This window comes from Cibotium barometz, chromosome 15 (assembly GCF_041138505.1).
Source record: "Cibotium barometz isolate CiBa-2024 chromosome 15, ASM4113850v1, whole genome shotgun sequence".
Lineage (NCBI taxonomy): Eukaryota > Viridiplantae > Streptophyta > Polypodiopsida > Cyatheales > Cibotiaceae > Cibotium > Cibotium barometz.
Genome location: NC_141060.1, coordinates 49,182,544 through 49,254,632, shown reverse-complemented (window position 1 = coordinate 49,254,632; position 72,089 = coordinate 49,182,544). Strand labels below are relative to the sequence as shown.

Here is a 72,089-nt window from a genome sequence, read left to right as displayed (position 1 = left end):
TACAAAGAGTGGGAAAAAATGGACCTTAGGAATTTCTTTTTAAACTTTTGTTTTGGGGAAATTTATTTTAATAAGAAAGGATATTTTTCCATCCAAAGATATTTAAAAACTAAATTACCTCTCTCTATAACATTTTCTCTCTCTAGGCCAAAACATGTAGAAATAAAATCTTTTATTATTCTAAAAAGGGATTTACAGGGGAAGAAATTGGACATCTTGAGGGGCTAGGGAGGAATCTTACAAAATTAAACCATAACATCATAGCATAAATCAAAAGCATGAAAGATCAAGAACACAAGATAGGGTATAATCTCCCTCCCCAACGTGAGTGGCTTCTTCTCACGTGGGTATTTATGATATATTCCAAAAGTAGGCCTTGAGGCAAAATAGAGTACACATCCATATTTGGACTTTGACATTTAATTAGCCTTTGTCCTCAAGCCTTCTAAGGTTTGCACAATTTTCTAATACCATAATCTAACTTGTGCACATATGCACATTAGCAAATAAATCAACTAGTGCTCGCACATGCACACTGTATAATAAATTGACGCATGCACACACACACATCACAATGATGTCAAAATAATATCAAACACCATCATACGGCTACAAAATATTATGAATATAATAATGAGATCTGTCCACATGCCACGGCTCAATCCACCATCTCTGCGACACCTAAATCGGTACCCTCACACTATGCAACACCTAAGTCGGTACCCTTGCACACCATAAACCATGTCAGTAACAATCAATTGAAATCGCATCAATCAATCCTAACGCGTTCATAAGAAATAGGCATCATCATAAAAAAATATAAATCAAATACCAAAATGTCACCAAATACACGTGGGAGTCCACCCACACATGAGAATCCATCCATTACTGACTAGTAGAAATTTTCGGGCATCCCTCAAATAATAAATTAACATGACTGTCATTCATCAAATAACATGGATCATAATAGTCCCCCCTGTTGGGAAGTAACTGTCCTCCTCAACAATGAGTGGATGGCTTCATGGCACAAGTGGAGGACAAGATCATCACATCAAACAATGTCTGAAAATAAAACCAAACAAGTGAACGCATGTGAAATGAATCTAACTATCCTATTCCATAGAGGTACCTTCCACATACAAACACCGGCTGGTAAAAGATAGAAGACATAGATGCGTCCGGTGTAGCCATGTGAAACCAATCTAATATCCCATACCATAGATTAATTCCACATGACGCTACCTTAAGAACATAAGTTTGAGATGGAGTAGCTAATTCCCTGTGAAACTTTCAATTCAAAATAACTTTTCTCTATCCTCAAATTTAGACCACAAGTCTTATTTTCCAAAAATAGATTTGCTCGAAATGAAAATTCTTATCAACTTAAGATTGAAAAATAATCACTTACATTACTTTGAATAACTTGATAAATTGAAGGGATTCTTGATCTTAATCTTATAATTGTCTAACTAAATTAAAAAATTATAATCTTTGAATAGGTTTATAATTTTTGAATTTGTGAATATTACTTGTAAACATTGAAATCTAAAGGGGATCTTGATCTTAAGCTTGATCTTAAACTTGAAGTCAGAACTTGAAGAAAGATGGACATCTTGTGCCCTAGTTGATAGCAAGAACTTGATATACTAGTAATGAATCTTAGCTTGGATTAAATATACTTGAATGGATGAAAATTGAGAGATTAGTCTTAGTTAAATTCTTGGCTTGGATTAAATATACTTGAATGGATGAAAATTGAGAGATTAGTCTTTAGATAAATCATAATTACAATTCTTGAATAAATCTTGTTCTTAAGGGGTTTAAATCTTATGGTTGACTTAGAGCAATTCTTGGTCTGGAAAGAATCTTGTACTTGGATAGATCTTGAAATAGAACACTTGAAAATTTAGACAAAACTTTACTTGAATTGGTATAAACTTCCTAATTGTGATTAGCATACAACGTAAGCTTGGTTTCTAGTCACTGGTTGAGAGCTATTTCTTTACTTTTCTCATCTCACTAGTCGATGGTTAAGCAATTGATAACTTGAATCAAGGATTGGAGAAACTTGCTTGGATCTTGAATCTTTAAATTGGTCTTAATCTTCTATGAAATGTCTAGCAATCATTTTACTTGAATTTGGGCAGCTAGATCTTGAAGATAACTTTTGCTAATCTTGTCTCGATCTTTGGAGTTAGGTTAGGGTGTCTGAAATTCTTTTCAGGAGCTAAAGTTTTCTAAAATTTTCTAACTAGGTCTAGAAGGAAAGAATATTCAGAAGAATACTCAGAAGATAGATACAAAAGCAAACAAGAAATTGTATACAATAGATAATTTTTAACACATACCTCCACCTTTGGTTAGTGTGTCGACTGTGTTAACCTCTTTGGTGTCAAGCATGTCCTTCGTTGCAATTTGGTTCTTCTTTTTAGTCGAGCAAGATTTAGCATGATGTCCCATCATCTTGCACCTCAAAAACTTAACAATAGATAGCTTGGATACGATGTCATTGGTCGGGCTATGCATGTGAGATACTTCCACAGTTTTAACTTTCTTCTTAATATTTTTGTTCATTCTAGATAGACATCGTTCAATCTTTCTTTGAAAGTTGTCCCAATGCTATCGTTCTTTATTCAAAAGAATATGGAGAGAATCAAGCTGTTCCTAAATAGCAGGACAGTGCAGATATTCACCCATTTCCTGACAATTAAAAGGGAATAGGAAAAATGAAAACAAGAGAAAGGATAGGGTTTCTTATCTCATATGGAGTGTCAAGCTAGATATGAGTCCAAAAGCTTTTAAAGCCTTTAATTGAATTTTACTAGTAAAGGCTTATAAGGCTTCTTTTTACTAAACCCAGTGTAGCTTTTTATCATAAGCTTAATATAATATTACGGATTAATCGCCGCACGATGCAGTCCATGAGAGAGAGCTTATATATATTTCTAAAGCTGCGTAATATAAAGCTTATAAAGCTCTTTAAATCAAGCCAAGCTTTTATTATTAGAAGCTTGTAATGCCTTTATCTTGGCGCAGCTCTCGACGAGTAAAGTAATCTTCGCCAGGTGGAGAAGAAGTCATCGAGTGCATCACACACTATATATATATATATATATATATAAATCTAAAGCTTTATTACAAAGCTTTCACCTAGCCAATGCCATGCACTGGAGCGTAAAAAGGAAATAGCCCGTGTGGTGAATTCGTGTGAAGAGGGAAAGAAAAATGAAGATTCCCCCACCATCGCCCATCGGCCGTCCATTGAATTGGAGAGAGAAGGAAAAAAGAAAATATCAATTGGAATTAGATATATATATATATATTTAGATATTTAGATATGGATTTTTGATTTGAGTCTGCAGGCTTCACGCTTTTATTAATTGAAAGCAAATAGGAAAAATTAATAACCTCCTCCCTTGATTATGGAATTTAGACAATCTTACTGGTTTAGCAATCATGCTATGACCCTCCATGCTCCTCTCTTTTCTCTTTCAATCCGTTTACGGACACATTAGGAGGAGGATTAGTGAAGAGAAAGGTGGTGGGAAACCCACTCATGGTTTTCCTCAAAATGGTGGCTTTCTTCCTAGCCCTTGATCGAAATTTTAATCTAATGGCTCACAAAATTCACATAAACATAGCTTCTTTTGCCTAAAGGTTTTCCATACCTTCTCTTCTTTAATTCATGGATTTTTGGATGAATTGTGTCCTTCTCCAAAGCCTTGTACTCTTGGTGTAGATTCTACTCTTCCCGTGCAAGTATATTTGAATTTGTTGAAAAGCCTTCAAATTGCTTCAAGCCAATAGCCTTTGAGAAAAAAATCAATTTCTTGATTTTTCTTCAACTCTCCATGACCCAAATTCAATTTTTGAATTTGCCGTGCTCTGATACCACTGTTATAGGACCATGGTACATGGAGATTAAATTATTTCGCAAACTCAATAATAAAAGAAATTAAAACATAACATCATAGCATAAATCAAAAGCATGAAAGATCAAGAACATAAGACTGGGTACAATCTCCCCCCCCCAACATGAGTGGCTTCTTCTCGTGTGGGTATTTGTGATATATTCCAAAAGTAGGCCTTGAGCCAAAAAAAGAGTACACATCCATATTTGGACTTTGCCATTCAATTAGCCTTTGCCCTCAAGCCTTCTAAGGTTTGCATAATTTTCTAATACAATAATCTAACGTGCACATATGCACATTAGAAAATAAATCAACTAGTGTTCGCATGCACACTGTACAAGAAATCGATGCATGCACACACACACACACACACTAATGATGTCAAAATAATATCAAACGCCATCATATGGCCATAAAATATTATGAATATAATAACGAGATCTGTCCACATGCCACGCCTCAATCCACCATCTGTGCGACACCTAAATTGATACCCTCACAGTGTGCAACACCTAAGTCGGTACCCTTGCACACCTCATCACCTAAACTCATAAACATAAACAACGTCAGTAATAATCAATTGAAATCACATCAATCAATCCTAACGCGTTCATGAGAAATAGGCATCATCATAAAAAATATAAATCAAATACCAAAATGTCACCAAATACACGTGGGGTCCGCCCACACATGGAAATCCATCCATTATTGACTAGTAAAAATACTTGGGAGTCCCTCAAATAATAAATGAACATGACTATCATTCATCAATTAGCTTGGATCATAACAGTCGCCCCTGTTGGGAAGTAACTGTCCTCATTTGTGCAATCAATGAGCGGATGGCTTCATGGCACAATTGGAGGACAAGATCATCACATCAAATATTTTTTTTTTTAAAAACCAAACAAGCGAACGCATGTGAAACGGATCTAAGTGTCCCATTACATAGAGGTACCTTCCACATACAAACACCGGCTAGTGAAAGATAGAAGACATAGACGTGTCTAGTGTAGCCATGTGAAACCAATCTAATGTCCCATGCCATAGAATAATTCCACACGACACTACCTTAAGAACAGAAGTTTGAGACGGAGTAGCTATTTTCCTCTGAAACTTTCATTCTGACACAACTTTTCTCTATCCTCAAATTTAGACTACAAGTCTTATTCCAAAAATGGATTAGGTCGAAACGGAAGTTCTTGTCAACTTAAGATTGAAAAATAATCACTTACATTACTATGAATAACTTGATAAATTTTGGGGATTTATTCTTGATCTTAATCTTATAATTGTCTACCTAAATTCAAAAATTATAATCTTCTAATAGGTTTATAATTCTTGAATTTGTGAATCTTACTTGTAAACATTGAAATCTAAAGGGAATCTTGATCTTAAACTTAAAGTCAGGACTTGAAGAAACATGGAAATCTTGCACCCTAGTTGATAGCAAGAACTTAATATACTAGTGAATCTTGGCTTGGATTAAAAATACTTGAATGGATGAAAATTGAGAGATTAGTCTTTAGTTAAATCATAATTATAATTCTTGAATAAATCTTGAATGGACGAAAATTGAGAGATTAGTTAAATCATAATTACAATTCTTGAATAAATCTTGTTCTTAAGGGGTTTAAATCTTGTGGTTGAATACATCTTTGACTTAGAGCAATTCTTGGTCTGGAAAGAATCTTGTACTTGGATAGATCTTGAAGTAGAACACTTGAAATTTAGACAAAACTTTACTTGAATTGGTAGAAACTTCGTAATTGTGATTGGCATACAACTTAAGCTTGGTTTCTAGTCACGCTTTGGACAAGGACATAATTCATCTAAAAATCCAAGAATTAAAGAAGAGAAGGTATGGAAAACCTTTAGGCAAAAGAATCTGTGTTCATGTGAATTTTGTGAGCCATTAGATTGAAATTCGAATCAAGGGCGAAGAAGAAAGCCACCGTTTCAAGGAAAACCATTAGTGGGTTTCCCAAAACCACAAAACCACCTTCCTCTTCACTAATCCTCTTCCTAATTTGTTCGTAAACGGATTGAAAGAGCAAAGAGAGGAGCATGGAGGGTCATAGCATGATTGCTAAACCAGTAAGAGTGTCTAAATTCCATAATCAAGGATGGAGGTTATTAATTTTTCCTATTTATTTTCAAATAATAAAAGCATGCAGCCTGCAGACTCAAATCAAAAATCCATATCTACATATCTACATATATATATATATATCTAATTCCAATTGATATTTTTCTTTTTTTTCTCTCTCTCCAATTCAATGAAGATCCCCCCCATCGCCCATTAGAATGGAGAAATGTCCTTGCAACATTATCGACATGTGCTTTACCGAAGCCAATTCAATTTTGTGACTCAGATGGATATGATATTATTCCTATACGAATGGTACAACCACGTGCCCTTCTAGATGATTTGTACTATAAGGATACATCCACAACAGCATTGCATGTTAAGGAAGTCTCTGCTACTCCACGAGCTTTATCATGTAAAAAGGGTGGTGTTTCTACCTTACACAAAGCACTCTCAAAATCTGCTCTTGAAGCTCCAAAACAAATGATGTGGATAATTGATGAGTACTCAAGTGAGGGCCATGGCTGGCATGTTCCAACTACTCTAGTTGCTGCTCAAAGAAGGCCAGGTAAGAAGGAATTATCAATGTGGCTACCCAAAGATGCATACAAACTTGTACCATCTAGTCCAGTTGCTAAGCCTCCTAAGAAGCACATCATTTCCAAGCCTAAACCTCGGACTGTTACTCGATGGGTCCCAAAACATGTGCTCAAAGCACAAGGCTATTATGAGGGTGCAACAGCAATTTGGCTTCCAAAATGCCATGCTTTGGCAGGGGTAAAACAGTCTTTCAGAAAGATTCCAAATACCACCCTTGATTTTCCATATCAGTGGGTGCAAATGAAATCAACACAAACTCTTCAAGAAAGGAAAGGTGGCTGTGATAGCACCTACAAATCTACTTGTGTTGATCTTCCTAAAACATGTAATGAGTCACCAGTTGTCCCAAATTCTCCTTGTTACACAATTCCACCATCAACTAGTGTACCTAAGAAACATCCAACTCCAAAGGAGTCTCATTTGAGCATAGATTCTAGCATTTCAAAGCCTAATTCCTCTTATCTTGCTCAAATTCCAAGACAATTGATAAAATTTCCACTCAAGAAGGACATACCTAAAACCAAAGATAAGGCATTAACACTACAAATGAAGCTCTTTGGTAGATCAATGTTTGAATAATGTGGTTACTTATGCCTTTAGCGGATTATGTTCTTTTTAAGATGATCTCCACTACGAGGGCAAGGGTAAGTTCAGTGACTCCACAATAAGATCGACAAGCCAGGGCACTTTTCTCCCATTGCGTTTTTCCCCTCGGCTATATTCGGTGTTTGGCACCAATGGCAAATTTTATTTTTTTCTTTTTTCTTTTCTTTTCGTGTTTGTTAATAAAAATTTTACAGAAATCTCCGTAACAAACAAGAGCATCAAACACGCCCCAATAGTCCACCTACCTTGCACACAAATTAGGAAGGGGGGAGACATGCTACGCCTACAAAGATCAAGGAGGAGCAATCTGCACAAAATCAGCAATGCGTCAATGCAAACGAACAACATCAACAGGGCACTACAACAGGTGTATTCAAATCTTAATCTTTATTTCTTTATGTGCTCTTATCTTTCGAATATATGGTTTGCATGATCACACAATGTTGGCTGCTTGAAGTTTTTGATTAGTTGTTAAAATATGGTGAGTGAATTCTAGAGTCTTAGAAGACTTAGGAAAAGATATTTCTATCTAAAGACAGTGTAGGATATATACCAAGGGAATATGCCAAGTTCTTATGCTTTCAGGTATATTAGTTATCCCTAGTGGTAGCTACCTCTTAGATATGAGCTGGGTGCTAGGAGTAATAATAGTTTATAAAAAAATTATACCCTAAAAAAAAAAAATATGTACAAAGTGAATTGAGACATGACGTGTCTACAGCCATGAGAAATGCTTGGTAGGACCTGGGGTTGTCTTAGCACCTTGGGGCCGATGCCTTGGTTTCTATGGGGTGAACACTGATGTCTAGAAGCTTCAAAAAAAGACCTTTGAGGAATCTATCGCCTTGATAGATGTTGGTAGGACTCTCGGGTACACTATGGGCCCTCGAGACCGATGCCCTCATCTTCATGGGGTACTCCTTAGGTCATAAAAGAAAGAAAAAGGGTCTGTCGCCCTTGAGATACTTAGCGGTCTTTAGATTCTCTTGGCGGAGGTCTCTGGGCCATTGCTTGGGTCTCTTTGGGATGGAACCTTAATCTTTATCACCTTCTACACACATATTTAAAAAAAAGAAAAAAAAAAGAAAAAAAGAAAAAAAGAAAAAGAGAGTTCCAATCACCTTTGCTCAAATTTAGGAGTAGGTTTGCCACTTAGGAATAACTTACATACTTGTAGGACATTGAGACTGCGGTCATAACCGGCGGTGTACAAAGCACACTTGCCTTTGCATAGAATTATCTACCACTTAAGTCTCATTTGGACTAGTCTTTACTCACCTATTTTAGGACTCATTAAAACTTTAATCAGCCTTGCACTTGTATGCTCACGTGTGAAATTATCATTGCTGATTTTTCTTTTCTTTTTCTTTTTTTTTTCCAATAAAAGACTTTACTTGTATCCATTGTTTTTTTTTTTTTGCAGCCCTTGCTACTACCGCGCTCGAGGACGTGCGCAAAATAGGAAGGGGGGAGTGTTGCATGACGAATGAAGATCAATACAAGGATGCAACAAAAAAGACACTTAGGGCTCTTGAAAAGAGTTCCAAGTTGTGGATGAATGTGGGAGAGGGCTTGACAATAATCCCACATGGGAACTTTTGGGAGTTCTAGAATTTTTGTATAAAAGGTGGCTCATTTGAGAGCATGGACACATTGGGCAAACTCATGTTTGAGCTCTCTTGAGACTAGCTCTCCCTCTTTTCCCATAGAGGTGCAAGCTCTTCTCTCTCCCCATCTACATTGTTGTAAGTTCTATTCTTTTGTTAATTCAATGCAATGAGTTGATATTTGTCTCTCTTCTCATGTCAATTCTCTAGTGTGCATGTTTCTTATTGATAGCTTCAAGGGTTGTGTGCATGCTAGGGAAATGAGTATTTGAGAATGAAGAATGCTTTGATCTTGTGTAAGCAATAGCTAAGCTTTCTTCTTGTTTGGATGTATGGATGAGTGGAATGTGGAGTTGAGTGAGCAATAGCAAGATTGAGCTTAAGTGTGTGTTGAGTCTATGTCAATAGTAGTAGTTTTCTTAGCAATCTCTCCATCAAATGGATAAGCTTTTGTGCACCGGTACGGGTTGAATCCCTAGCTCCGAAAGGGATGCAAATCCCATTGGATTGAGCTAAGTGTGGATCATACTACTCTTACTACAAGTGAGAGAGTTTTTTCCGTCTCTCCACTTGCCTTACTTGCTTACTACTGTGTTTGGGTCGAGACAAGAATCTTCTTGCCTTAACACCACCAATAGAGGGCTTGATTGGTACCTCCTTGCCATTGGTAGAATTTTTAAAATCCTTTGTGATATGAACATCACCTCCATGTAGACCTATATCGGATAACACTTTTTCCAATGCATGAAGAGCATCCTTTCTATTTCTTGTTGGAATTAGGGTTGCAGGAATGCACACACAACTTCAAGAAGATGAGGAAGCTTGAGCACAACACAGTAGTGTATTATGAGTGCCAAAAATGAAAGATAACAAGCCCTAGAAGATAATGGGCGTATATACAATGCACGGGGGAAAAAAACTCCTAGTGAGGGAAAAAGTGCCCCGGCGGTCCTAAGTATGTTCACACACATCACTACTATAATATGGTAACAAATCCCCCCTGGAGTGATGCGGTGAACAAGAGCTAGCACTCATGTATAGGGAAGTGTCTAGCTATGTGGACGAATCCACAAAAGGGAGTAAGCCCAAAGCTTTGCGAAAAGCTTCGAACTTCTCACGAGGCAGAGCCTTTGTGAAAAGGTCTGCAAGGTTATCCTGTGTTGGCACATAAGCCAAACTGATCTCTCCTGCAGAGAGTGTCTCCCTGACATAATGGTAGTGCACCTCAATGTGCTTCGTACGAGCATGGAACACTGGGTTCCGCGCAACTGCCAATGCGCTCTGACTGTCAGTGAAGATGGTGGTGGCAGATGGCTGCCCAACACCCAAATCAGCCATAAGGCGTCTGAGCCACACACACTCAACCGTAGCTGTGAAAGCTGCCCTGTACTCAGCTTCACAACTAGAAGTGGCCACAGTAGGCTGCTTCTTGCTCAACCATGATATGCATGAGCTTCCAAGCATGAAGCAAAAACCACTCGTGGACACGCGTGTGTCATAACAACCAGCCCAGTCAGAATCTGAAAAAGCATGTAAATCTGGCGGCAATGATCCCCCCTTGGGATAAAACAACCCAAGATGCCGAGTACCACTCAAATAGCGAAAGATACGCTTCACTGCCTGCCAATGCTTAATGCCTAGGCTATGCATAAATCTGCTCACCTGTGAGACTGCAAACTGAATGTCTGGCCTCGTAATGCATACATAAATGAGGCAACCAACAGCTGTCTGATAGAGTGTGACATCAAAGTGATCTCCAGCATCATGAAGACTCAACTTCAAACCTGTCTCCATTGGAGTAGCAATAGGCTTGCAGTCTTCAAGGCCAAATCTCCGCAACAATGTTTCAATATACTTTGTCTGACACAAAGCAATACCTCCATCACACTGCTTAAATTGTATCCCCAAATAATGATGCAAATGCCCCAAATCTGACATCTCAAAAGAGGCATTCAAATCAGCCTTAAAATCAGCAATATGACTCTCATTTGGTCCTGTGAGCAGCATGTCATCGACATAGAGAGCAATGATTAGATGTACACCATCCACACGTTTAACATACAAAGTGCTTTCTGTTGGACTATTCTGAAACCCATGTGCAGTCAAATATGCATGTATTTTTTCATACCAAGCTCGTGGAGCTTGCTTTAAACCATATAAAGCCTTTTTTAACCTGCACACTTTGTTTTCCTGCCCTCTTTGAACAAAACCACGAGGCTGCGATACATACACCTCCTCATGCAAATCTCCATTTAAGAACGCAGTCTTTATGTCCAGCTGATGTACATTCCAACCATTATGAGCTGCTAATGCACAGATGCTACGAACAGTGGTCATACGACATGTGGGAGCAAAAGTCTCATCAAAATCAATGCCCTTCTCTTGAGCATAACCTTTTGCAACAAGCCTAGCCTTATGGCGATCCACTGTGCCATCAGGCTTACGCTTCAATTTGTATACCCACTTAGTGCCAATGGCCTTCTTGCCAGGGGGCAAGTCACATAAAGACCATGTACCATTCTTCATAATAGCATCGTATTCTGCTTGCATAGCAGCCATCCAATTTTCTGAACTTTGTGCCTCATCAAATGAAACAGGCTCACTTTCATCGCACATACTAGAAACAGCCAATGCATAACAATCTGACGCATAAGAGGCACCATGAGAGCCAGAACGAGTGCGACTAGACAAAGGGGCATCCAACTTGCTGTCACGCAAAGTCTGCACCAGCCATCTAGGCATGTTCCTAGAGCCCTCAATCTCTTGTCTCTCATCCTCAAGTGCATCATGCACATCTGCATCAGATATAGGCTGATCTGTGCCATCATTTAAAACCTGCATAGGCTGAAAAACTGCCTCATGAGGTATTGCACTTGACTGTGCACCACTGAAAAGAGGCAACAATGTATCATAGACATCACGTGAGCTGATATCTGTCTCCTTAGTACATGAAACCAAGGGCTGAACTGCATCTTCCACAAATACAACATCACGGCTAACCAAAATGCGCTTTGTCTGTGGATGATACAAACGATAGCCTTTGCTCTCAGCACTATATCCAACAAAAATACATTTGACAGCTTTGTCATCCAATTTTCTGCGATGTTGCACAGGCACTAATGCATATGCCAGGCAACCAAAAACACGTAAATGGCCAACAGATGGCTTGCGGCCATGCCAAGCCTCATATGGAGTGACAACCTGTAATGCTTTGGTGGGACACCTGTTTAGTACATAAGTGGCACACATGACAGCCTCAAGCCAAAAACCATGTGGTAGACTTTGACTCTTAACCATACATCTTGCCATTTCCATGAGAGACCTGTTTTTTCTCTCAGCCACACCATTTTGCTGTGGTGTATACGGCACTGTACATTGGTGTTTTATCCCACGCTCAGCCAGAAATGCATTAAATTCTGAAGACATATACTCCCCCCCTCGATCTGAACGGAGGGTGCCCATCTTACTTTCTGACACATTTTCAGCCATAACCAAAAACTGTTTGAAGCACAAAAACACTTCGGACTTTGCCTTCAAAGGATATACCCATGCATGCCTGGTAAAATCATCAATGAAATTCACGAAGTAAAGGTAGTTTCCAAATGATGGAGTTTGCATGGGACCACAAACATCACTGTGAACAAGCTGCAATCTGCGTTCAGCTCTCACTGATCCATCTTTGGGAAAGGAAGCACGCTGCATTTTACCCAATATGCAGCCCTCACAAACATGCTTGACAGGTGCCTCAAGCTTAGGCAAAGAAGACACCATTTCAGATTTCTGCAGGCGCAGCAAACTTGCAAAATTCAGATGACCAAAACGTGCATGCCACAGTTTTGCATTTGAAATAGCCTGCGTATCCATAATAGCACATGCTGAATCCTCTACACATTTGCCATCCATATTGAGCTTATACAGCCCTCGACATAGTGAACCAGATGCTACTATGATGTCACCACAAGAGAGATCATGAACAGTACATCTGTCATCCACAAATTTTACAACCAAACCTGTTTTGGCAAATGCGGAGACTGACAGCAGATTCTTTTTGATCCCTGGCACATACAATGCATCAAAAAGTGTAAAGGTGTTGCCATTGGCAACATTCAGCACAATCTGTCCAACTCCTTTAACGGGATAAGAGGAGTTATTGGCACAAGTGACAGTATTCCCTGTGGGAGCAGACTCAAGGAAAGTGAATAAACTGCGCTGCGAGGTGATATGCTTAGTGGCACCACTGTCAAAGTACCATACATCTGAATCTACTGCAGACATACATGTGTCATGCAAAGATGGGTCATAACTGCACTGCGCATTGAATGCCCATTCTGTATCTAGCACAACATTAGCAGATTCATTGTTAGAAGGAGAGGCATCTGCAACAGCCATACCAGCCTCTTTCTTCTTAGCCTCTTTCGCAGCCAGCTTAGGACACGCTTTGATGACATGATCATTTCCCTTACAGTACTTGCAAAATGTCTTCTGTTTGTCACCCTTCTTCTCATCTTTGTCTTCCTTCTTTGGTTGCGCAGCATTTGCAGATTTCTGCTTACTAGAAGAAAAGCCAGCTTTACCTTTCCCGCTTCTCTGACTAGCAACGAAAGCTTGATCTGCGACACGCATAATATTCCTGTTTTGCCTTGACTGGTCTTCTTGCAGCAAAACAGAAACTAACTCCTCAAATGATAAGGCATTGGGATTGCCTTTCATCATCAAGCGAAGAGTGGAAGCAAAACCCTGATAAGAATCTGGTAGACCATTCAAAACAGTCTGCACAAGTGAACTGTCTGACAGGATTTCATCTGCAGAAATGAGCTGCTCTTTGAAATCCTTGATCTTTGTCAAAAAGCTATCCATAGAATCACCTTCGTTCATATGCTCATTCTCCAACTGTTTTCGGAGATAAGCAACACGAGCCTCATTTCTTGCCTGATACAATGTGGCAAGTACATCCCAAGCATCCTTAGAAGTCCTGCAGGAGCGAATATGTGGGATAATGGTACGTTTGACAGACAGCGCAATCAAGGCATGAGCCTGCGCATCTCTACCATCCCAACGAATCTGCTCTGCTGAAAGTGGTGGTTCTCGAACAGCTGCTACAGCACTTGTGCCTGCACCATCATCAACAGTACCTGTTTCTGATGTGTTTGCAGCATTCCCAGCCACAATAGGACGTGCATCAATACCCTGCACAATATTCCATAACCCCTTTGCTACCAATACATGTCGCATCATATATGCCCACAATGGATAGTTGGTGCCATCCAACTTATCCTCAGCAGCCAACATGCGGAATACATCATTGTTGTCAGCCATGGCCAATGACTGTTCTACTAGATGTAAATGCTGTCTGCAAGAGGTAAACCTGTATAAAATCGACCTGTGCTATATAGCACAGCCCAAAACAGACGAATGGGCACCTGTCCTGCAGATTTTAATCTTGACAGAAAATCTGCACAGTAGGACGATTTTGCCTGCGCAGTACTTGGAATGCAAAAACGGAGGGCGAAATGACTTCAGATCAAAATTCTGAAACGACCAAGCCCTACGGGCTCTCCCAGGGCATATACTAACCTGCAGACGCTCGTGAAACCTCGTTGCAATCGGAGGAGATGAAGCGGCAGGTGCCGGTGATGCTGCCCGGGAGGAGGAAGCCTGCTCTGATACCAATTGTTGGAATTAGGGTTGCAGGAATGCACACACAACTTCAAGAAGATGAGGAAGCTTGAGCACAACACAGTAGTGTATTATGAGTGCCAAAAATGAAAGATAACAAGCCCTAGAAGATAATGGGCGTATATACAATGCACGGGGGAAAAAAACTCCTAGTGAGGGAAAAAGTGCCCCGGCGGTCCTAAGTATGTTCACACACATCACTACTATAATATGGTAACATTTCTTTCGGGACAGAGTTTCCAAGCAAATCCAATATACAAAAATACCAATTTCTCAATAATTCGACATAGAGCATGCAATGTGCATATGTGAACATTACATAGTGGAATGTCAAGAATGGCCTTGAAGTCAGGGTCAACTTTATCTCTATTAGGTGCTCTCTTCCACCATTTGGAATCCATTACTTGAGCTGATTCTTTGCAGTAAAGACAAGGAGACGTTGAGTTACCTCCTTTACTAACGTTATACATGCACTTAAGTGTTTTAAGATCCCCCGCCATGTGCCACTCTACTTGAAAATCGCCTTTTCCTGCAACATGGAGATTCTCTCCTTGCGCTTGTCTTTTAATTATTCTTGGTATTTCCGTGTGGTGAAACACCCAATCTAGTGTTTCATGGTCTTCTGTCTTCACCTGTGATTATACAAAACAAAAGTCTTACTATAAAAGATTTGAAAACATTGACTAAAATCAAGTACGAAATAAAAAATGATCATACCTGGAACGAGCCTAACCACCCTATGTGTTTCTCCGACTGCACACTAAAATACTTCGAACTCGCTTCAGTCAATGATGTATCAAGTGCTCCATTCATCAATGTAATAGTAATCCTTTCCATTTTCTTTTCCTTTACAACCTCACACTCATCCAGTTTGATAACAAATTTCAAAATGCCTTTGCACTCTTCAAATGTTATTCCATAAAACTCGACCATTCTTCTTTGAAGTTGTTGTAGATCTACAAATATATTGTTCCAAGGGTCATACATAGTGGTTCCTTTACCGCCATGAAATATTTCTTCAATATGGATATATTGTCCAATAAACTCATCTATACTTTCATTCAAATGACCTCTTATCTTCCACACTGTTGCTGGATTTGGCAGTAAAACTCGTTTAATCCTTTGATCTCTCAAAGTTGAGGATATCGCATGGAAAATCGAACTATATCCCTTCCTGCTAACTCCACTAACATCAAGAGCCTCTTGGATTGTAGTACCATCAACTTGATTATTGGATATAAAGTCCTCTACAACATTGCGTTTGATTGTTTTGTATTTTTTTTCTTCAATCAAACCTTTTTCTACACCACAAGAAAGCAATCCTTTCATTTGTTTAACTAGAAGAAGGTTGGGATCCATATTTTCTTTTGCAGGCTCCAATAGTTTCCTATAGTAACAACACAATATGCTTATATTATTCAACACTTCCAATCCTATTTTGTGTTAATGGACAAAATAGATATAGTCATTTGAGAGCATTTTTTAGTATAAAAAATAAAAAATTACAAACTAGCCTTACTTCCTGAATTCTTCGCTTGCATCCACCAGTCCCAGCCTTCAAGTTTGCAATGTTTTTAATCTTCCTGCTTCGTTGTCTGTCTCCAAGCACGGTTCTCTTCCTTCTTGATCTTGTCAACTCTTTTTTACTCTTTGAATGCTCCTCAATTTCATTCTGCAACAACTGCTGCTCCAATTTTGCACGAATAGCTATCTCTTGAATCCTAGCCCCCTTTTCTTGTAGGTACATTGTTTTATATGTTTCTACAAATGCAGACTGTGCTGAAATATAACCAAGAAGTCCATTTTGTCCATCACCCGCAAACCTCAGTAGTGTGGTTGGATTGACAAATGGAGGTGTAGAGTTTTTTACTAGACATTTTGGATATATACTTCCATCACACCATAAGTCAATATGTTGGAGCCCTTCTCTTCTCATATTTTCCCGTTGTTGAGCATTCAGCACCGTATCCTTTTGTCTTTTTTGTGCTGGAGCATATTGTTCTTCTAAGTCGATGTGAAGATGGTGTAATCGCTTCTTCTCAGATTGTAACTCACTAGTATCGGCCATTTTTTGTGCTTCTGAGGTTGCAAAGTTTGCTTGTCAATCTCATAGTCTTTTTGTAACACGAATCATGGAAGTGTGGCGGTATCCAAACAATCATTAAGTTCAATGATGGATTCTTTATGAGAGGCTTGCACACGTCGTCAAAAGAGATGCAATATTAAGGAGATATCTTCGAGAAACAAAAAAAAAATAAGGAGATATTTAATGCAAAATCGTGTTAGTTAGACAAAAGATTATCTTATTCTTTTCTGAACTGACAGTTCGGTAGTCCTTACTGACAGTTCTGAGCCACGTTTCCATATTTTATTATTTTGGAGGTCTTTTAGGAGAGAAATAAATCGAAAAATAGTGAATTTCTTACAGGGCCCCAAAATGAGCTCCCTTTTTCCCTAATGTCGTCCATCCAATTCAATGGATGGGCGATGGGCGATGGGGGGGGGATCTTCATTTTTCTTTCCCTCTCCATGAATTCGCCACACGGGCTATTTCCTTTTTATGCTCTAGCACACGGCATTGGCCACCAGGAGAAAACTTTGTAATGCACTGGGCTACTTTGTCTCCACCTGGTGAAGATTACTTTACCTGTTGAGAGCTACGCCCAGATAAAGGCATTACAAGCTTTTAATAATAAAAGCTTCACTTGATTTAAAGAGCTTTATAAGACTTATATTGCCCAGCTTTAGAAATATATTTAAGCTCTTGCTCATGGAGTGCATCGTGCGGTGATTAATCCGTAATTTTATATTAAGCTTATGATAAAAAGCTACATTGGGTTTAGTCAAAAGAAGCCTTATAAGCCTTTACTAGTAAAATTTAATTAAAAGCTTTTAAATATTAAAGCCTTTGTTTTAAGACTGTGCCGAATTATTTCTGGAAAAATTATGCACTTGAGTTTTGAGCTAACCTGGCACAGGACTCATATCTAGCTCGACATTCCATATGAGATAACAAACCCTATCTTTTCTCTTGTTTTAATTTTTCCTATTCCTTTTTAATTATCAAGAAATGGGTGAATATTTGCACCATCCTACTATTCAGGAATAGCTTGATTCTCTCCATATTCTTTTGAATCAAGAACGAGAGCATCAGGGGATGACTTTCAAGAACGACGTCTATCTAGAATGAACACAAATATGAATAATAAAGTTAAAATCTCACTGTGGGGGAATTCCCCTCATGAAGGAGGCGCCTATTTCACATGTGTGGTGGATTTTTAAACTCTCAAATAATGAGATATTTCATCTCTCCTCTCTCTTGTTTCAACTAGAACCAAAAAGTAAGCTAAACTGACCTAAAAATGGTCAAAAAATGACCAAAATGATCCGAAAAATTCTAGAATCAGTTTTCTCGGTTAGAGGCTCACTTTTTCCTATAAATAGAAGCCTCCCCTTTGTAAAAACCTAATAGTGTTTTATGCACTGTTACTCTACTCCTCCCTAGAGCCAAAAACATTAAATTCTTTGATAATTCACTTGTTTTTGACTATTTCCTCTACAAAAAATTGGTGGCCACTCTTGATCCAAGCAAGAATAGAACCCTCAATCCATCAAGCCAAATGATAGCTCACAAAACTCCATGTAAGTTAGAAATTCTAAATTTTTCTAATTCTATTCTATGGTTTTATGATTTCTTGCTTCTTTTAAATTAAAATAGGATGTTTTGCCTTGATGGGAAGGCTTCCCCCTTCTCTTCATTGAATTCAGCCCTTCTTTATCCAAGATGTGTAATCAATTCAATAGAGTTAAACTTTTCGTATTGTTCTCTCTTAAAAAAATGAGAATTGATTAGAGTGCTAATTTCATCTTGAGTTAAATTCTAAGTAGAATTAGAATTAGAGTGCTAATTTCATCTTGAGTTAAACTCTAAGTAGAATTAGAATGCAAAAGTTGAAAAATGGTTAGCCATACAAAGAAGGTTATGGCAAAATTTTCTTAAATTTTATAGAAATAAGTTTTATCTTTATGTTATTCAAAAAGAGTAATCCCTTCGTTTGTGTATTCTAAAAGTGTTATTTTCATTCTATGCATAGAAAGATGCATATTAAAAATATTTCTATTGTAAAAGCGTTATTTTCATTAGAATTAATTTCTATGCATAGAACGATGCATAATGGATTTTTTTATTTCAAAAGAGTAATTCTCATTGATTTTGATTTTATGCATAGAAGGATGCATAAAGGATTTTTTTTTCAAAAGAGTTATTCTCATTGATTTTGATTTTATGCATAGAAGGATGCATAAAGGAATTTATTTTTATTTCAAAAGAGTTATTCTCATTGATTTTGATTTTATGCATAGAAGGATGCATAAAGGAATTTATTTTTATTTCAAAAGAGTTATTCTCATTGATTTTGATTTTATGCATAGAAAGATGCATAAAGAAATTTATTTTTATTTCAAAAGAGTTATTCTCATTAAATTTTATTTATGCATAGAAAGATACATAAAGGAATTTTTTTTAATTTCAAAAGTGTTATTTTCCTTAAAATTGAATCTATGCATAAATAGATGTATAAAAGGATTTTTATAAAAGTGTTATTCCCTCAGAAGTTGATTTTTATAAAAGATGGTGGAATGGATGGATAGGCGTGATGTGAATCAGATAAATGTTAATGAATGGATGGATAGATGTGATGTGAATCAGATAAATGTGAATGAATGGATGGATAGATGTGATGTGAATCAAAAAAATGTGAATGAATGGATGTGGATGTATGTGAATAATGGAAGTGGATGTACGTGAAAGAATGGATGTGGATGTATGTATGTGAAAGAATGTATGTGAATGTATGTGAAAGGATAGATGTGGATGTGTATGTGATAAGTATGGATGTGGATGTATGTGAAAGGATAGATGTGGATGTGTATGTAATAAGTATGGATGTGGATGTATGTGGAAGAATATATGTGGATGTGAATGTGATGGATATGAACAAGAATAGAGGCAATGAGATGTGATGTAAATTGGATAGATATGAATGATAAAGGATGTGAATGAATGATATGGGATGTGAATGAATGTGTTAGCATGTGAATCAGAATGTGAATGAATGATAAGGGATGTGAACGAATGTGATAACCTGTGAATCGGGATGTGAATGAATGATAAGGGATGTGAATGAATGTGATGGCATGTGAATCGGGATGAGAATGAATGGTATGGGATGTGAATGGATGTGATGTGATGTGAATTAGGATGTGAATGAATGAGATGTGATGTGAAATGGATGTGATAATGTGCGATGTAAACTGGATAGATGTTAATGAATGTGATAGGATGAGATGTATGGGTAAATGTGAGTGGATGAGATGTATGGGTAAATGCGAGTGGATGAGATTTGATGAGGTTAATTGAGGAAAGAAGTGTTGAGATGAAAAATGATGTGATTAGATGAGAATGGGAATGCCTATAAAATGAATGTGGATTAAGTAATGTAGATTGATGCGGAAAGAAGAGAGATTCGTTATAGAAATTGTATTTATGACCTGTTTTTAAATGACTGTTTTATGTCAAGAATGCTGGGGAAGCATTTTGACCGTCTTATGAAAATGAGGTCGTGGAGACCTAGCTGATAAAATTGCAACAGCAGCTGACGGAGAGTCAACGGAGGACGTCTCACGTAGCAAGGTCGGCCGAGGTCTTGACCAACCTCGGTTTGATTTAAATGGTGAGCTTCCGGTACGGTGGATGAGGGACCGGGGAAGTGGCCTATGAGTGAAGCGCTAGGTTACCTGCAAAGGATCCTAGAGGGTGCTGACCATACGGTGCTCACGACGACGATACCCACACGTGCATCGCGGAAGATATTGGAACAAGGAGTAAGAGTTGTTTTCTAAATTCGGGCATGGATCTGGTTGATTGACCTTGCTGGTCCTCAACGGATGAGTCCATGGCTCTTTTATATAGATCCGTTGGTTGATCTTGCTGATCTTCAACGAAGATTCCATTTTGATATGTGAATATATTGCGGGTTATTATGAACTAGGAACTAGCAAAAAGGCCCCTGAGTGGATAGGTGGTGAGCGTTCTAGTTGCCAATGATGCCATAGGTACACCGATGAAGGAATGATTGGAAATAAGGAATCAACCGGAGATTTTGACGATTATGATCCGTGACACAATGGTTTCATTAAAAGATTGTTTTTAGAAGATGTTGATTCTGTGAAAAAGGCAATTTCATATTGGGTGTGTAAGTGGTGTGACTAGTTTTAAGTTTGCAGAAATTCTCGACTAGGGGGCCTCGAAACTCTTTTCCCTGGTACCTGGGACAAAACCTAACCAAATTCCTAATTGGATCCTATCACTACAGTGGTTGGGCGGTTGGCTAACCCATGGGTTAGGCTAGACTGATGGATCCCTAAAATGAGACTAAATTTCTGTTGGTAGGATAGATGAAGTAAATCCCGAATAAAAATTGTTCTATGGAAAAGAATCAACGGCTATGCCTCTCAATGAGGAAAAAAGCGTTTGTCTCTATGATCCAAGTGCAATCTTTCCCTTGATCTGACTATAGGACTTACAGGTTCGGTCAGATCAGTTTAGTTAGTTAAGGCTTTTGACTACGTTAGAGAAAATTTATCCTGGAGGAATCGCCTGTGCTTTTCGGGCAAGGGAAGTTTTTTCGAGTTCGGTTTTGGAAGAATCGATGGATTAGTCTCTTGTCTCGATATCCATGGGCGAGGCCCTGATGAGTGTGGGACCCTACCCCGCGCAAGAAGTGCTACTTCCGCTGTGCTAGCACCCCAGAGTTCGTTGCGCAGTGGGGTCAAGGATCTTACAGTTTGTATCAGAGCAATTTGGCTAAAGTGGATCAAGTGAGAAGCCAAGAATGTCATAAATTTATGAAGTAGTAGTAAAAGGTTGGAGTTGTGTGATGAAACTCATACAAATTGATATTCAGGAAATTCCTAATTTGATAATTGGGTCTTCAGATGGAAGTATTGCAATTGTATGGAATCCCTAACTTGCTTGAGGCCTAGATATGATGGTATTTACCTTATGATTCTAAGGACCCTGCCTACTCGTATATACCGAGCATGTAACTGCAGCTCTTTACTGGCAGTATATACGAGTAAATCTAAGATCTTGAAATTATAAGCTAAAATGCTATCCATATGATGAATTCGAATGATATGAATTTAAAATTCTGGTCGAGAATAGATAAGTTGAATTGGATTCTGATTGAAAAATTCTGGTCGAGAATAGATGAGTTGAATTGGATTCTGATTAAAAATGCTATCCAGATGATGAATTCGAATGATATGAATTTAAAATTCTGGTCGTCGAGAATAGATGAGTTGAATTGGATTCTGATTGAAAAATTCTGGTCGAGAATAGATGAGTTGAATTGGATTCTGATTAAAATGCTATCCAGATGATGAATTCGAATGATATGAATTTAAAATTCTGGTCGAGAATAGATGAGTTGAATTGGATTCTGATTGAAAATTCTTGGTTGAAAAGCGATAAACTGAGCAAAACCACAATGAGGATAAATGGGACGAGTCCGTGTGTTGATGTTTGTGTGACTGGAATGACGATAATGCCTTCAGCAAATCACTAAGGATTAGTGGATTGTGCTGTGTGACAGATTGCTACTGTTAACTCTTGACCCAGTGGATCAAGTTAAGGGATGACAAATTAAAAATCTATAAAATTGAAATCCCCCCATATGGAGGACTGTTCAGATGGAAATTTTAGGCTAGTAGACCATTATTGTGTTAAAGATAGACCATTATTTTAGGCTAATAGACCATTATTGTGTTAAAGATATGAATGGTATGTTTTGAATGAATTGTTATCTGATAATGGGAGTATGCATAAAGTGATGCATAAAAGAATTTTTATTATCGCCACACCCAAATACTCGCCACCCACCCCTGAATGAAGAACACCTGATGGCCAGTTTCATTCGGGGACTGAACGAACTTTTCAATATTTTGGTGAAGAACACCAAACTAGTTTCCATGGCCGAAGCAGTGTGGATGGCAAAGGATTTCTCCAAGGCCTTTGATGTCAAGGTCCCACCAAAGCCAACACCATCACCTTTCAAAAGATTATTAGTTCCAAAAGGTGATTCCAACCTTCCACCGCCTAAGAGATATCAGGGTCAATCCCAAGATAGGGGAAGTTCCAGAATGGAAGAATGTCCTTTTCCCGAAACTCAATCTCTTGGAATTTAACTTCAAAAGTTCCACCCCTGAACAAGCAAGTGAAATGCTATAACTGTCAAGATTTGGACATCGTAGTATGGATTGCTCAACTCCTTTTGGATCAAGGTTTTCATGGCAGGGAAATTAGGGATCAAGATTTTCATGGCAGGGAAATTAGGGATCAAGATTCCAGACTCTAGCTCCTTCCCTCCAGAGTAATCAAGTTTCTATCCCGCCAAATTCAGGGATCAAGATTCCAGACTCTAGCTCCTTCCCTCCAGAGTAATCAGGTTTCTATCCCGCCAAATTCAGGGAGATCCCAGAGGTAGACCCTCTTACCAACCTGCAGTTTCAATCCAAAGTAATGCAAGACCTCTGCTCATAATAGGGGAAGTCAAAGAGAGTTGTTCCCAAATCAGCCGTCCACTTCCAAGGCAGTAACGCTGGAAGTGATTGAAGAAGAAGATGAAGACAAAAGACATCATACTCCACCTACAAGATGAGGAAATCTCACGTTTTTTAAGTGGGGTAGGATGTAAGACTCCTCCCCCAGCCCCTAAAGATGTCCAATATCTCCCCCTGTAATCATTCCCCTTGTCAGAATATTAACAGATCTTATTTCTACCTATTTTGGCTTAGAGAGAGAAAATATTCTAGAGAGAGGTTATTCAAATTTTAGATATTTTTGGATGGAAAAATATCTCTTCTTATTAAAATAAATTCCCCCGAAACAGAAGTTCAAAAAGAAATTCGATGCATAAAGGAATTTATTTTTATTTCAAAAGAGTTATTCTCATTGATTTTGATTTTATGCATAGAAGGATGCATAAAGGAATTTATTTTTATTTCAAAAGAGTTATTCTCATTGATTTTGATTTTATGCATAGAAGGATGCATAAAGGAATTTATTTTTATTTCAAAAGAGTTATTCTCATTGATTTTGATTTTTTGCATAGAAAGATGAATAAAGGAATTTATTTTTATTTCAAAAGAGTTATTTTCATTGATTTTGATTTATGCATAGAAAGATGCATAAAGGAATTTATTTTTATTTCAAAAGAGTTCTTCTCATTGATTTTGATTTTATGCATAGAAAGATGCATAAAGGAATTTATATTTATTTCAAAAGAGTTCTTCTCATTGATTTTGATTTTATGCATAGAAAGATGCATAAAGGAATTTTTTTTATTTCAAAAGAGTTATTCTCATTAAATTTTATTTTATGCATAGAGAGATGTATAAAGGAATTTATTTTTATTTTGAAAGTGTTATTTTTCTTGAAGTTGAATCTATGCAAACATAGATGTATATAAAAGTGTTATTCCCTTAGAAGTTGATTTTTATAAAAGAATGAATGGATGCATAGAGGTGATGTGAATCAGATAAATGTGAATGAATGGATGGATAGATGTGATGTGAATCAAATAAATGTGAATGAATGGATGGATAGATGTGATGTGAATCAGATAATGTGAATGAAGAATGGATGGATGGATGTGGATGTATGTGAAGAATGGAAGTGGATGTATGTGAAAGAATGGATGTGGATGTATGTATGTGAAAGGATGGATGTGGATGTATGTGAAAGGATAGATGTGGATGTGTATGTGATAAGTATGGATGTGGATGTATGTGAAAGGATAGATGTGGATGTGAAGTATGGATGTGGATGTGAATGTGATGGACATGAACAAGAATAGAGGCAATGAGATGTGATGTAAATTGGATAGATATGAATGATAAAGGATGTGAATGAATGATATGGGGTGTGAATAAATGTGTTAGCATGTGAATCAGGATGTGAATGAATGATAAGGGATGTGAATGAATGTGATAACCTATGAATTGGGATGTGAACGAATGTGATGGCATGTGAATCGGGATGAGAATGATTGGTATGGGATGTGAATGGATGTGATGTGATGTGAATGAATGAGATGTGAATCAGGATGTGAATGAATGAGATGTGATGTGAAATGGATGTGATAAGATGCGATGTAAACTGGATAGATGTTAATGAATGTGATAAGATGAGATGTATGGGTAAATGCGAGTGGATGAGATCTGATGAGGTTAATTGAGGAAAGAAGTGTTGAGATGGAAAATGATGTGATTGGATGAGAATGGGAATGCTTATGAAATGAATGTGGATTAAGTAATGTAGATTGATGTGGAAAGAAGAGAGATTCGTTATAGAAATTATATTTATGACGACCTGTTTTTAAATGATTGTTTTATGTCAAGAATGCTGGGGAAGCTTTTGACTGTCTTGTGAAAATGAGGTCGTGGAGACCTAGCTGCTAAAGTTGCAACAGCTGAAGGAGAGTCAACGGAGGACATCTCGTGTAGCAAGGTTGTTTGGCCGAGGTCTTGACTAGCCTCGGTTTGATTTAAATGGTGAGCTTCCAGTATGATGGATGAGGGACCAGGGAAGCGGCCTATGAGTGAAGCGCTACGTCACTTGTAAAGGATCCTACAGGGTGCTGACCATATGATACTCGGGCTCTGGGGTCGCCGATGATACCCACACGTGCGTTGTGGAAGATATTGGAACAAGGAGTAAGAGTTGTTTTCTAAATTCGGGCATGGATCTGGTTGATTGACCTTGCTGGTCCTCAACGGATGAGTCCATGGCTCTTTTATATGGACCTGTTGGTTGATCTTGCTGATCTTCAATGGAGATTCCATGGTTCTTTTATATGGATCCGTTGCTGATCTTCAATGGAGATTCCCTTTTGATATGTGAATATATTTCCGGTTACTATGAACTAGGAACTATCGAAAAGGCCCCTGACTGGATAGGTGGTGAGCGTTCTGGTCGCTAATGATGCCATAGGTACACCGATAAAGGAATAATTGAAAATAAGGATTCAACTTGAGATTTTGATGACTATGATCAGTGACACAATGGTTGCATTAAAAGATTGTTTTTAGAAGATGCTGATTCTGTGAAAATGACAACTTCATATTAGGTCTGTACGTGGTGTGACTAGTTTTAAGTTTGCACGAATTTTCGGCTAGAGGGCCTGGGAACTCTTTTCCCTAGTACCTCAGACAAAACCTAACCAAATTCCTAATTGGATCCCATCACTACAATGGTTGGGAGGTTTGCTAACCCATGGGACTGGATGGGGTAGGGCTGGGCTGATGGATCCCTAAAATGAGACTAAATTTTTGTTGCTAGGATAGATGAAGTAAATCCCGGATAAAAAATTGTTCTATGGAAAAGAATCAATGGTTGTGCCTCTCAATGAGGAAAAAAGTGTTGGTCTCTATGATCCAAGTGCAATCTTTCCCTTGATCTGACTATGGGACTTACGGGTTCGGTCAAATCAGTTAGTTAGTTAAGGCTTTTGACTACGTTGATTCGAGCACAACTCGAGGTGTCTCCATTGTATATTGGGGACGTGCCTTATGCATGACAGCAAAGGGTGGTAATCCTACATTAAGTTATCCATTAAGGAGAACACTCATCACTTCAAACAATTCAAGATCTCCACTCAATTGGGCGGTTATAGTTGTACTTGTTTGTGAGGTCATAAAATCTAACAATTTGGGGATGTTCAATTGCAAATTCATGACCTCCTTTTCATAAAAAGGTGTCGGTGAGAGTGGAAAATCCATCTCCGAGATGGTGGGCTCAGGGTTTCCATACATCAGGGATCAAACTATGAGTGGTGAAGGCCTCAATCTCTTCCATGATGACACTTGGCACATTTAGAGGTTTGTGAATCTCAGTAGAGTAGACGTTAAGGTAGTAGGGTGTACAATATCTGAGACTCTCGCTTGGATTTTGGTTCGAGCTCCTCTCATGTTTTCGTAACTACCCCAGCAAAACTGTGGTGATAAGTCCACAAATGGTGTGGAAGAGATGAGTGTTCCATTCACTTGGGTTCATATACTTGCTTGTTGGAATCCTTTTTTCTATATCTTTTATTTTTTATATTTTCTTTTTGTGTGTAAGTAGTAAGTGTTTATGTGCTTTGTGAGAATCTAAGTGTCGTGAAAGTGTGGGTGTGTGCATGTGTGCAAATGGAAAGTTAGTATGGTTAGGGTGTGCAAAATAAAAATAAAAATAAAAAGTAGATGGGTTGGCTAGGGAAGAAAGGTGATGTTAGAAGTGGATAAGGGTTAGTGGGTGGGAGTTAATAAGTTTGGTAGGAGGGTTAGGGGGATAGGATAGGTGGGAAAGGGGGAAGAATTCAAAAAATTGGGGGACGTTTGGAAGGGATCCAAAAGGGGAGAAGGTAGGTTAGGGGAAAAAACAAAACAAAAAAATTAAAGGGGGCCCCACTTGGAAGGGATCCGAGGGGGTAGGTGAGTTAGATTTTGATTTTATTTTTTATTTTTTTTAAAAACTTTATTTTTAATGGCCTTCGCCTGTTTCTTCATGGCTTTCTCTCGTTGCGGGGCGTCGGGTTGTGGTGGGGAGCCCGTTATCCTCCCCACCTCTTCCTTTGCTCATCTTCTGATGCTGTGCTCGCCCTTGCTTCTGATGCTGTGCTCGTCGAGCTGTGGTGGGGAGCGCATAATCCTTCCCACCCATCACTTGCTTTCTCTGTGGTGTGCTGCATGAAACCCAGAGGAGTAAGAGGAGTCTGATAGGTGGGGGTCATATAGGTGACGTATGAGTCAAGGGTGCCACTAGTCTAGTCATTTATGAGGATATCCCCTTGCTCTAGGTTGCATTGGCAAAGTAGAGGAAGACACAAGAAATCGAGGATTTTAGGTGAAGGTTCCTCTTTCTGTGACCCTAGCAGCAGTTGATATAGATGTGTTAACTAGGCCTGGAGCCATTATTGTAGGAATTGATGCAACCATGGTTGCCATAGTTGTGACCGAGTGTATGAAACTAATGGACCATGTTGCGTGGTTAGTCTCACAGGTGGTGCTATTATGAGTGGTGTAGTACCCAATACCACAAAGTTTGAAATTGTGTTAACAGCATCATGAGTGGATTGCCATAGTTGTGACCGAGTGTATGAAACTAATGGACCATGTTGCGTGGTTAATCTCACAAGTGGTGCTATTATGAGTGGTGTAGTACCCAATACCACAAAGTTTGAAATTGTGCTAACAGCATCATGAGTGGATACCTCTCTACGGTCTCAAAATGTGAAGCCCATGCTAGCAGACTCTTGGAGCCCCGTGTAACCTTGAGGAATAATAGCAATTGGGACTTAGTCCATCGTGTAGCCAAGCATCACCACATATGTGGGATCAGTAGGCTTATTGATGTTGTCTCCATCTCACTCAAGGTAGGGCCTCACGCATTGCTTGTCCCAACTTGTGTCATGAAAAATTGCATGGGCTTGGTGATTCCCTGTCTAAGCCTTTCTTGCTCTACAATAGCTTGAATACATTCCACGACCATACGAGGTGCTCTTCTCATTTGTGGAAGTAGAAACGGCTTGCTTGATTTCCTCCCAGCTAATAGCATAAATAAGGACTGTAGCCAGGGTCTGCCAAGGTTTCCTAGGTTGCATCGAATTCCTAGCTCTCACTTTGCGGTCTCATCGATGTCGGTGTCGATGTGTGCGCTGTAATGTCGACGGCAATCTCTTGCACACTGTGGTGTTCAAGCTAGTCAAAGAGATGACCAACGCACTATAGTGGCGCGAGTCGACGATGCAATGTGGCGATGTGGTAGCGATGCTTCTTTTGGTAGCGCAAGGGGTGGCCCCAGCTGCCCCTTAAGCAAAGAAAGAGAGAGAGAAGGGGCTTACTATGCTACCTCACCCCCTTGTTGGAATGCGGCTACAAACCCGCGGCTCGCCGTCCGCCCCCTTGGTTACTGGCTGAAATGAAACGATAGAGAGAGAGAGAGAGAGAGAGAGGGGGGGGGGGGGATCCCTACGCCCTTCTCCTCCCAACTGCATATACCAAGAGAGAGAGAGATAGAGAGAGCCTTCTCATCGCCTTTCTTCCTCTCAACTACAAATACAAGGAGAGAGAGGGAGATGCTTGGTGTTACGCTTCTGTGGAGCTGTCAGCCCCCTCTTTGGTTACCCCCTCTCTTTGGCTTCACCTTGGCTGTCGGCTTCTCTCTCCCCTTGGTTGCCAATATGAAGAGAGAGAACGAGCGAGAGAGAGAGAGAGAGAGAGAGAGAGAGAGAGAGAGAGAGAGAGAGAGAGAGAGAGAGAAGGTTCTCATTACACTACTCCTCCTTGGCTATAAGCAGAGCTGGACCGAGAGAGAGATATATATATGTGTATCATGGGCTGCTCCCCTCTTCTTTGTTGTTCGTTGAAAATGTGTGTGTGTGTGTGTGTGTGTGTGTGTGTGAGAGAGAGAGAGAGAGAGAGAGAGAGAGAGAGAGAGAGAGAGAGAGAGAGAGAGAGAACTCCTCATGCACTTCTTCCTCCTAGCTGCACATATAAATATAAATATATATATATATATATATATATATAGAGAGAGAGAGAGAGAGAGAGAGAGAGATTGTGCCTTCTCCTTCCCGACTGAATAACAAAGAGAGAGAGAGAGAGAGAGAGAGAGAGAGAGAGAGAGAGAGAGAGAGAGAGAGAGAGAGAGAGAGAGAGAGAGAGAGAGAGAACTTGTGCTTTCTCCCTCCTCCTTGGTTGCAGGCCGATTTGAAGCTGCTCCCCCCTTTGGCTATTGTAATCTGTAAAGGAGAGAGAGAGAGAGAGCTAAAGTGCACTTCTCTCCCTTGCTATGCAATGAAAATGAGAGAGAGAGGGAAAGCTCTCTGTTGCACTAAAACCAAGAGAGAGAGAGAGAGAGGGAAAGCTTTGTTGTTTCTTCCTCTTCTCTACACACACACACACACACACACATTGTCTAAGCTTCTCCCTTCTCTCTTTCTTCTCTCTTCTCTCTTCCCCAAGGTATAATTATGGTTCTTTTTGCTTCCTCTCCACCACCATACACACACACAATTGTGATCTACTGTCTAAGAGAGATAAGGGATAAGATTTATTATTAAAATAATTAAGCTCCTACCCTTTGAGTGGACTCAACCCCGATTCATGCGGGTGATGGGAATTGTTGCGGGTGATGGGAATTGTTGCGGACCTAGCTTTGATACTAATCTTATGTGCCTGAGCGACAACGCATGGATGTCGGAGGAGAAGAGCTATGGATCACCACCCAATATAGAGAGAACGGGGATAAGGTTCCCCACTGTTAGGTATATATGGTGGCCTATCTGCCCACACATACCCGACCGCCCGTCGTGGTACTACGCCCGGGCACCCTCTCCCCTGAACCCCGGCTCACTTGCCACCCATGCTCTGGCAGGCAATCTCAAAGCTAGCCGAGCTCCTCGTAGCTTCGCTACGGGCTACGTAACAACTTGCTTACTCATTTTGTGGCTTACAACATATGAATTGATTAGGTTAGGGTAGTGGTTGGATCTCCTTGCTCAGTGTTGCTGCTTGCTTGAGATCTCCTTGCTTGTGCTTGAGATCTCCTTGCTTGTGCTTGATGAAGATATGCTTTATATCAATGTCGTGTCCTTATACGCATTGTTGAATGCTTCTTGGCTCTTGGTCTTTGCTCTTTGGCTTGACTCTTTGGCTCTTTGACTGCTTGTTCTTGCTTGTCTTCATGTCCACCTTTTGGCATTGTCTTCTTCATTGTGCCTTTGGTGTAGACTTTGTCTTTGATGCCACTTGATGCTTCTACTTGGTGTTTTGATTCTTTCTTCTTGATTTCCTTATGTTCTTTTGATGTATTTAGTATGGATGCCATGCTTTATGTTGTGGTTATCTCATGCACTTGTGCTTTGGGCATGCTTAAAATCGTGCTTTGTGCATCCATGCTTTGCTTTGTGAGGTGCTTGATTTGCCTCAGGATATGTGACCCTTCCCAATGCTTAATGCCATGTGTGTGATCTCTTTTGAGTATCAATGGTAGTTCCCACTTAGCAAATAGACTTAGATTTCAAGCTTAATGTAATGGATTAGGTGCAAACTATGTGTTAACGTTGTGAAAAAATAAATAAGGAGTGCAAATACAAAGATTAATGCAATGAGAGAGATTATGAGAGGCTTAATATGCAAATGATGATTCCTTAAGGCTTAAATCAACCCAACTTTGTAATTTTAATCTTAAATTAGCTCAATTTATGTTAATTGACTGTTAATGATACTAATTAGGCTTTAATCCTTGATTAACAGCTGAATTTGGAGTGTTAAATTGAGCTCAGAGAAGGCAACATTCATGGGGCTTTTTACATGAGAGTTTTTCCCTTAATGAGTAAATAAGGCACACAAAAAATAACCAGCTCAATCCATGCCAAAACGTGCCAATTGACTGTAGATCAACAACTAGTTTTTTCTTTCTAGAAGCGTGACCCGTGGATGAAATCACATGAGATTCACACTGTACACTCTTTGTATCATTGGCAACAAGCTCCTAAAATGAATTGCCCCAATTTAAAGCACAAACGGTGTATGGTTCAAAAAACCAATTGGCAGGGTGACGACCTATTCGCTCTATGGACATCGATTTTCGCTAATTCCCTTAGGTGTAGGAGTCATCTAGGGCTTATGATTGTTCTCCTAAAAGCTCAATGCAATTGGTTGCTTGTATGAGGAGAATAAGCTCATGCAAATCTTGGCCACAAAGGAGAAAGAGTGGATAAGATGTGATTAGTGACTCATTGATTAATTAGTGAAGAGATTAAGCTAATGTGAGCTGAGAGAATGATTTGGAGAAGCTTAAAGAGGAGAGGGAGGCCCTAATACCATGTCAAAAGATTGAACATGACACCTCAAGCATGCATGGCTATGGTGTGATTAAAGAACACTAATCCTATGGTGGGTGTAGTCTAATTAACAACATAATGATGAACCTAATTACTTACGCAAGCTTGACTCGAGCACAATTAGGTTACAAGATGGAAACTTGTACTCATAGAGAGGCTTGAGAATTGCTTCATTTTTCATTGCTTGAAATGGTCCCCTTTTATATGTGAAGGTAAACCCTTGGGCTTGTACATCAATGTGGGATAATTCAGCTTTGCTCTAGCTGGGACAATATCTTCTTTAGCTTACTCAACTCACTCCCTACCTCTTTCTTGTGCTCAATGGCACTACATTTCTCAACACCTTTGTGTAACTTCTAATAAGGATATGCAATGTAGTGTTAACTACCTTGACTCAGAAAGAATTTGGCATTAATTTCCCTTTATGCATACTCTGTAACATCTTCATAATTGTGTGATTCTTGTCCTTTGCAATACCATTTTATTTGCGGAGTATGAGCAACTGCTAAATCTCACTTGATCTCGTAGTAGTAAGCATTGTATTCACTTGATGTGAATCCTCTTCCGCAGTATGTTCAAAACTTCTTTATTCTCTTTCTTGTCTCATTCTCTACCAAGCTATGCTATATTTTAAATTTTCTAAAAGCTTCAACCTTTTTCAAAAGCAAAAACACTGATATCTTCCTACTAAAGTCATTGATTCAATAATAAAAAATAGGAAAAACCACCCAATGTAGTGGTTGGTAGTTTTCCATAAAGATCTACATGGACAAGCTCTAGAGAAGGCTTGGTGATTCCCACCGTCGCCACATCTAATCTTACAGATTCTTTATCCACAATATGAACTGCTCTGCTCTTTCTCCTTCATAATGCTTTTTTGCTACAAGCTGATCCTTAAGGTTTTGTATCATCCTTGTCTAATTCCTCTCAACCTTGTGGTTGGAATGTATATTAGTTAGATATCAAGACTACCTTCTTGAATGGTGATTTTACAGAAGGAGTTTTATGTATCTCAATCTCATGGTTTTATTGGGTGGTTTTATTATGAGGAGGGATAAGAGTATGCAAAATCAAGATCATCATCAAATCGATGACATTGGTGATGATGGCACATAACGTATCTATATTCCTTCACCTCCATGTTAAAGGATGCGAAGGATCTATTGGTATGTCTACTCTATGTCTATAACAGATCTATTGGAACTAGAGGAGGACCTAGCTTTGCATCAACCCTAGTTTTGTGGTCTCCCACAACTCATATAAATCGAGAATGGACCTAATCTTGAACTTTCAGATAGTGTAATTTGTCCCATCCAACTTTCCATCACTGTTTAAACGGTGGAGAATGGACACGATCGTTTTCTTTATAGGTTAGGGCATCTCCTTCAAATAGCAAACTGCCAACACAAGCTTTACCTAGAGCCTAAGCTCTGATTACAATAATGGAAGCAAAATCTTCACAATTTTTGAAAGAAGTAGAGAATATTACTGCTTGCAAACTTTGATTACAAAAACTAATGGTTATCCACCCACCTGTGTGCTATGAGAGTAAGGAGTGCGAAAATCCATTCTCTACACTTTCAACATTAAAAGTGATTTTTAAAAGTGAAGGGCACGTTTTCTTGTGTTTATAAATTTAAGGAGAGAATTGTGCCAATTCTCCACCACCATACCTCGTGTATGGTCTTTTTCTTCCCTCCCCCCCCCAACTAAGACACACATGCACAAACGAATCGTTGTTGTAATAAAAACGATTAACTCAATCAAGGACTAATGTTGGTTAATATGTTGTGCAAAGATTATGTGAGAGTCTTCTTCTATATTCAATGATTGGAGCATCGATCTTGTTCATGATACTCAAAATTTTAACAAGTCGTTCTCTGTTTTTGTGTTGATGGAGCAATTGAAATCAACTTTTTTAAATTATATTCGTATGTTATTCAACAAAGTTGTCTATGTTTCTACTTATCAACATTGAAAATGAATTGTGAACTTGGAAGTGCCGTGTGAATGTAGATCGATTCACAAATGTGTGATTTCCAAACATAATACATGCGATTTCATTAATTAGGCTAGTTCATGAAACTATGACCCAATCAAAAAGGGATTTAGAAAGTACCAATTCATATAAAATGCTCTGATATTCTATGACTCAATAAGGAGTTAACATACTCTCAAATTTATGCACCTTCCTAGTAATGTTTATTTTATTAGTAAGTACAACCAGTGACCAAATGCAGTTGGAAGGAAACAGTTGACTTTGGTTTGACTTTGGTTTAAATCTGTTTGTTGGTAGAAGCTGTTTGTTGGTAGACACTTGAAAAAGTCCAACTCAGGGGTTCTCTTCTTAAAGAAGCAGCTCGCTTTGCACATAGCATGTACAACTTCAGAGTTTTGGGCTTGAATCTAGGGTTAGCGTAAAGCCATAGCCATGACTCTGCATCATGTCGCCCCGCACAGTGAAGCTTCCCACCTTCCTCCTCTCCCCTCCATGGCTTGCCCTCCCAATCCCCTACGGCAGCCAAACCCCCTCCCCCTGTGTGGTCTCCATAGCCGTTGTTCCTCCGAAGAAGACATGCAGAAGCTGCAGGAGAATGCACTTCAGCTCAAGAGCTGCAATGGCCCTGACCACGGCTCCAGAGACCTTATCGCTCTGCCAAGTAAGTCTACCCCCCTCCTCAGTGGAGCAACCAGGCGGCTTTTTTAGCCAATAGCTGTTTATGGAAACACTCCAAAAATGTGCTGAGAAGGAGAATTTCTTCAAAACTGCGTTTCACACTCTTTTTTTTTTTTTTGGGAAGAGAATCTCTCTCTCTCACACACACACACACACACACACACACACACACACATAAAGATATAAGGTAAGGGCTGGCATGTTGGCTTTACCACTTGGGCTAGAGCCTGCTGCCAAATTCAGGTGTTTTATGACAGTATATATCAGCTTATATGACACAAATTTTAAAATATGTTCTATGCTTTCATGGTTAGAGAAGACCAACCTATAATAATACTATAGCAATCCGATTCCCATACCTCGCTTTTGGGTTAAAAAATCAACCAGAAAACATTCCCTTAGCTAGGGTTGTTTTTTAAACTTGCCTTCGCAAAATAGTGGCGATCCAGTTTTCTGCTCAGCTGAAAAGTGAAGAAAAAATATGACTATGCTTGAGATATCGCTTACAGCTTTTCGTTGTAGGTAAAAGATTCACTTAAGATAATGGCTGCTTTTATCTGTGTGCTTTCACATCAGGTGGCCTCACATATACCAACTCTTTGGCAAGAGCTAAGGCAGGAAGTTTCTTCTCACTTAGCAATGGGGTGTCTTACCTCTACCATGAGTTGCAGTACATGCCTCTTTTTGAGAGTTGCAAGGTTTCCTTAGTTGGGATATCCCTGTTGGAGATGCCATTTTGTTTTCCCTTCCTCAACATGTATGGTTAATCATCTATATGAGCATCATTACCCAGAGGCAAGTTATAATGAGGCTGTTCTTGAAGTCGAATCAATTTGGCATCTGTTGTGTCCCATCCATGAGGAGGACCTCTTTGTGCATGGTTCGTGTATAGGCATCACAAAAAACTTCCCTTTCCAAGGGATTCTTTACAATGTGAAACATAGTAGGAAATCTTCGAGGACCATGACCACCCAAGAGTATGAGCGAAACGAATTGCTCAAGACATTTACGGTCGAAGACCTCACATGTCACATTGGTATCAGAGCGTTACAGGGTAACCAGCCTTAGATCATGTTCATTCCATCAATCATTCAGTCAGACATCATGTTAATTGCTTCCGCACAGTTAAACCCAGTTCTCAAAATCTTGCAGGCCACCCTTAGGGATTTTCCCTTAGGTATGCATTAGTAACCCATCCATCTGCATTCTTGCACAGCATATAGGGTTGCACATGGCTTGCATAGTAGTCATCTTAGCAGTTAGTCTTGCATCTGCAAGGCATACATGTTGCCCATGAACTCTCTAGGAAAGAATGACATCCATCATTAAAGGAGCACATAAGTTTTGGGCTTCAACTGGCAGCAGTAGCAGGGGGTTTCTCTTCCACAGAAGAAGGAAGTTTGCTCCAACATCGCCTCAGGAGGTTCAGAGCTTCAGGAACGACGGAGATGGTAGGTGAAAGGTTTCCACAGGCAGGTCAGGGGTGACTCAGGTATTTCCAAGCAGTTTTAGCAGCATTTGCCATTCAGTTCCCGCAGTACATAGAGTCTTGGCTCAAAGGATTTCACTCCTACAGACGACCTTAGTCCCGGCAGTAGAAGACAGAAGGGGGGCAGTGGTTCGGAGGAGAAGGATCCCCAGAGGAGTCGAAGGTTGCCAGGTATACCACCCAGCAACAGTTTAGCAGCGGGGAATGTCACGTTTACACCATTCAGGTGTACAGTGACATGGCATCATTTTAGCATCATAAGTATCATCAGGATTTATCACGCATTATTCAGGCATTTAAATGAATGTTTTCAGCATGTACCACATGGTATGAATTAGATTCAGCATGGTAGCATCACATTAGCCATATAGACCAGCATTTGGGGCTTGTGGAGCCGACAGCATTTACAGCCAAGTTAGCATTTTATGCTATTTATTTGTCCAAAGTTGTTGGCCGACAGCAGTATGCTGGCCGACCAGCCTTATTTGAGCTATATAAAGCAGGCGCCTCTATTCCTCACACCATCCCAGCATTCAGCAAAGTGTCTCCAGCGTTTCTCCTCCAGGAAGCCTTGGGAGCAGCATATTCAGCCACGCATCAGCATTCAGTACATCATCTTCAGCAAACGCATCTATCTCCTCAGCGTTTCCTTCCCAGGTAACAGGAGTACATCTGCGTTTCAGCATCCCATCAGCATTGCTTCAGTCCCAAAGCCATCCCTTCAGCGTTTCCTTCCCAGGAGACAAGGGAAAGACAGTGGGACAGCAGTTCATTCAGCATATTAGTATATTCAGCATATAGGCAGCATATTCAGCATCATAGATCTATTCAGATCTCATTGTAACCGCATTCATCATTTAATATAGCTGCATTGCATTGACACATATTTGTCTATCTCTTAAACATCATTAAGTGCAGTTTAGTTAGACTAAGGTTGTGTTTACTACGGTCGAAGACCTCACATGTCACAACTCACATGAAAAGCATTGTGAATCTTTCAATGACTAGGTAAAGCAAGCCTGTAGGACACTTCATTGATCTTTTGAATCACCTTGAAGGGTCCATAATAGCGAGGAGAAAGCTTAGGATATGATCCTTCTCGTCCTGGCCTCTTTCGAAGCCTGGCTTTCTCAAATTTCAGCAAAACCCAATCACCTTCTTTGACTTCCATGTCCCTTCTATGCTTGTCAGCAGCCATTTTATGCTTGTCCTGAGATCTTGCAATGGCTGTCCGGACTTGACCAAAGGCAACATCCAAGTCACGAACATATTCATTAGTTGGAAAAATCTCATCCTTGGTACGAAGGATGGGTGGCAATACCACTCTGCCATAAATAATCTCAAACGGAGCCTTTCCCGTGGAAGCATGGATCGTATTGTTGTAGGCAAACTCAACAAGTGGAAGATACTTCTCCCATGCACTCTTTTGATGTGCCACATAACACTTCAATAAATCCAACACGGCGGAATTTGCAGCTTCACTTTGGCCATCCGTTTGGGGATGATAAGCTGATGAAAACTCAAGCTTAGTATCCATATTATCAAATAAAGCCCTCCAAAAGAGGCTTGTAGTCCTGGGATCTCTATCCCCAACAATGGATTTAGGCATTCCATGATGCTTGAAAATATTAGCAAGAAAAAGCTTTACCATATGATCAGCTTTAATGGTTTTCTTGACGGGCAAGAAATGAGCTTGCTTGCTAAACTTGTCCACAATGGTCCAAATAGCATCATTCCCATGCTGGGATCTAGGCAAATCCATAATAAAATCCATAGTAATACTTTCCCAAGGTTGCGAGGGAATAGGCAATGGCTGAAGCAAACCTAGAGGTTTTTGCCTGTCAAATTTCACCTTTTGGCAAGTAATACATGCACGCACATAAGCCTCAATGTCTTTACGCATGCTTGGCCAAAAGAAATATCTCTAAATCATACGTGTAGTAGGCATAATACCTCTATGACCGGCATAAGGTGGAGCGTGACATTCGTCCATAACCTTTGGACGCAAATCCTTCACCACACATAGGCAATTATCCTTCATAAGATAACCCTTGTTGATAACATAAGAGGCATGTGAATGACCAGCCATCAAATCAGTCCATATATGGCAAAAATCAGCATCCAAATGATACAAATCTCGCATAGCAGATAGGTCGCCATGAGAGGCCACTGAGACTGCAGCTACATAAGGCCTCCTGGATAATGCATCGGCCACCACATTTTTCTTTCCTGGAGTATGCACAATCTGAAAATGAAACATGGAAAGAAAGTTTGCCATTCTCATCTGCTTCTCTGAAAGCTTTGTTTGAGATAGAAAGTATCTCAAGCTTTGATGATCTGTCTTGACTACAAATTCAGCCCCAAGAAGATAATGTTTCCATATCTTTAAGGCGTGAATTACAGCCAAGAGCTCTTTCTCATAGATATCCATATGAAGCTCGGCATCATGCAAACGACAGCTCTCGTATGTAACTGCATGTCCTTCTTGATTTAGGACAGCTCCAATACAATCACCACAAGCATTACATTCAACGACTAATGACTTGTGCAAGTCAGGAACAATCAATACTGGACCACATATAATAGCATGCTTGAGCTGCAAGAAAGCATCCTGTTCCTTTGAAGTCCATTTGAAAGTGATTTTCTTCTTTGTGACATCATGTAGAGGAGTGGCAATCATGGCGAAATGCCTTATGAAACGCCTGTAATACGAACATAATCCCAGAAAACTACGTACTTGATGTACGTTTTGCAATTCGGGCCAATTGCGAATGGTCTCTATCTTTGCAGGATCCATTGTAACTCCATCTTTGCAGGATCCATTGTAACTCCATCTTTGGATACAATATGACCCAAATAATGAATCTCTGAAAGGAAAAACTCACTTTTCTTGGCATTAATGAAAAGTTTATGCTTCCGCAACTCTTCGAATACTGTGACCAAATGAGTTCTGTGTTCCTGCTTATTCTTGGAGAAAACCAAGATATCATCAAAGAATACTCTTGTGAATTTGCGATGGGGTCGGAATATCCTATCCATCATACGATTAAACGTAGCAGGAGCATTGGTGAGACCAAAAGGCATTACCAAAAATTCATATAATCCGAAGGCTGTCCTGAATGCAGTTTTATGAACATCTTGTGGCACCACTCGTATCTGGTGATAACCACTCTTCAAATCAAGTATGCTAAAGCAAGCCGAGCCATCAAGCTTATCCAAAATATCATCAATTGGCGGAATTGGGAATCTGTTCTTGATGGTAAGCTTGTTCAAAGCTCTATAGTCCACACACATACGGAATGATCCGTCCTTCTTTTGAACAAGAAGCACAAGGGAGCAATAAGGTGAGGAACTGGGCTGAACCAAACCTTTCTCTAAAAGCTCGTTTACCTGCTTCATGATTTCTTCTTGTTGTGCAGCACTCACTCGGTATGCGGGTTTGTTAGGTGGAGAACTACCTGGCACAAGATCTATACGGTGATCTTCGGGCCTTTGGGGAGGTAATTCACTTGGCAACGAGTCAGCAAAACAGTCGTTGAATGCATTAAGAAAATTCAGCCTATCATTAGACATAGCATCTACATTTTGATGATTTGGCACAAGGCTATCACGAACAAAAACCAAGTACGCTGAAAGACTCTTTTTCATTGCTTTATTAATTTGGATGTGTGATACAAGTGGGATGGAATCCCCTTCTTTGCCAGCATCAATAAATTGCATGCGGCCTTTATGCATAAAAGAAATCATATTGGACTTGTAGTCTTTGCGGGGCTCAAGCCGATGGTGCCATGGCTTGCCCAACAATACATCACATCCATTCAGTGGAGCAACTAGGAAACGCTCATTATCAAGGCAGCCCTGGATATGGATGCGCAACTTCTCTATCAAAGGGGTAACCTGCACCTCTTTACCAATAAATGCAGCTTCGGCTTCAATCTGAGGTCCCATGTTCTCAACCTCAATACCCAATGCAGCTGCCATTTGCATAGAGATGAAGTTGTTAGTTGCACAGTCATCAAACATGAATAAGGCGGACTGATCCTTGATTTGCCCCCAAGCCTTGCAAACCATTCGCTCTTTTGCATCATGACTTGTATTGCCTTGCACATCAGGAACTGCATGTACATTAGCCTTGGTCTGCTTGTCCTCGTGCTTTGGTTTGCGATCTGGGCATTGTTGAAACATGTGGTCTTTGCTACCACAAGAAAAGCATTTTCCATCCTTGGCATATTGCTCTCTTTGCTCCGGGGTTAAGCCGAATTTGTTCTTCCTTGGGCCCTGATCTTTAGATGTGTTATTTTCAGCTTTACCACCCTTGTAGGGCTCCTGGAAGTTCTTTTTAGGTGGTTGTCCACCCTTTTGCAGATTTGGGACAGCCTTGTCTTTCCCCTTTGAACCTCCTTGATCCTGTTTAATCTTGAGCACCAATTGCTCCGTAGCAAGAGCAGAAGCTGTGAGTTGTTGCAAAGTATGTTTCGGGTGCAATTCTATGCCCGAACGATATGCTGGTTGCAGTCCAGAACGAAATTTCCTCTTTCTTTCATCCTCAGTGATTTGCATAAAGGGAGTCACTTCGAGCAACACTTTCCAGAACTTGTTACATACTGTTGCACGCTTTCATTGTCTCTTTGTTCCAGCCTGTCCCACTTTTGAGTGAGAGTTTGCTCCGCATTTGGTGGCAAAAACTAAGCATAGAATCTATCCTTGAATTCCTTCCAAGTGGAAATGGGATCCTTGGTGATCTTTTCAGTGATCCACCAATGAGCAGCAGTCCCTTTCAAAAACATGCTAGCATGGCGTACTTTTGACTTTTCAGTAAAGTTCTCATCGCTAAAAGCAATGTCGAACTGTGCACAAATGCTAACACTTTAGAAGCATCATGTTCACCATGAAAGACATCAAACTTGACAGATTTGTCACCTGCTTTGAATTCCTTGAGCTTTCTGGCATGAGGCTCATGGTCTTCTCTTTTTCTTTTCCCCTTATCCAACGGGGCAGCCCTATCTGCATGGGCTCCATGGGCCGTCATAGAAGTTTCATGAGGCACGGTGGCATGTGCTCCACGAACTTGAAACTGAGATGCATGTGACTTACCTGCATAAGGCAGTGTCTCTCCATGAGACAACTCAGAAGGCAAAATTTTTCTAGCAGCAGACCTGTCACCCTTACCAAGAGATACATGTCTTGAATGCATGTGACTTTCATGCCCTCCATGAGCACTGGCATACATATATCTGTCAGGCTGAGTGCCTTATGGAGAAGATGCATGTCGAGAGGTGACTGTCACCTCTTCTTTTTGCATTAAAGATTTCAGCCTTTGAGATGCAGGATCTCCATGCTTCAAACGAGGTGGATTTCTGAATTCCAGCTCTCCGTCATCCCCCTCTTTAATATCACCTTTGCGGAGAAGGTAGGCAAGTGCCAACTCCCTTGGTTTCTTACCCACTTCCCGTGCCATGGACTCAAAAGTTACATCTACCATTGCATCAGCCTTCCTGGCTTCAATAGCACTTTGCACATGGGGATCTTCATGCAAAAACTTTAACTCTTGCTCTTGAGCCTGCAAAAGTTCTCTCATATGTTCCATTTCAGCCCTCATAGCATGAGGCTCTTGTTCAAGCATAACTGTCTTTCTTGGAGACAGTTGACCCTTTGATTCACTATCATTAACCCTTTCAAGGGGCTTGTGTCTTCCTCGCAGGGCATCAGACCCACGAGAGGCACTAGATGGACCCCTCGAATTAGGCACTTCCAAAGGGTTGCCTTGGCTGTTCATTGTGTTTAAAGTGTGCTAAAAGCGGGATGTCCAGTACACAGGTTTGTTTCCCCACTAGAAAGAGGGAAACAACCGTGCTCTGATACCAATGAAACCGATCCCGTCAAGTGGGAAGATTCCATTGGACACCCACACGCGTAATAGCACAACTTTAAAACCACAATTTGAAATGGACAACTTAAAATAACTTGAAATTGAAATGAAAATGAAATGGAAAGATGGACACCAGCACTGGGGCCGGAACGGGCCGACCCCCCCTCAATATATGATATATTTATTGGGAGTATTTAACAAATACAATGCTCCATGGGTTCCAAGAACCAGATGATGTCCATGTACATATGAAAACAGTACCAAACAAATAGGCTTGAAGTCGATGCCCGAAGTAGATGCTCGAAGCAGAATGACCACTAACGTGGTCCAATCTCTACGGTCCTGTGCTTTCATTGGACTCCGCGGAGAGCGCCTCACTGGTGTTCCGAGACCACGCACAAACAGGCGCTCTCGTACTAACGCCTGGCTCTCCCGATCTCAGCACCTTTGGACCGAGGTTCTCCAATAGAGCTTGGACTACCCGGCACCGAACAGGTGTGGCCGTATAGGGAGTCGGGAATCCCTTATCAGATTTAACACAAAATACTTTTACTTAAATCTGAAATTCACTTACTTGTGGATGGCAGATAGAGGACCAATACCCGTGGTATTTGTGTAGAAGATGTAGCCACCCAGGAGATGTGAAGTCCTCTTGTGGTCGCTAGTGGAGAAGACGTGCAACCTTGTTGAGATGGCACAGCCGCCTCGTAGAGAACTTAGCGCAGCCACCAAGATAAATACAACCGCAAAGACCACAGCCACCTGCTGTGAAAAGAGGAGCACCCTCTTGCAAGGGAGGAGATGCCTGGCTGCAGCGTGGAGGAACCGGCTGATTTGAAGAGGCAGCCGCCTGTAGATAGTGGACAGTCCTGTTGGAAGACAAGCGTTGCACGTGAGGTTTGCAGCCGCCTGGAAGAGAGTCAAGCAGCCTGTAGTGCAGGGAGTACAGCCGCCGGTTGGAGGAGGATACACAGCAGCCTGCGCAGCATGTAAGGAGTAGCAGCCAGGTGCTTTGGCTGCAGCCTCTGTAGTGCAGAGGATAGGGCAGCCAGCAGCCTTAGATGCAGTCGCCTGTTGTAGAGGTAAAGCATGCGCCGTCTGTATGGGAGAGGTAGCATGCACAGTGGGAGAGGCAGCATGCGCAGTAGTCTTGCTGCAGATGGAGCGCATAGCCTACTGGAAGAGCATGCGCAACCAGCTTCAGCCGCCTGGGAGCAGAAGCGTAAGAGATGGCCGGTTCTGGATCTTCACGAAGATGGTGGAAGCGGGTGATGGAGGCGCACAAATATAATCGTATCTCCAAGGTGGTCATGGGGTTCCTTTTTATAAGGTGGGAGAGGGAGTGATACAACTAGTAACTTGGCTGGCCCCCCCCACGCTTGCATGTGGGTGGCCAGTTCCAAAGGGGTGTGGTAGGTGACCATGCTCACTCCCACACTCACTTAAGTGGGGCTCCCCACCTTGGCCCCTAAGTGGGTGCCCAAAGGGGGTGCCCATTTTTAAGTGGGCGTGAACCTGTAACCTTATAAATCAAAAGGTTAGAAATAAAAGTATTAAACTAACATGTTAATTATACTTACCACCTGTTCACATGCACCAAAACTTGTCAGAAGACAGAGTAGACTTCACGACTAACTGGCAGGCGTCCCCGCTCAGTAAGTAACACGTCAAGCAGGCAAACACAAAAATACATGTCATGTGACAACAGTTTCAAACATGCAAAACATGTGTGCATGTGCAAATAGTAACATGGACATATCTCCCGTTCATGGAACAAGATAACTTAGAAAAAAAAAACTTCTGGCAGTCATGAAATCATATGCTCCTTTCAAACTCATGATACTTACAGTTGCATGGAAACTTAGTTTGTTGACAAAGATAAATATCTCGTGCTGTGTAAGCGTGTTGTACCATGGCCACTAGTTCTCCATTGCTCGCCTTTTTGAAACCCTGTAAACGACCTTTCCCAATGAAGCTCCATCACATCTCATCGTCGAACTCGATGGGGACCAGTTTGCAGCAGCTGGCTGTAGATAAACCCAAGAACCCTTGCAAAATGCCTCTCCCACCCAAGCGTATCTGTCGGCACAAAACTGGCACGACGTAAAATATAAAAACCTGGTCTTCCTATGGAGTGACAGTCCCATAGGTAAGACACAGTTCCAGGCACGAGTCTCCCTATGGTGTGACAGTCCCATAGGCAAAACACGGCACGAATACTGGCTCTTCCATGGCGTGACAATCCCATGGGTCGAACACAGTCCAGGTCATACATGGGTGGCACCAGTCTGGCTCCCATCCATACGACACCATCCTGCTAACACACGGGTGGCACCAGTCTGGCTCGCGTCCATGTCAGCAAAATACTGGCCTCTTCACATGAGACTCCGGCCTGGCCTCAAGTGAACGAGACTCAAAATCTAGAGATGGACCAAATGGTCGGCCAATTGGTGACACAGCTCTTGTCAAGTTAAGGAGAACGGGATGTCACGTGCATCCTGCACTTGGAAGACATATCTGAACAAGAAGGTGTAGCACCTAGAGTGGAAACTGGTCCCATGTGAGTCCAGTCCGGGACGAGTCAGTCAGGGTTCCACTCTACGTGCCCGAGGTCAGGTGTGCATTGTAATTTGTCCTACACATGAAGTAGTGCCAGTCCGTATTGTGAGTCTCCCTTTGGAATGATGTTGGATGACTTGCGTGTTTGGTGTGGAGGCTGAGATAGCCCCCAAACATTGGTTGGACAGCAACGTATAAGGGCCAGAAGTGAGTAGTGTGAAATGATGGGAAAAAAAGACATTTTATTGCATAAGACTAGGCCGTGGAGAGGATTAGAACAGGTGGACCAGCAGCTTTTAGGGGTATAAATACCCAGACCAGAATTCAATCCCTTCATCTCGTTATTCACAAAGGGTTGCTACGTTCCAAGGGCTAGGACAACCAAGGGGAAGTGCTCAGCCAAGGTGAAGAAGTGCAAGTCAAGAACCAGTCTTGATTTACAAATTTACATCATTCTAATAAAGCAAACACACCATTCATGGTGGGGGCCCTACAGAGGGTATTCGGGACCCAATACTGTGTCCTCTTCTCCCCCTCTCTTATTTTTCGTGAAATGGTGTTTTATATTATATGTAAAAATGTTCATCAACCACATGGCTCACACAGAACCTATGGCCCCAAAAGAACCCCCACAAAAGATCCTCTAAAGGATCATGACCATGCAAACCTGTATACTAATAAGAAAGCCTCCTAGCCAAATAAGCATCCCAGATAAAAGAATCAAAGATGAGCTAGCCGAGCCGCCGTAGACCATAACGAAATAACATCTGCGTCCAGTAGCTGAGCTGAGAGAAGAGAAGAAAACTGCCAAAGCAGCAAACCGCGGATACGTAGAATGTGCCCGTGTATTCCAGACAAGGAATCAAAGATGAACCCATTCCGTGTAGTCCAAATATGCCAACGTCCTGTCCATCTAAGGAAATGGAATATCACAAGGTGATTGTCCGAAGTAATGACTTGAGGACAAATTCCAAATATCCACTGATGAGCCGAAACAATAGACCTCTCTATTGCCTCCCAAACGCGAGAGACAAAAGACCAAATCTGACGGGCCACTGGACAACTCATGAACAGATGCATAACTGTTTCAGTGCATGTCGTGCAGAAGAAGCAAGAGGCCAATGTAATTTTACGACGGCTGAGCTGATCCCGTGTAGGTAACCCTCCCACCAACATCCTCCAAATGAAAACCTTACCTTGGTAAGGGAGTTTAGACTGCCAACCACGCATAAGAGTTTTCTGCCAGACTTGTGCAATCCCCACACCTTATTGGCCTTGGCTGAAACCCAATCTTTCTCTGATACGAGCTTATGATAGACTTGGTTAGCTGAAAGTGATATCAAGTCACCAGATTTACATAGTGCCCAATCAAGCCAAGGCTGATCTGCAGATGGCCGAGGCAATGGAGTAAAAGGCTCAACTGCATGCATGATGTCAACCCATAGTGGCTGAAATGTTTGAGGAACCCTAAAGTGTTGCCGAATACGACGAAACGAATATGGCTTGTCACGACGAGGTATCACAGCATCTCGGATTCTAACCAAGCCTAACCTGACCATGCGGTTGAGTCGTATGCGTGAAGCATCTTTGTCTGGCCAAACAATGACACGCGACTCCACAAATGTTTCGAACTGCAAAGAGTTCAAAAGTAGTCTTTCATGACCAGGATCCCACCGAGCCAATAGCAGAACTTCATGCCAAGAAAGAAGAATATGCGATAAAATGTGAGATGAGCGAATACGGACAGGATGAGCCGCATTCACAATGTCCCACCATGAAGCCTGCACACGCGTCTGTCCATGTGACAATCCCTCCAACTCAATCAAGTCACGAGCCATGAATACCCAAGGCTGCTGCTGCAAACACATATCCTAAAAAAGCGCCCACCTACGCGCCACCATATGCAAGCGGACATCCAGTAAAGCAGCCCCACCCATTCTTTTGGGCGTCGTAATGTGATTCCAAGCTATCCATGTTTGACCCATAATATTTCCTTGCCTCTTCCACAGCATAAACCGAATGGGAGCAACCAAATGTAGAAGAGATTTGTGTGTCCAAGGTAGTAAAGGCAAAAAATAGGAAATCATGCTAAGCATAATAACCTGAGCTACCTTAACCCTCACGTGCATAGGCCACCCTTGAGCTTTCCAATACACAAATTTATCCGAGATCCGAGCAGAAATCCAAGCAAGAAGCGCTTGGGAGTCCACATCCACACCCACCGGATACCCAAGATGACGAACAATGTCTCCTGTATGCACCACACGGCCTTGCCACCCTAATGCCTCAAGATCAAATTCCGTGCATACAATGAGGGCTGATTTTGTTGAATTTATTTTCAGCCCAGAAGCCAATGCAAAATTATTCCAAGCTTCCATTGCTCGATCTATATTGGCTTTTTCAGCCCTGAGAAACATAAAAGTGTCATCGGCAAGGGCTTGAGCAACCAATTGCTTGCCATGAGGGAGATGCAAACCAACCACTTCACCATGCGATGCCATAGCATTTAGGCGAGATAACATAGGATGAGTGGCAATGGCAAAGAAAAGAGGGCTAAGAGGATAGCCCTGCCGGAGAGAACGGGTGAGAGAAATACCATCCGAAAGTCCTCCATTGAGCATAATCCACGTGATAGAGCCAGAGCCAAGTAAATGCCCAAATTAGCCATTTGGACCAAAGCCCATGGTTGTCATTAACTGAGAAAGGAAAGACCAGCTGACATGATCAAAAGCTTTTTCAAGATCCAGCTGCACCATCACAATCTCTTGCTTCTTTGCCTTGGCATAATCCACTCCAATTTGAACATAAAGAATATTATGCAAAATATTCCTGCCATGCACAAATCCATATTGATATGGATGAATAAGAGTAGGAAGCACCTTCTGCAAGCGATTGGCAAAAATCTTAGTAAAGATTTTATACATAATACCCATAAGTGAGATCGGGCGCCATTGAGCCAAAGAAGTAGGCGAAGGGACTTTGGGCAACAAACGAAGTATGCCCAACTTCCAATCGGCAGGCATATATCCCTCATCCCAAACCCTTTGACAAATAAGCGTCAAAAGCTCTGCAAGCTGATCGGCATATTTTCGAAAAAACTCATTTGTCAAACCATCCCAACCAGGGCTCTTTCCCATGGGAAGTTTGGAGAGAACAGCTTCCACTTCCCCTTGAGTAACAGGAGCATCAAGCTGAACCGCCACATCAGGGTCAACTTGATATCGTACTTCAGCAAACAATGACTCCCTTGCAGCTAGGACAGCCGGCGAGACATCCTCTCAAGGGGCAAGCAAATCTTCATAAAACCTGATGCAATGCTGAATAACCTCAGAAGGTTGAGTAACAAGGTTGCCGTGGGCATCCATCAGCCTAACAATATTCTCACGCATATGTTTTTGATGCAACTTATCATAGAAGCGATGAGATTGACAGTTAGCATCCCGCAAAGCATCAAGACGTGCAAGTAGTTTAAAGCGAACATATTGTGCTTTCTGCACCCTAGATAGCTCCTTTTTTAGCCATTCTATGGCATCCACAACTTCAGTATCCATAGAGTCAGTAAACATGAACGCGCAAGCCCTTTAAAAGCGACTCAAGAAGAGCCATATGCTGTTTTTATATAGAGGCATTAGCAAGACCATAATGCCGCGCTAATTTCCGAGTGTTGGTAAGGAACACTGGCCAAGCATGATAATCAGCCATGGACACTCTTGTGGAGAAATGTCGTATCAACTGACGCATATAAACATCAAAAACTTCATGCTCCAAAAAAGTGTGATTTAAGCGCAAAGACAAGCGTCCCAACAAGCCTTTATATGCATCCACAGGATGATAGATCATTTCAAACACAAGCGGCCAATGATCCGAGAAAACCTGTTGCTGATCAACCATCATAGTAAGAACCTCTGGCAAAAAGAGATCTTGATGTAAAATATACATCCTATCCAATCTAGCATAAGTGCCCCGAAACTGTTGTGAGGCATAAGTGTAACCCCTTTCATCTGGATGCAACCAAGACCACATGTCTTGTTTTAGCGACCTTGCTGCAAAAGCTTCCCACGCCATTCTCTCCGGGCCATCCATTACAGGATGAGGCGACGTGGCTTGCTCCCTGGAGACACACACATTAAAGTCTCCCATCACAAAGCGAGGATGAGAGATTGAAAGAGCACACAAGTCATTCCACAATAAACGGCATGCATGAGCATTATTTGGAGCATACACCCCTAACAACCATAAAGGCGTATCATCCCAAACAATCTGTATCAGTAGAAATCTTCCATGAACATCTTGAATCACAAGAGAAGGTTGAAACTGCGAATGAACAGCAAACATAACACCTGATTGCGAAGCAGGATGTCCTCTGTAGAAAACATGAAACCCCTTACATACATAGGCTTTGCCAGCCAACTTATGCTGCTTATGTTCAACTGCACACAAAACATCCCAACCATGACAAAAAGTTGTACGCCAAAGCTTGAATTGCTTTTGGCGCGAAGAAATACCCTTTACATTCCATTGTACAATTTTCATAAGCCTTCCCAGAAAAGGAATCAACAAGGCCGTGTACTAGGCCCAGGACAATCTGCCAAATCACGAACCTTTTGAAGCATTGCATTTTCAGACATGGTATTTGTGATCTCAGACTGCCCTTGGAGTTCTCGAGCACGTGCCGAAGGGTAATGACCATCCCATGGTGAGACGACCTCACCCTTCGAACCAAACACAAGAGGCAATTGTTGTTGTGCTTCTTTTGTTAGGCGACTTCTAATAGGATAGCGTTCTACTCTATCCACCCCAAGAGCCCCTGTACCTTGAGAAAGTTGGCCTCCCGGCCTCTCAATCCTGGTCTGTTGCTGGGCACCTGAATCCTAAGGGCGACGAGCATATGTATGTAAGGGCCCCTGATGAGTACGCAAAGGCCCCCGCCAAACAGCATCTGAGAAATCCCCCCGCGGGGCAACAAATCGTGTCTTTTTACCACGTACTTCCACCCATGGCTGCTCAACCTCATTCTGAACATCCACATGTACATCCATGTGCTGGGCATCATGTAAAGGAGCATCATGCTCATCTTCCACGGGCAACTGCCCATCAACGATATCCTTGGTAGCAACAACTTGTTCTTTCTTAGGACATTCGGAGACAAAGTGGCCCATCTCACCACATTTGAAACAGTGGCCAGCAAATGTATCCCACCTCAATTCATACATTAAAGGTTGCAGCCCAGCCATATTGACACGCAAATGTGTCGGCCTAGGTCTCCCAGTATCCCACAACATGCATAGACGATTTCGGTTTCTAGATGTCATTCGAGGCACCACCAAGACATCACTGATACCTCGCATGAGACCTGGTAAAACACGCCAAAACATTGGTGGGAATTGTTTCACTTCAACCCAGACTGGGCAAGCGTGGCGCAACATATCTTGGTACTCTGCCATAGGCTTCCACGGAACCACATGAACCAACTGCCCATCCAAAAAGAGTGGCACCTGCTCCAAGACTGCCCTACGGGCTTCCGAAGTGCGAAAAAGTATTTCATAAAAGCCTCTCGGACCATCATAAATCTCCTCAAGTGCCTCAGACATAGTTGTTTCTCGTACCGGTACGAATGGGTTCGTACGGTACGGTTCGTACGGCACGATACCGTACGATATTGTACGGTATGAGTTTTTTTTTTCCAAAAAATTAATTTTCCTTGAAATTTTTTTTCCAAATGCTTTAAAAAAATATAGAAACCCTGCTTTACGAAGATCCCAAATGCTCGCAATACTTCGCAACTTTTGTGTCCACTCAGTATTCCATATGGGGTTGTTGAGAGACCTAAAAAATCTGGGGAGGTAGACTAGTAGTGTACACTTGATTGGTAGGATGAGAGAATCTTGCTACAGCACTTGGGGATCCCTGGTATAGGTAGGCTAGACAATTAGATTCTCAAGTTATGTACGAGGGAGAAGATTTGGACATGGCCATTTTGATCTAGAGAGGAGTCCCTAAACTTATCACCCTAGATGCACTCCTCGTATTTGTGCAAGGACGGTCCCTTAGTCATGAACGCTACACTGGGAGACCTTTGGTATTGCATTACCCATCCAGGTTCTTTTTTGGAGACAATCGGGAGATCCAACCGGGAGAGACACATATCCATGTTCTGGTTCCTCAAGCACTGTGTCCTCCTCTCCCAACCTTCCCTCACATTCGAGCTTGAAGCTCCATAGGTTGTAAGTGTAAAAAATAAAAACCGTATTTTATCGTACGGTATCCGAAAATTTCATATCGTACTAAAAATTCCCGTACGGTATCGTATCGTACGGTATCGTATTTTCGTACCGTGACAACCATGGCCTCAACAACACCAAGCGGCCCAACCATGCTCTAAGACGAGGCAACAACGGAATACGCCCAGTAAAGAAGAAGAGATCATGAAAATCTGCTAGCTGTTGTAGCAACAAAGGAGTCTCCATGCATACATCAGCCACACCACCATTATCTACTGCAGCCATTTGCACGCTATTTGCCTTCACATATTCTTGCAGAAGCTCACCAGTGATCTGCAGCAAACGTGCAAACTCCGGAGAAGGTACCTGAGAACTTTCCTCTGCATTCTCTCCAACATTCACCGGAGTGTAGCTTGCATCAACATCAAGCCTTTCACGTTTTTGTTGCTCCGAGGCATCTGAAGCATAACCCACATTCTTCTCGATCATCTCCTCAATAAGATCCATGTTAAGGCTATTAGCAGCCATGCCACCAACAGCAACAGCAGCCGGGTCATCCAAATCCATGTACAAAAGCAAAGAAAACCCGTTCTCTCAAACCCTAATTCAGCACCTGAAAACGCTTATTCAGCACCTGCAAACCCTAATTCAGCTGCGACTATAGAACTCTTCTGCTATCTCAACTCTCTCTCTCTCTCTCTCTCTCTCTCACACACACACACACACACACACACGCACACACACACACACACACACAAGCCTTGGAGGCCGAGTAGAACAAAGGCAGCTAGGTACAAGAAACAGGCAACAGCCAGCAGGCAGGAAGGGAAGCCAGCAGGCAGGAAGGGAACAAAGGAAAAGGTGACAGTCAGTAGAAAATGCAGGAACAGGTGACGTCAGCGAGAAGAGGCGACAGCTCACTGCAGAAATAGGCGACAGCCTTTTGCAAGAAGAGGCAACGGCCCTATCACAAGTGGGAACAGGCGACCGAAGACCACTCTCTTTCTCTCTCTCTCTCTCTCTCTCTCTTTCTCTCTATTTTTGCACATCTTCTTCTGTGTTGTGCGTTATCTTCGTCATGAACGATTGCTGAATTCTGAGCATTGAAGTTGCCGATTCTTCCGACGAGCTTCTGCATGTTACATACACCCATATATGGGACACCTTTTGGGCACAATTTGGACACAAAAGATGACTTTTTTAATGAAGGTTTGTGGGTTGAGAAGGCATAACCGTGTGAATTACGAATTTTCCTCTTCTTCCTATAAATAGTCGAACTCTCATTTGTACATATCATCTAATCCCCCTTTGGGATCAGGTCATAGGCAATCAATAGGTGTAAAATCAACCTTTTGGTCAGGCCAGAGGCCTCAGAAGTTGTAGAAACATCATCATGTTTTTGTACCATATAGTACGTTGAACACACAACTCATCTCTCTCTCTTCTCTCTGTGTCTAATCAGCATTAAAGTTTGCATCATTGTTCTTTATCAAGCTTAGGGCTGAGGATCAAGTAAGCAAGGCTTCCGTGTATGCAACGGTATCAGAGCATTCACTCTAAGCTGTCCCAGAAAGGTGCACAGAATCCATAGCAAAATACAACAAAGGTAGCATTCTTTGGGAGTGTGTGCTCAAAGGAGGACACTAGGTAACTCTCAGATCAGTTCACAAGGCAAAGCATCAGGCATGATCATTCTCCGCAGGAGAGGAAAGGGATTGCAGGCATGTGGACAAAGTGGAACAAATGCACAGTTTTTCAAGCAGACTTGGACTGAATCTGAGAATTGTTCCATGTTTTCAGTGGAGATATGCAAGCAATGTACGCGTCTCATGACGCAACAGAAGGAACAATGGTTGAGCAAAAGGCTTTGAGTCAGGCCTTGGAGAAGCGGCAACTTATTTAGGATTCCTTGTCACCCATGCGCACAAAAATCCCCCCCCCCCCCCCCCCCCGCCAATTCTCACCGAGATCTCTTCTGAGACCCCTTCCCAGATCTCTACCTCGGCTAACTCCATTGCAGAGTCAACGCAATAGTCTCGTGCTTTAGAAGACTTACAAATATAGGAGGTCAAGCTTCACACACACACGACAGCTTGCGCTGCCACACAAGAGGAACAAAGATGACACACGTAGCACAAGCGTTTCCTTGCAGTTCTTGACGCAAGGGTGGTACCGGCAACTTGGGGCAGGGGGTGGTAGTGGGTTGTGGGGCGTTGGGGTTGTGTGTATGTGTGTGTTGGGTTTAAACGGGAACAGAGGGGATGAGGGAGGGAGTAGAAAGGGAAAGGAAGGGCAGCTGCAGTGAGAGCAGGGCAAGGTTGCACAGAAGGAAAAAGAGGTGGGAGGAGGGGGTTGGTGGCATAGTAGGCTGCTAAGCAAGGCTTCCATGGGAGAAAAGGAGGGATGGGGGAAGGGAACACTACGAAGAAAGGAGGGGAGAGCAGCAGCAAGTGCATAGAGGGTGTTTCCATCCCCTTGTGTCCTTTTTGTTGATTTTTACCGTTTGCTGCCAAGTTGAACGCTCTTGCTTTATTATCTGCTGCGGCTGCTGTTGATTTGGCCTAATATGTGTGATTTCTCTTCTGAAATGGCACAGGACCTTTGTCGATGACTGATTTGGCACCTCAACCGACACATGGATTTCAATTGCGTGTAGCATACCAGGTATGTTAAGTACCACACTCTCCTTTCTTGAATGGCTTCTGGTTGGTGTCACAGAAAAATGACTAGTCGATTGGTGATGAAGGGTGTGCCAGGTGCCTACAGTGAGGCAGCTGCTAGCAGAGCTTATCCAAACTGCGAAGCTGTTCCTTGTGAGCAGTTTGAAGCTGCTTTTCAGGTGATGATTCATTGTTCAAGCAAGCACACGATGTACCACAATAAGATAATCATTACAATATTTTACAGTTTCCTGTGTGGTGCAGACAGATTAAGTTCTTGCTTTTATCAAGCACAAAACTTTGATCAAGATCATCCTTTGATTTGTTGTCAATCATTGACCCAATCACAATTGTGAATTCCCAATTTTTCAAACCAGGGCTCATCCTGAGATCAACTCACAAGAAGCAGGGAATGCACTGGCATGTATTAAGGGAACATGTTGGGAACCCCCACCCCCAACTTAGGTTAGTGATCTATATGGGAAATCGCTCCGGACACACCCCCAAGCTATAGAGGAATATATGGTAGATCTTGTGCGTGGCATACCCACCAGACCCCGCTTTGATGCATGGGCTAAAAACGAGTAACTGGTTGATTCCTTTGTTCCCATCGATCATCAATGAGACAGAGAGCCATGTGGAGATCTGCTTTATATAAACAAGCCTAGCCTGGTTTTTCCCCCGAATTTATTCAAGACAGCTTATAATGCCAGTAATTGCTTTTTACGCTACTTATTAAATTATAAAGCCCCTCAATCCTGATCAATGGCGCACGCTTGATCCCTAACCATCCTCTATTGCTTCAGGGGCTATATTAATAATTGGTTAATCCATCCAACCTAACCTTCAATTTAGCCTGCATCAGATAAGGACACAACATGCGCACTTGCATTACTAATATTTCTAATTAAGCTTCTCTTACTGCAGGCGGTGGAGCTTTGGGTGGTAGATAGAGCAGTGCTGCCCATAGAAAACTCTCTTGGTGGAAGCATTCACAGAAATTATGATTTGCTACTACGACATAGACTTCATATTGTGGGAGAGGTTCAGCTATCTGTGCACCATTGTCTTCTTGGGATGCCAGGTGTCACAAAAGAGGAGCTTCAGAGGGTTTTGAGCCATCCTCAGGTTTGCGTTTATGTATTTGGATTGCAGTGTTATTGATTTCTGTACTTGTTTATTTTGTTGGTTTAAGGGCCATGTTTATGCTATGAGTTGCTCTTTCCCTCTAAATTTATACCTCTGCTTGGTTTAGGCTCTAAATTTGATTTCTGTACTTGTTTATTTTCTTGGTTTAAGGGCCATGTTGTTTTTACCTAGTACGCTCTGCTTTGTTTAGGCTCTTGCTCAGTGTGAAAATACACTCTCAAAACTTCATGTTATCAGAGAAGCCGTTGATGACACAGCTGGTGCTGCGCAGGTGCCGGTTCATCCTACTGTGACACTTCTATCTCATTAAGCATGTGACACCCACTTCAGCTTATTTTGTTACTGACTCAAGAAGATCCAATCATGCTTTGCAATCTGTCATCATCTAGTTTTCTAATTTTCAGTTCGTAGCTGCCAATAACTTACGGGACACGGGGGCAATTGCAAGTGCTAAGGCTGCTGAAATTTATGGGTTGGAGGTTCTTGCGGATGGCATTCAGGTCCTGACATCAGTGATTATTTGTAAAGATAGAAAAAGCTTTTTTTTTGTGATATTTCTTTGATTATATTTTTTTTCTTTAAAATTTAAAGTTTGCACCTTGATGTAGGATGATTCAGATAATGTTACACGGTTTCTCATGCTGGCAAGGGAACCGATAATTCCACGCATTGATAGGCCTTTTAAGGTAACTGACTAATGCTAATGTTGGTAGTGCTGCATGGTTGTACTCGCCAAGAGAGATGGAGCCTTCACGCATTGATAGGCCTTTTAAGGTAACTGACTAATGCTAATGTCGGTAGTGCTGCATGGTTGTACTTGCCAAGAGAGATGGAGCCTTCACTCAGTCTAGGTTTCGAGGTTGAGTTAGGAGTTAAAATAGTCACTTTTCTTGCTAGTAATTGGCATCCTTGTCATACATTTACATACCTAAGGTGCTCCATGCTACTTGCAACATTTGTTGATTCACACAGACAAGCATCACCTTCACACTTGAGGAGGGTCCAGGTGTTCTGTTCAAAGCGCTGGCGGTGTTTGCCTTACGACAGCTTAATTTGACGAAGGTAATGATCATATGCTGGCATCTCTGACCAGATGATTGCTTTTTGATGCTTGGTAACATAGATCAACTAGTTGATTAGTATGATGTGTGTGTGTGTGTGGCTGTTCTGTCGCCTGCTGGGGCTGATCCTGCTGGCTGGCTGTTACCTAGAGCTGTTTGACCACCTCTTCTGTGGCTGATCCATTCCCGCCTGCTGGCCATCTGCTGCCTGCTGCCTTACACGCCTTGTGAATAGCCTTCCTTTGAGTGGTGAAGATCCTAAAAGGCTAAAGGAATCAGCTCCTGCATTGTCTCACCACCATAATCCGGATGCACAATATGTATATGATGTTCCGAACAAATATTTTCATCAGGAAAATCAGGCTATGTGGGATAAGCCTAAACCTACAATTAAATACAGAATCTCAGTGCAGACAATCTGCAAAAAGTAAAGAAGTTTTCAGAGAGTGTTGTCATCTTATTTTTCCCTAGGAAAATGCCATCAGCAAACAATGTTGCACAATGGTCAAAGAACATATTGGGATGCTTTGTTGTTGGTGTGTATTATGCAGCGTGTGGCTGTTTTGAAGTGGTCCTTTCGGAAGCACCATACAAACAACAACTGCTGGAAAAATGGCCATTAATTTATGGCAGTCAAACAGCGTGGAATCCTACTAAGGACTACCAGGCCCTCATCGAACATCAACGCCCGGTATGGGTTGAGGTGGTTAACTTTCTTGCAAATTTTAGCGAAGCACTGCTAGGCTTGGCTCAACAGTTGGGAAGTGTAATTTGCACCCCACATGTTATGGGCAATCGTAATCGTTTCTACATTTTGTGGGACACTGATAAATCCACTCCTCCATCTATTGTTGTGGTGATAGATGATGTACACATGGGGGAAAAATGCTTTGACTTGAAATGGGGTGTGTTTGTAGGTTCATGCTTCACATGCCATAAGTTTGGGCATGTGCCTTTAGAATGTCCCACTTTCACATTGTGGCCTCCGGCTGATTTTGTTCCTCCTGCTCCCACGGTGAACGAACCAGTAGTTCACGTAAAGCCCCCTTCAGTTAAGACACCTAATTCAGCCACTTTACCAAAATGGGTGTGCAGCAAGTATGCTCTGAGGCAGCTCAAAAAAACACTACTACAATAGATAAAAATGTGTTGGATGCAGAGGGCTGGTAGACCCCGAATCCAAGAAAAGTAACCAATGTCAGACCGCAACCATTGTAGTCACGCACTTGGACAGAGTCATCTGCATCTAATCTCAGAATAAAGCATACACATGTACAGGGGTTGAATAACCCAAGAACTTGGAGAATAGTTTGGAACTATATGTATAGAATGAAACTGGATATAGTATGTTTGCAAAAACATAATCAACATGCTCGCTGTTGGAGGAAATGTCCTAAGCGGAGTACCGAGAAGAACGCTGCTAAGACTCCTGTTTTTGTGCACTTGGAGATTATGGACACAGGTGTTTCATTTTCTTTGGGCAGGGCGGCAGTTGGTTTCACTGTCAAGGATACTCAGGAGTGGATTCTCGATAGTGGTGCTTCCAAGCACATGACTCCTTCCCGAGAGTTTTTACAGGATCTTAAACGGCAATGAGGTCGCATTTTCATTGGTAACAATTCCACTATACCGATTCACAGTGTGGGCAAGATGGAGATTATTCCCAATGGCAAGAGGGGAAAGCATTCCTCTCGTGCTCTTTACATCCCAACACTTGGTTTTCATCTATTGTCAGTGCATGAGGTTTACAAGAGTTTGAGGAGCATTCTGTTGCTCTACGAGACAAAGAAATAGGCCAGGTTGTATGGGAAGGCGGAGTGGAGAATGGTATCTACAAACTCTTAGTACTCTCTTCTCTGACAGGCACTCAGATCGGTGATTTGTGGCACTTCCGTTTTGGCCACTTGAATGTGGATGCGCTGTGGCGGGCTTTCGAGGACCAGCTAGTGGATGGCTTGCCAGATGTTGGTAGCAGGCAGGGACACTGTAGTTCTTGCATTCGTGGTAAGCAGCACAGGGAATCTTTTCCAAAGCAGGCTACTAGGCGGGCTTCGAAACCTTTGGAGTTGGTACGCATTGACTTCTGTGGACCTATGCAGACCCCATGCTTGGGAGGTTCTTTGTACTTTATGCTACTTGTTGATGGTTGTAGCAGATTTACATGGGTTTATTTCCTTTCCCAGAAGGACCAAGCTTTTGCGCGGTTCAAGGAGTGGCATGTTATGGTGGAGGAGGAGTCTGGATTGCAGATAACGACTCTTTGGGCTGACAAAGGAGGAGAGTTCTCTTCTAATGCATTTGTGTGGTTTTGTGGAGAACATGGCATCAAGCGGGAGCTGACCAATACAGGTTTGCCTTCAGAGAATGGAGTGGTTGAGTGAAAGAACTGGAGTGTGGTGGAGATGGGGAGGACGATGCTGGAGCATCATGATCTTCCTCGTCCACTTTGGGGAGAGGCTATGGCTACGGCTGTCCATATCCTCAACCGATCTCCGACGACTTCAGTACCAAAGATGACTCCATTTGAGGCTTATTTTGGCAGGAAACCAGATGTCTCCCATTTCCGTGTGTTTGGGAGTGAGGCCTATGTTCACATTCCAAAGAAGCAGAGGGGGAAGCTTGACTCGAAGTCCCAGAAGCTTGTATTTGTGGGATATAACTCTCTTTTCAAAGTCTACAGGTTGTATGACCCGGAGTGGAACGAGGTTGTTGTTAGTAGAGATGTTGTCTTTGATGAGCATGTTCCAGCTTCCACTGTTAATGAGCCGCCACTTCTTGGAGAGCTAGACGAGTCTGAGGATGATTCCCAGTCTATTGTTCCAGCTAGACAGCCTCAGTCAGTTGTAGAGGTTGAGCCTGAGACTAGAGATGAGTCCCAGTAGCAGTTGGAGACTCGAGGTTTTGTTCGAGTACCAAGGTGGTTGTTAGACACCCTTCGGGAGTCAGGTGTTACGGAGCTTCCATCCGAGTGGACCACAGAGGACGGGGATCGAAGATTGCACATAGCTCGTGACAAAAGTCATTCAGCAGAGCTCTCACAGGATAACTATGCTTTGATGTCTCGTATCATTTGGGACAAAGAGCCGAGTTCCGTGAAGGAAGCTCTTTCTCAGGAGACTTGGAGGAAAGCCATGCAAGTGAAACTGGATGCCATAGAGAAGAATAAAACTTGGGAGTTGGTTCCGAGGCCGTTAAAACGGTCAGTCATTGGTGTCAAGTGGCTCTTTAAGACCAAGTATACGTCAGATGGATTGGTGGACAAGCACAAAGCCAGACTTGTGGCTAAGGGTCATGCTCAGCGGCCTAGCATCGACTATGAGGATACCTTTTCACCGACAGCGAGGATGACCACGATTCAGACCGTTCTTGCCCTTGCCTCTTCTCAGCGGTGGCCCGTATATCAGGTGGATGTAAAATCTACGTTTCTTAATGGTGACTTGCAGGAGGAGGTGTATGTTGAGTAGCCTCCAAGCTTTGAGGTTCTAGGATCAAAGGGGAACTTCACCGATGGACCCGAACACTAAGCTTACAATGAATGATCCTTGTGAGCAAGTTGATGCCTCTCTGTATCGGAAGCTCATTTGTTCATTGATTTGGTTGCTGAACACCAGATTGGACTTCAGCTTTCTGGTGGGGTTGTTGAGCTCATTCATGCAGATGCCTTTGAAGACTCATTGGGATGTAGGATTGTGAATCTTGCGGTATCTGCAGGGTACGAAGGATCTTGGACTCTTCTATGACACTAGAGGGGGGACGACAGATGGAGTCTAACTCCAAGGTTGGAGTGACTCATATTGGGAAGGAGATCCAGACATGAGGAGATCTACATCAATCCTCGGCTTAGGAGCTATTTCATGGAGCAGCAAGAGGCAGCCAACTATTGCCTTGTCGTCTACAGAGGCAGAGTACCGGGCTACTTGTGCTACAATATCACTTTGTTTGTGAGAAGATTTTGGCTAGTGACATCTTGCTTGTTTATTGTTCGACAAATGACAATGCGGCGGACCTCTTCACGAAGTCTCTACCTCAGGCTATGCTCCGGCAGCACTCCAGCTTAGTGGGGTTGGTTCCACATCCAGGAGCTAAGAGGGGGTGTTAGCAGTCATCTCCTGTTTGTACCATAGTGCTCACAGAGGACCTTTGTTGTGGGTGTGCACGCCCAAGAGCTCTTATCTTTTTTTCCCATTTTTTCCTGTATTTTCCCTATTTTTTTGGTAGTGGGGGCTGTCTTACTCTGGCCGCCTGTATTTGTCTTGGCCGACTTGATTTTGCTAGCTGACTGGATGTTTTTCCCAGTCGTGGACATCAGGGCTGTTGTCGGCTGGTGTATGGCTGGCCGATCAGCATAGGGGGGTGGTATAAATACCACCCTTGCCCCCACCTCCTGTATTGTACGGGATCTTGTGTATAGAGTAGAGTTTATACAGCTTCTCTCTCTCTCTCTCTCTCTCTCTCTCTCTCTCTCTCCTGAGTTTTGTTCTCTACAGCAGTTGTCTCATATTTCCGTTGTGCATTCCAACAAGGTTGAAGAAAGGAGACAACAAAACACACGTAGATACAATCAGATTTTGGGGGACTACTTGGGCAGAGAACCCATTATTGACTCAACACGCACATGGAAATGATTTAAAAAGCCCAATCTATATCTATCTCAAAAAGAGAGAAATTTGCCACTACGGTGTAGGCTTTTTCTAGTACTGCCGTAGAAGTTTCCAGTTGCACCGGTGCATCTTCAGGTTCTTCTTCTGCTGCTGCTACTAGGTTGGCGTGATTCTGCTCCTGCTCTTTTTCCATTCGCTTGTAGCATCTCTCTTCGGTGTGTCCCAGCTTCTTGCAGAATGTACGCTTGATTGCTTTTCCCCTTGGTTTACCCTTCATTTTGGACATGGAAGCCTTCTCTAGGTCACGATTAGTGGAGGCTTGCTCTTGAAATCAACAATCCTCATCGATGAGGATAGCCATCATGTCTTCATATGCCACCCAAAGTGAAGATAGCACCTCCTTGTACTTTTCCATCTCTTCCAGGCTGGAAAAGAGGATTGCTTTCTTGTCATCTTCATCGATGTCGGCTTTTAAAGCAACTAGTTGTTGGAGTAGGGAACCTATGATGTTGAGGTGTTCTTGCAATATGTAACGTTCTTTCATTGTTAAACCATAATATTTTTGCTTAAGAAACACCTTTGAGTTATTAATCTTGTTCCCGAACAGATTCTCAAGATTGTATAGAATGAAATGGGATATAGTATGTTTGTGAAACAATCAACATGCTCTAGCTTGGCAAACTAGTTTTTTCCATGACTACAATATATATTATGCAAGTTTGAATACTTTTGTGGAGTTTCTGTACTAGTCAGACATGCCGTACAGCTAAGAGTGGCTTATAATGATCCATATGGCTATCTGATCTTTGTGTAGTGTATGTTGAATGGCCAAGTTTATGAATTTGCATTGGTTTATGCTCCCTTAGTATCAGCCCAAAGAGCTAGGCTTTGGCACAAACTTTGTAGTACCCATGGTTGGCAAATGTAGTTTTATGTGGGGACTTCAATAAATCGCCACTACATGATGACTTCACTCACATATGATTGCAGCTGAAAGGGTATCATGGACAAATGTAACGCTCCATTTGAATGCAATGGATATCTAGAAAGAAACTTGTCTAGACAAAAAAAGTTTCACATTTCATCATAATGCCTTTACTGAATACCATGCCAAATTGGACCGTTGGTACAATTCGAATGCTGATCACACTGATCCAGTTGCCCGCCATATGTGGGTTGATTATTCCTTGGGACTCTCGGATCGTGCTTCTTTATCTATTTAGATGTTCTCATTGATGATGTACAATTGCTATAAAAAAGGCTTTGCTTGGTGAATAACAGCTATCTCACTCACCCCTTGTTTTAGGATATGGTGCGTGATATTGCTGATGCACTCAAGCTGAAATGTATGAGGACATATATGTTGCTTGGTATCATTTTGCAATTCGCATGCAAGGAGTAAAATGGTATTTCGGGGAAGAAAGACAAAGAATTACTAGGCTGAAAATCAATTACAAGCTCTTGAAGAGCTCAACCATACTTGTGTCTTATCCCCTCAAGAAGAATTGCAAATGCAGTATGTCAAGCATGAAGTGGACATAAATGCCGCGAAAATGGCAAATTCGATCATCACAGAAAGCTCTTTTGGACAAGGGTTGTTCTTCGAAAGCCTATTTCAAAAGTTTGCATACAACAAGGCAAAAGCAATGCATTTCAAGACTTCAAATGCCAAACGGTGAATGGACACAATCTTGTGCAGTCGGAGAAAGAATGGATTACTCATTTTCAGCATTCTTTTGCAACACCTTCTTGGTTGACAAATAGCGCTTCTTGTGCTCATGCTAAGCTGCTTTCTCATGTTGAAGAAATCATGGATGCACAAGAAGCGAAAGATCTTGAAGGTCATTTCTCAGAATTAAAACTCAGCGTTGTAGTTAAATCATTGGGTCAATGGAAGTCCCAAGGTAGGGATGGTTTAACCGTGTATTTCTTTCTTCAATTCTAGAAAATATTGGAACAACCACTCTTGCTTATGATCAATCAATCATGGATACACAGTATTATGCCATCCTCTTGGTATTAATTTATAGCCAAACTGGTGCCAAAAAAACAAATGTGTCTAAATATCTCTGACTGGCGGCCTATTACATTGATGCTCGTGATCTATGAATTTATCACTAAAAATTATCACTGCTAGGATAAAAAACAATCTTGAATAGGGGCCTGCATCCAGCACAATATGGCTTTGTCCCTAGATGACAAATCAGTGCTAGGATAAAAACGATCTTGAATAGGGGCTACATCCAGCACAATATGGCTTTGTCCCTAAACGACAAATCAATATATGTAATGTATAGGTGGGAATAGAATATGCCAAACATATAGAGGAGGATGTCTTATTACTACAAATAGATGTGGTGAAGGCCTTCGATACAGTTCAGTTCTGTGGGATTACATTGTTGTAGTAATGGGTTTGGAGTAGGAATGTCATTTATTGGCTCTATCAAGACAGCACGGCACGATGCATATTGGGCAAAGGATTGTCCTCTTCCTAGATATTGGGAAAATTGGTCGGGTAGGGTTGCCCCTTGAGTGCTTTGTTATATGCCATTGCAACTCATCCTTTGTAACTCTATACGAATAAACTCATTGACAATGGACAACTACATGGGTTGCAATTGCCACAGGGTTGTGCTTTGGTAGCTCAGGTTTATACTGATGATTCATTCTTCTTCCCTAAAAATATGTTGTATGATCTCAGTGTACTTATGGAAGCTCTTGAGCTTTTTGGTGAGGCTGCAGGGCCATTCATAAACTTCAGGGAATCCAAATTGTTGCCCTTGAAGGCAGGAGATTGGCACATCATTTCATGGCCGGGATATGTCCTTCCACCCATTGACATTGTTCGACACTTGGCATATCCATTAGGATGGAATGTGTCTCACAGAGATGCCATTGAATGGGTCATTAAAGTGCAAGCAAAACTAGATTACTGGCAATTATCTACTTGGTCAAAAACATAGATTGTTGGTTTTATGTCACAAAATGGAAGTACTGTGGAAGACGAAGCATGGTAAAAAAGCAATGAGACTTTTGAGATATGAGAGGGTATGTTTGCCCAAAATGCATGGACTGAATGTTCTTAATATTCATTATCATGTATTGGCAAGAAATGCAACGTTGCTACATACTTTTCTCGCACAGGAACAACATTGGGCACTCATTGTAGCAGCAATGTGTACAAAGTTTCAAACATGCTCATTTGGAAAACGGCAGCTACGACATTGGGATATACTATTTGGATATGTGCACAGGAAGATTCTTGGCTGCCCATACACAAGCAGATTGATTGGTGACTGGAAAGAAGTGCTCCAATATCTGCATTGGTCTAGAAGCCCTCCACAGATAGGGAATTCATCGAGGCATGAAAATATACGTTGGAGTAGGGATTTTGCTGCTCCATTTGCGATTACAACACCTCAACCATCTTATCTCATGTCTATTAAAGGAATATGTATTGTGCAAGTTGTCATATCCCCTGAGGGACATGTTTTATCTTTCCCTTAAGACCATGGGGTTTGGGAATGCATTAGACATTCATGGCAGAAAATCTGTACACATTTCTGTAGGAACTCCCAGATCTTTGGCAAATATGAGAGGAGGCTAGCAGGAATGGCTCCATTTTTTGAGCTCTTTGGTCACTTTGGACTGCACGCAATCGACTGGCTTTCCAGTCACAAACAATTGACAAGTATTACTGCTTCCTCAAGCATTTTGGGCTCTCTGGTCACTTTGGACTGCATGCAATCGACTGGCTTTGCAGTCACAAGCGATTGACAATTATTACTGCTTCCTCAATCATTGTGCCAATTCTAGTCACTTTGGACTGCACGCAATGGACTGGCTTTCCAGTCACAAGCGATTGACAAGTATTACTGGGCTTTCTGGTCACTTTGGACTGCACGCAATTGACTAGCTTTCCCATCACAAGCGATTGACAAGTATTACTGGCTTTCTGGTCAATTTGGACTGCACGCAATCGAATGGCTTTCCAGTCACAAGCGATTGACAAGTATTAGTGCTTCGCCAATCATTGTGCTGATCCTTATATGACTGGCATCAGCTCCAACAACTAGATCAGATGCATCTAGATTTTGGGCTCTCTGGTCACTTTGGACTGCACGCAATCGACTGGCTTTCCAGTCACAAGCAATTGGCAAGTATAACTGCCTCCTCAATCATTGTGCCAATCCTGATACGACTGCCATTAGCTCCAACAACTAGATCAGATACATCTAGATTTGTTTTTCCACTGTTTTTAGTTTTGTGAATTAATTAGAAACACTCTCATGAGGGTGCTTCTCTCTGTACAGTAAAGTAATAGAACAGTGGTTTAACAAAAAAAAGGGTGTGTGTGTGTGTGTGTGTGGGTAGTCCTGTTTTTGCAATTTCTTTTCATGTATCATAGATTTTCCCTCTCATTGTGTACTTGGATCATGTAGACATGTATATGTTAAAATGTTTTATGAATCAATTATCTCCTCCCACGAACTTCTCTAGGGAGTCTTAGAAACAATTCGAGGAATTTCACAATTTTTTGAAGGTGAGTAGGTCCCAGGGTGTGCGCTATGGTAATCTAGAAAGACATTTGAGTGCTCATCATTGGTGGTGTTTTCTGCTCTTGTAAGCAGCCTATCGACCCCCTTCTTTCCTATTTACCTGGGCTTTGTGCGAATTGATTACTGTATGCTTGCAGAGCCTTCTCTGCAGCTTTTGGTTCAGATGGAGCTAATGGACTTAGTGGTGCCAACTCTTATCAGATTGAAAGCAGACCCCTACGAAAGTGCCCCTTGCGTGTGGTGGATGACAGCAGTAATGGGGCTGCCAAGTCAGTGTGAGTGTGCTGTTTTAATCTTTTGCCCAGCTTCTCGATCTACTGCTTGTTTTTTTCTGGCATTGGATGGAGAGTTCAGATGCTATTGTTGCCAAGTCTTACTTACATGGCTGTTGCAATGCATGTTCTGAGTACTCTATATGGCTTTTGCTTATTACAGGTACTTCGATTATCTTTTCTTTTTGGACTTTGAAGCTTCAATGGCAGACCAGCGTGCTCAGAATGCTCTTCGTCACCTGCAGGTTATTTCTTTTATACTCTTGTCAACCTGCTGTGCAATCCTGACATGTTTTTCAGATCTTCTTGTTTGCTGTGTTCTGCTTCACCCCATACTCTCTTTGCTGAAGATCTAACTACTTACAGGAGCTCTTTTGGGCACTCCTTTCATTCAAGGCCCTTATAAATTTCTCATGGTTTTTTCAGGAGTTTGCTACCTTCTTGCGGGTGTTGGGGAGTTACCCCTTGGATATAACTCCCACTAAGCCTTTTCAAGCCTCATAATTACAATCAAGGGGTCAGAGAAGCTATGCTGTGGCTTTTCAGCCTTTGATTGATGATTATGGCTTTTACGGCGCAGGGAATTCCTAATGTCTCGTTTTAGCCTGTGATTTTAGTAACCCAAGCTGTAAATTCATGCGAGCAGGATGGCAGAACCTTCAAATACATTCAGTTTGTTTTCTTAAAATGTTTCTTTCAATCCGACTCCCTCTCTGTCTCTCTCTCTCTCGGCCATGACTTGACCTCTTCGGGCTGTGCTCGGGCTACGCACACAGGTACCTCTTGCTTTGTTCTTGCCTTACGCGTGCGCTCTGTTGCGCACGCGTTTCTGTTGCCCAGCGCATGCATTCTAATTCTGCGCGCATTTCTGTTACCCGCCTAGAGCGTCTCTCTCATGAGCTATATTGTGCGAAACATCCTTCCGTTCGCGCTATGCACTGGTGGCTTGCCCCAACAACAGAGAACCAAAACCTCGGTTGAGGCAACAACATGCAATGTGGAGGTTGCCAAGAAGGACCTCGACGACAATTGGGTCGAGGTAACCAAGAACCAGAAAACTGCCATGCCTTTTCAAGATGCCATCATGACATCATATTCTCTCCCCCTCCCCGTATATCACATCTCTATATCCTAGTGGTAGTCACTTTTCCTTTTCTCTCAGTATATGCCCTCGTGTTGCATTCTACCGACGTTAATACCTCTCTTTATCTCTGTTTCTTTTTCAGTGGCTCAGTATATCCATGGTATCATTGTATGACTTATGGTTTCATAGACCCTTGGGGTCTTTTGTAGACATTAATTAATATTACTTTTTTTCTCTCTCTCGGCACGATGGTGTAGTGGTTTACGGTTCTGGCTCCCAATCAAGAAATCCTAGGTTCAAGTCCCATCACCGAACTGCTCCCAATCAAGAAATCCTAGGTTCAAGTCCCATCCCCACAGTTCGGTGGTGTCATATGGATGCCAGCTCGCTATTTCTACTCTCTCTCACATGTGTGTTTGCGTAGTTTGTGTTCCTTCAGCTGAGGTTCCTTTTTCCATGTTTTGATTTTGACATTTTGTTTACTGGCGGGTCACATGCATTACCTTTGGTCTCATAGATCCTTTGTTTACTCATGGACCACATGTATTACCTTTTGGGCTCATATACCCTTTGATCTTTCATAAATGTTAATACACACTTTCTTCTTTGTGCACATGGGTGGTGTATAGTGTGCTTCAAGAGCTACATGCATGTGGGCAATGTATATGGGGAATGGCAGTGTTGCATGCATGCGGATTGTGTGTAGGGCTTTCGAGGAAGAGGGAATGATAGTCTTGCATGAGCCTATGTTATTGTGATCAAAGATGATATATTAAGTGAAATACAGGTCCCGTTTTATATTCTTGGGTGATATGCAGGATGGTATATCCTTTAGAGGGGCTCTACCGAGTTACCTTTAGGAACAAGGCATAAGGTATTGCAAAACTTAGTTGTGGGGTCTCTTACACTTGGTATCAGAGCAAACTAAAGGCGGAATCTACAAAAGTTTGTGTCTTTCATGGTCTTATTCATGTCGAGATTTCGAAACATCTCTCTCAGCACCATAGCTTGCTTTTTTGTTTCATAACGAAGCATGCTTTCTATGGTTGCTGTCATGGTTGTATGTTGCTCAAGCCTTGCTGAAGAAAACTAAACGTAGAATCTACAAAGTAATGTCCCTTTCATGGTCTTATTCATGTCGAGATTCCCAAGTATTTATTTCAGCCCATAGCTTGCTTTTTTGTTTCGTAAAGAAGTATGCTTTCTATGGTTGCTATTATGGTTGTATGTTATTCAAGTCAAGATCTTACCTTAGCCTTGTTGAAGCATGTGTCATTGGGTCTTGCCTAAGAGCCACAATTTGCAGCTTCCCTATGTGGGTCCATTAGCTCATCCGTCACGTCCTCACTTCATTGTCACACCGAAATGCTTCTTTGTTAAAGGGGTGAAGGGAGAGCTCTTGGAGGTAACAAGAGATGGTCTTTCGCAATGGTTCTCTCATAAAAGGTGGGGAAGAAAGGGAAGCTAATGCAAGAAGATGATCTACAATCAAATCTATCTAGCATGCATTCATCAAGCAACCAAGATTCAATGGCAAGCAAGAAAAGGGAAGAGGAGAGCTCACAATTGAACTATTGCAAAGGAATGATTGTGTATTGCTTATTGTAAAAAGTGACTCATATACAAGTGACTAGTTTTTACATTGGGCCGACCAAACTAAAAATGCTCTGGGCTCTATTACTAGTCTTAAGCAACTATGTATACTTGGTCATTAGACTTTTCTATTTGACATTAAGCAGAAATAAGGTTGCTTTATATGTTCTAGCGTTGTCTTACAAAAGATAAGTGCTCGTTCAAGCAAGTAAGATGGCAAAGTGCTTTATAGTAGGTTAGACACGTGAAACCATGTTAACCTACGGAGTAGTTAACATATCCCCCTTCCTAATGGTGACCACATCCTTATGTCACCCAAGTTGGTGGTGAAGATGTTGTTGGGGTGGAAAGATGTGGATGGTCTAGGATACACCATAAAGTTGGCATGCGCAGGTAGCTTGTTAAGGTGACATGGAAAGTAATAGGTGATGTAGAGGTTCTTCATGCCCAGCCATCATTGGTTGTGGAAGTCGTGTGGATCCATCAATATGAGGTGGTTGGTAAAAGCGGTCTGCATCCTATGATTGACGAAATAAACCCATGACTACTGTGGAATGATTTGCAAGTGTATGTCTCGATCTCACATCATGATGCTGAGAGATGAGGCTTCTTAGTGGTGAAAACGTTTACCAAGGTGAGGTTGTGTTAGTGATGAATTGGAGTCGAAGCAGAGGTTATATGTACGGAAGCTCGTTGAAGATACTTGCTGCTGCAAGGTCGAGGGTTCTCTAGGTGATGGGTCATACCATGGGCCAAGCTTGCGTCTGCCATGATCTCTCCATCTAGAGATGTATCGTTAGGGTTGACATTGATGAGGTTAGTTGCATGTGCATTATATATTTGTGTCGTGAGATGCGAGAAGTAAAAAAAAAAAGTGTGATGCTCATAGTGAACTATGCAGGTAACGTGCATGGGCAATGGGTAGAAGGTGTGCTTGTATGTGTAGATTTCAAGTAAACTTCTTTCTTTGACTCTCTATTGCTTTCTTTGACATTTACTTGAAATTCCTTTTCTTAGAGAGTTAAGATTATTACATTGGTTGTAGCATGGCCGAGGCGATAAAAGTGTTGAGTATTAGGAGTTACTTGAGGTGATGGCTTGTAAGTGGAAGACGAGGCTTGGAATGTTGATAGGTGCAGGGTGTTCTCATCCACCAAAGGTATAGAAATTCCTTTTCTTAGAGAGTTAAGATTATTACATTGGTTGTAGCATGGCCGAGGCGATAAAAGTGTTGAGTATTAGGAGTTACTTGAGGTGATGGCTTGTAAGTGGAAGACGAGGCTTGGAATGTTGATAGGTGCAGGGTGTTCTCATCCACCAAAGGTATGGTAACCATTTCATGGGAAGTTGGAGTGTTGTAGTTCTTTTTTGTTAACTGACTACACAATCATTGCAAGTCCATCCCCTCTCAAGGATGATTCTCTCTTGCGTTGTATATGCGGAAATCACATAGCTTGTAAGACGTAGGTTTAGCTCCAATATGTAAAATTTAGCTTCAAAACAGCCAACAGTCATAGCTTGGAAATTGTTAACTATTATCGTGGTAATGATTGCTACGGGTGGTGCGAGGGGTGGTTGATCTAATGATGTCCATATCTCCTAAGACAACATTTTGTGGCTAGCCTCAGTGTCAACCAAGGCGGGTCATGTAGCTAGGTGGTCTTTCTAGAGAAACACTAGCTCAAGGCAGTTGGGTTTCACTTGTTGTTGGTTATGTTTCAAATGTGTCGAGCACAAACATGGATATGATTTCGACACCATCCAATTGTGCAAACCTTGTTCTAAGCTTATGTGAAAGATTGTCCATGGTTTCCAAAATGTGCAATGCTCAAAGCCTGAAGGGCACGGGAGGGGTTTATATTCTTGGTCCTCATCTTCATCGTCCTACATCTTGTTACATTTCTACAAATATTAAATGACGCCTTTTAGGCAGTTGTGTCAGACTCATTCATGGGATGAGTCTTCCTTGTTTTAAAGTTTATCTTCAAGGATTGGTTACCTTTGCGTTTGTAAATACCGTATTCTATGAAAATCCACCACCACGAATGTGTGGTGAAAACTTAGCCCGAAGGTCCTAATCCTCCCAACAATCCTTGGCGATTATGTTGACACCATCACCACCATCCAACATTGCAGAGACCGTCATGCTTTATAAACGACAGGTAACACGGTGTTCATTTCATCGCTCAAACTTTTTGTTGTCCTTTTGTCTTGGGCAAGGAAGGAGAACAATGAGTGTGGCATGGCTCATCCTTCTCCTCCTCTCCAAGTTCAGATGTGGGCTCTTAGATTCCCAGTCATCTAATGTGATAAGCCTCTCCAGAGTTGAGAATTTCTTTGTAAAAGAGAACTTATCGAGACTCAGACTTCCAAGGATAAGAAGGTTGTGAGGCCTGTTATGTCCCGCGTGCGTTCGTGTTGCTCACCTAGCTCATATACACTTACAGGTGGGCTTGGAACTGCCAATGTGTACGGGATGTGCACTAATCCTTCCCTAGGAGGTGATGCCTCTTATGGAGTCGAATAATGAAGTCATCACCTATCACATCAAAGAAAATATTATGGCAACTATATTGACCCATGGAAGCCCAACTTTCACCTCTCCCACTGAGTCCTCCTTCACTACATCTAGCAATGTAGAATGTGGTTGGATTGATTCCAAAGGAAGAGAATCCAGAACTATCTTTATCAAATTTGTTCATCATCATTGAGATGTGAATTAGCTTGGTTTTGCCTCTAGGTCTGAAACTGGTTTTAGACACGTCTGTTCTGCACAAGCTTAAAAAATACTTTTTTTAAGTTTAAATATTTTTTGGGGTTTTTTTAATTGTTTTTCTAGGTTCACATTGTGTTGACTCACGTCTATTAACTCACTTCTGTTGACTCATACCTCTAAACTCACATCTCTAGGCTCACGTATCCAGGTTCACGTTTATAGATTCATTCACGTATCTAGGTTTATGTCGACAAGTTCACATCGATAGGCTCACGCCTTTTTTGTATGTATTAGGCTCACATACTTTATTTTTATGAAATAGGCATATCTGGGGCAAGAAATTTTACGCGCTAGGCCTATGACAAGGTAGGTGTGTAATTATTGTGGATAATGATTGTACTTTAATATCAAACAAGAATTTTCTTTGGAAATTATAGCTAGTACAAGTTTCATGATAAGAAAATCCTTAAAGGACATGAGGAGGTATGCCGTTATAAGTATTTAATGTAGTGATCATTGGTTGGTACAATATTGAGTACACCAACCTCATCTCAAGTCTCCAAACTCATGGATAATGTCTATAGGCTCATGTGTTTCGTGGCGGGTGCTGCATCTCATGTGGAGATACTTGGTTCTAGTACCATAATCCCAAATTGTTTCTCCCTCTCTTGCTTGAGGTTATAGATTTGTGCAATGGGGCTCCATCTAGCTCCACTAGGTGAGAATCCCACAATGAAAGTATGTCTCAATATCTTGTAGTAGCTAGCCTTTTCAACTGGGTTTAGAGATCTAAACTACTGGCCTGCTTTGCCTTCAAGGCCAAGTTCGAATGAACGGGGCTTGGTAGGATGATCAATCCGTCCCATGGCCTCGTAAATTTGATCAAACTTCTCTAGGCGCTGAATGGGATCTCCAATCCTATCAAATTTATTCATCATCCTTGAGATTTAGATTGGTTTGGGTTTGCCCAACTCTAAGCCTCCAGGTCGGAAACTGGTTTTAGGCATGTCTGTTCTGTTCAAGCTACCAAAAAACATTTTTTACTTTTCTTAAAGTTGAAAGATTTTTTTAGTTTTGTATTGTTTTTCTAGGTTCACGTGTGTTGACTCAATGTGTTAACTCACGTCTATTGACTTACTTTTGTTGACTCATGCATCTAGACTCACGTTTCTAGGTTCATGTGTCTAGGTTCATGTTTGCATGTTCACGTTTATAGGCTCATGCCTTTTTCGTATAAATTAGGCTCATGTACTTCATTTTTATGAAATAGACCTATTTGGGGTATAAAATTTTACGTACTAGGCTTATGACAAGATTGGTATGCAATTATTGTGGGTAATAATTGTACCTTAATATCGAACAAGAATTTTCTTGGAAAATTATAGCTAGTACAGATTTTATGATAAGAAAATCCTTAAAGGACCTAAGTAGGTATGCTATTATAAGACTTTAGGATAGTAATTGGTTGGTATAATAGGTTGGTATAATATTAAGTATACATACCTCTAGACCCTCTTCTCATTGATTAACGTCTCTATATTCATGTCTCACATCTCCAGGCTCACGGCTCATGTCTCCAGGCTTACGTGTGTTGACTCACATGTTTGACTTGTGTCTTTTTTTGCGAGACTAGGAGCTCACCTCTCCCAACCTGAAAGCTCGTTTTGGTGGCTTGGTTTTTGGAGCTTTTTGAGTTTTTTTGTCTTGTAGTGGTCAACATACCATCACCTTTATGCTTAAGCTTATAAACCCACTTTGTACCAAAACAATGACCCTTTTTCCATAAGGTAAATTTGTCAAATATAATTTTTTATGATTTGTATTCATCTTGCATGGTCTTCATCCAATGAAAATTGCACAAGAAAACAAGCTCCTCTTCATTACATATACTAGCAATAAGATGCATGATATGAATCTGCACAGATCTTGCTAGGTGAAGAATTAGTTAATTTGCTATCCCCGCAATGTTTGCACTATCCATTTTTGTATACTCTTGGATGTATGTATGACTGTCCTTTCCTCTACATCATCCACAATTTCCTCATCAAATAGGCTGATCTGTGGGGCTGAAATTTAAGCTAATTTTTAGTATGTATGGACTGATTTGAGCACCTTGTTGAGCATTCATTTACTCCACATATGGC

General features: G+C 41.5%; 1 protein-coding gene across 3 annotated transcripts; it reads left to right on the top strand.

The window, feature by feature from the left end:
• Window positions 1-33,717: 33,717 nt before the first annotated feature.
• Window positions 33,718-65,261, top strand: LOC147631405 (arogenate dehydratase 1-like). 3 transcript variants are annotated; one of them, XM_086809803.1, is made up of 12 exons: window positions 33,718-34,095; window positions 52,847-52,914; window positions 52,997-53,089; window positions 53,838-54,038; window positions 54,250-54,330; window positions 54,464-54,559; window positions 54,668-54,745; window positions 55,032-55,121; window positions 64,265-64,344; window positions 64,482-64,555; window positions 64,716-64,797; window positions 64,979-65,261. In XM_086809803.1, exons 1-12 carry the CDS (start codon window positions 33,867-33,869, stop codon window positions 65,025-65,027), a joined length of 1,221 nt encoding a protein of 406 aa, XP_086665929.1. In that variant the 5' UTR covers window positions 33,718-33,866; the 3' UTR covers window positions 65,028-65,261. The 3 variants fall into 3 exon arrangements, with proteins under 3 accessions (XP_086665929.1, XP_086665931.1, XP_086665930.1); XM_086809804.1 differs by lacking the exon at window positions 64,265-64,344 and having other exon boundaries at window positions 33,723-34,095; XM_086809805.1 differs by lacking the exons at window positions 64,265-64,344; window positions 64,716-64,797; window positions 64,979-65,261 and having other exon boundaries at window positions 64,418-64,555.
• Window positions 65,262-72,089: the final 6,828 nt, after the last annotated feature.

Excerpts from the sequence above, each read along its gene's own strand:
- LOC147631405 (XM_086809803.1), top strand. The coding sequence starts at position 33,867 with ATGACTCTGCATCATGTCGCCCCGCACAGTGAAGCTTCCCACCTTCCT. Across the intron at positions 54,039-54,249 it reads GGGTTTTGAGCCATCCTCAG|GCTCTTGCTCAGTGTGAAAA; the intron begins GTTTGCGTTTAT and ends TGCTTTGTTTAG. Across the intron at positions 55,122-64,264 it reads GACAGCTTAATTTGACGAAG|GTGAGTAGGTCCCAGGGTGT; the intron begins GTAATGATCATA and ends AATTTTTTGAAG.